This window comes from Hippopotamus amphibius, chromosome 15 (assembly GCF_030028045.1).
Source record: "Hippopotamus amphibius kiboko isolate mHipAmp2 chromosome 15, mHipAmp2.hap2, whole genome shotgun sequence".
NCBI lineage: Eukaryota > Metazoa > Chordata > Mammalia > Artiodactyla > Hippopotamidae > Hippopotamus > Hippopotamus amphibius.
In genome coordinates, this window is record NC_080200.1 from 23,968,019 (window position 1) to 24,040,107 (window position 72,089).

At 34.7% G+C, this 72,089-nt stretch overlaps 2 protein-coding genes across 2 annotated transcripts; one reads left to right on the forward strand and one right to left on the reverse strand.

Moving 5' to 3' along the window:
• Positions 1-12,064: 12,064 nt before the first annotated feature.
• Positions 12,065-13,024, forward strand: LOC130837095 (olfactory receptor 2T11-like). The gene has a single exon (XM_057709882.1). It carries the CDS (start codon positions 12,065-12,067, stop codon positions 13,022-13,024), a length of 960 nt encoding a protein of 319 aa, XP_057565865.1.
• Positions 13,025-27,062: 14,038 nt separating this feature from the next.
• Positions 27,063-56,479, reverse strand: LOC130836387 (olfactory receptor 15-like). Its single transcript, XM_057708423.1, has 2 exons — positions 55,658-56,479; positions 27,063-27,326 (listed from the first exon to the last, which is right to left on the reverse strand). Exons 1-2 carry the CDS (start codon positions 56,477-56,479, stop codon positions 27,063-27,065), a joined length of 1,086 nt encoding a protein of 361 aa, XP_057564406.1.
• Between the last annotated feature and the right edge of the window lie 15,610 nt (positions 56,480-72,089).

Consider the following 72,089-nt stretch of genomic DNA (forward strand, 5'->3'; position numbering starts at 1 on the left):
ATATATTTATATTTATATATATTTTATATATATCATATATTATACAATATATATACTTATAGAAATTTATATAATATACTTATATAATATACAAATTTTTATAAGTATATTATATAAATTATATACAAATTTATATAAGTATATTATATAAATTATAGATAAATATAATATATATTAATATATGTATATAATATATGTATATATGTATATACAATATGTGTATATAATAATATATTATTATAATATATTATAAAGTATAATATATTAATATTAATATAAATAAATATGAAATATGCCCAGGTCCACACTTTCCACATTTTATCCTGACCACAGCGATCAGGAGCAGGGCAGATTCCCTTGCTCCTTCATTTCCTCACTGCATGCCGGGGTCCATGTGTCTATTATTGGATTCACAGTTGAGTGAGACTCCTCCCAGATACTTTGGTGTATGGTGCTATGACCCCCAACATGCACAAATGTTGTTTTGTTTGTGAATGGATATCTTAATCATTGCTTAAAAAGGAGGAATGCATTATACCTCCATGATGCTGAGTCATTTCTCCCTCTAATGCTGTTTTAGAACAACTGTTCTAACTTAGTATTTATTCTTACTTCCCTGAACAGGTAAATTATTGTTCCATTTTGATTTCTTTGGAGTTCTTATCCACTGCACACTCTGCCATCTTTCCAAAAAAGTATTATTTGTTTTGAATTCTGTTATTTATTTAACAGCTTTCCTCAAAAGACTAATGATCCCTGACTCTCTGTTGCTGGGGAGGTCTCTGGGGCAGAGACTTAATAATTGGTAGAATTCACTGAACTATGATCTCGATGAAACATTGATTTTGGGAAAGCTGAATATCAGTATGTCTAGGTATTTTCTTTGGAATGATCAGCTTCCTCTGAAGGGAGTCTTTCTGGGGGAACCCAGCATTTGCAGAAGTAAAGCAGGGAAAACTACTTTGGGTTTCTCACAATTCAGTGTGTATACTTTCAACATATACACTCATACATGAATATTTTTCCAAACCAGAGTCTCTTTTGTTCAACATCTACATAAAGTGCAGGTGTTGTCTCAGGTAGGGCAGTGGCAACTTTCCAGCTATGTGAAGTGAGTCTGAGGATCTGGGAATTGATAGATTTGTACTCAGTTTGTTAGCCAAGTCTCAGTTTCAGTTCTGACTGTAGAGTTTAGATGTACCTGGAGACTCTAACTTCAAGGTATTGAGGGTTCTTTTAGCATGATTTATCATATTTCTGAGCTGTTCAGATACAGCTTAGCATTCTGCATTTTAGATGTAATAAGTCAAATATTGGTTATCCTTTCTCTTTCTAGACTCACAGACTTCTAAAAGAAATTTATGGTTACCAAAGTGGAAAGATGGCAGAGAGGGGGATGATAAATTAGGAGTTTTGGATTAACACATACACACTACTATATATAAAGTAGATAATCAACAAGGACCTCAACAAGAACAGGGAACTCAATATTCTGTAATAAACTGTATGGAAAATGAATCTGAAGAAGAATGGATATATGTATATGCATAATTGAACCACTTTGAGGTATACCTGAAACTAACACAACATTATAAATTAACTATACCCCAATATAAACTAAAAATTACACTAAACTTATAATGTATTAACTTGAGAATGTAAAGGATAAGTTGTGATAATTTAAATTAATTCAAAATACCAATTGCATGAAGGGAAAACTGTTTCCATTTTTCAAAGCATATTCAACTGCATTATCTGGTTTTGTTTCCAATCTTCACAAAGTTTCACCAACTATTCTGAGAAGGAATTAGCCTCAAGGGAGATAGAGAAGCTGAGGTTCAGAGAAAATCGTTGCCTCTCCTAAGCAAGAGTCTCAGAACCATGTCTTCTGACTTCTGGTCTTGTGATCTTGTGCCAAACCTTGCTATTAATTGATAGACAATTTTCAAAGCAGGGAAGCATGTGGCACAATATGCAGCTGCCAGCTTGTTAATCCTGATAACAACCTGGGGAAAAAATCCCTCTGGGAATAACATGCTGATAAAATCTAGGTTCATTTTCTGTTGTATGCCAGCCTGGCTGGTGTACCAAGGACCTGATGTTCCATGCTGAGTGGCAATCAGATCACATCCGGTAAATTGTAATAATGGATGATATAAAGTCTACTTATTAAACACTGCATTAAATCATTTATTGAATACCAAGAAAGTTTCGGACATAAAGGAATGATAGTCAATACTGAAAATATTTAGAGAATTATTTTGTGTGGAGAAAAGAATGCAGACCTCCTTTGTCTAGAAAGTACAGTACATCCCTGACAAGTTAGACTACTTACTCACTTTTGATAAAGTGAAGTCCTGCTAACAATTCTGATAACCATGTGAAAACAAAACATTTGAAACTTCAATTACTGACTCTGTAAAGCAGTGATTTACATGAGGCAGGACAGTTGTAATAATGGATATTTCATGGCATTGAATGGTTATTTAACTGAAACAAAAATCTGATTCATATATGATTACCCAAAACCAGAAGTATTTCTATTTTTTCTTTTTCAGTTGGGATTGTGTTCATGGTAAGTCCAATTAAATCCACCTGCCTATCATGGTCTCAAAAATATTTACCAAACTCCCAGTGAGTGCTTCTTTCAAAATCCCACAGAATTAAATTTCAAGAAAATATTTATAGTTTCTGTTCTACTATATCATCTGTGCATACATAATTAGATAAGAATATAATGATAAATAAATATCTGTAGTACAAACTCTTGATGATTCATTTCACTTTATTTTATTTTATTAGATGTTTAAGTTTATTCAATTATATTAGATTTTCCACATCACATAAGGAAGGACAAGGATCTTGATTTTTGTTCCCTGTGCATCCCAAGTACCAGAAGTTTTCCCGACACAAAATATTATTAGTTTAAATGAATGAATGTCATTTCATTTTAGAAGAATTCATGCTTGAAAATACATATTTTAATATTTATGTAATTCTTCTTTTTCTTTTTCCTTTTTCCCAGGAAATGCAGGTTTGAACAGTTACAGTGAAAACTGACTATCAAAGGAATTAGGGAGCTTTTACAAGTTAACACAGAATTACCTGTCAAGGGTGAAACTGGAAGCAAAAGAACCATACTTACATTCTTACCAACTTCACCAATTCTGATGTAATTTCTATTTAAGCATTTTAAAATTGTGGCTTCTGCAAAGAAATATAATTTGTTGTTGCTAGAGTTGTCATAGATATGCGTCCTCCTTTGGAGCCAAAAAAAGGTAAGTATCATAGGTAGGCATTTTCTCAAATGTAGTAACAGAAAGATGCTTTTTCCATACTGACTGAAAACTTAGATGTTAGAACAAGGCCTACAATCACATACATCAATTGATATTATCAAAATTATTCTTTTCCTGAATAATTTTCCTGAACAGTGTTTACCTGCAATGGTCAGTGATTTTAATCAGTAGCCGATAACCTTAGGAAGATAAAATAAGGAAACAAGTTTGAATATAGTTAAATCTAAGCCACTGGACCTCACCTGTAAAAGTGATGAAGTTGCAACAGAGACAGCTATTTCCCTGCATCCCTGGATAAGTTGCAGGAAAATTTATTTGAGAGAAAAATGAATATAAATTCTACAGAAGTCAGGGCTCCCTTTAAATAATGTTCCTTTCTAACCTGCAATATTATAAAAATCTTTCTTTGAGCATTTTTAAGAACAAGATTACAACATATGCTATGCATGTGTTAAATGGTTTCAGTCCCAAGACAGAGAACTGGTCCAATGCTATTTTTAATTGAAAATAAATATTTTAGATTTATAATCTAAATATATATATATATAATTATTTTAACTATTGTGTTTGTTTTAAATACAAGGACAATTAGGCTAAAGGGATTAAATTGACTAAAACAAGGTTATATGTACTGACCATTTTCAAATTCAGAAGTTAATTCAATTTTCTCATTCAGGAGCCTGTTCTTTTTCCAAAATTACCAGTAGAGAGTTATTTATTTTGAGTGAAGGGAGATCCTGTACATTTCCATAACATTATTAAGTACCAGGTACTATTATGAGGGCCTTACACAAAATCCTGCCTATAACTCTGAGGACAGGGGCTGCTCTTACACAGTTTTGGCCAATAACAAACTGGAATAAGAACCTTCCTAATGTCATATGGCTAATAAATGGCAGGCCCTGGATTTTTACCCAGGGCATTGGCATACAGGTTCTGCGTAAGGATCAGATTAAACTGTGTGAGGAGCAAAGGGTAAACTGGTATCTAAGAGTTTGAAGAGATTGTAGAAAACTGGGAAATTTACACTAGCAATCGGAAGTTGTTTACACCAATGGATGTCTCTCTCCTATGGGCATCCTTTGTATGTATTTCTCCTCTGTTTGCTAAAAAATTATTTTACTTTTCTATTATGTTATATAATTACAATTTTCATATTTTCTGAATATGTTTGATGTGTATATGTTAGAGTCCCTCTAAATTTAACTTTCAGAGATTAAAGTGCATATTTCAGGTAACATCTTGCAGTGTGGAGGTTTAAGATTCAGAAGGAATCAGGTCAATTCTGTTCTAGAATGCAGGAGCCAATGTGAGCAGGTTTCTGGTGTAAATTTAATATATCTTAGTCACCCTACTGACATTTAAAAACTGAGAAGTAGAAATTATAGGTATTTATTGTGCACGTTGTGACTAGGAGGTTTATTCTGAATTAATTTATTTTTCACATATAATATATAATTGTAGTAAGAGAGAAAATACAGTTAAGAAGGAATGTCCTTGAAACTCCACCATTAGTGAAACTTTGATTCACTTCATAATTATATATATATATATCTCCACACACACACATATACACATATATATGCACATATATGCATATTAAAAATATATGTTTATGTGTATACATCTTTATCACATATATATATTAGTGATACATATATCCCTATCATATATATATATATATATATATAATATCATAGTATGTATAAGAGGATTTTAACTGTGCCACATTTTTCACTTAAGAATACAGTGAAACTGTCATACCATAATGATTATTGATCCACCTCAGATCCTAAAGGATGCTTGGAATTCTATTATCAATTCTAATACTAAAAACTAAATTATTTTGTATGTTTCCAGTTGCAGATGATTCTGCTGACTCTCATTTCTTACTATTGCAAACAATACCAAAATGCATATTTATACAAAGTTGCTCATTTGTTTCTTAACTTCTATATAAGATTTCCTAGAAGTAGAAGTTTATACATGTTATTTTTAAAGTCCTGATGTTGGCTTGTTGCTTCCTCTAACAAGAATAATACCAGGCTTCCTAGGTGGCGTAGTGATTAAGAATCTGCCTGCCAATGCAGGGGAAACAGGTTCGATCCCTGCTCCAGGAAGATCCCACATGCCGCAGAGCAACTAAGCCCGTGTGCCACAATTATTGAGCCTGCGCTTTAGAGCCCGTGAGCCACAACTATTGAGCCCATTTGCTGGACCTACTGAAGCCCACGCGCCTAGAGCCCATGCCCCACAACAAGAGAAGCCACAGCAATGAGAAGCCCGCGCACCACAACAAAGAGTAGCCCCCACTCACAGCAACTAAAGAAAGCCCGCGTAGAGCAAAAAAAGACCCAACACAGCCATTAAAAAAAAAAAGAATAATACCTACTCCCATTCGCACCAGCAATTTATGACAGCCCTCCCTAGATACTCAGTGTTGATGAAATCGAGCTCTCAACTGCAGGTTCAAGTTGAATAAGTTGGGCAGCTCCAAACCCATTTCTATAGTCTATGACCTGTGCAGCAGTAGAGAAAGTAACCAGTGCTCTCCAGTATCTATGCTGTTGAGGAAGCTTCTCTGTATTGTACAAAAGGGAAGAGTTAAACTTCTGCTCCAACGCTTTAACTTTGGGCATCCAATGCACAGCTGAGTACAGTCAGACTAATGACTTCACATTTCATCGCATCTCACAGCCTCACACAGCACATGAGCTAGAGGAATGTAGCACCAAGTTTTCATTGGTTCATTATACATACGCAGGGGAGAAAGTGGTGGGAGTTGTTTTTGTGAAATCACCCAAAAAAAAGAGAGGAAACCACCCTATTGGAAAAGAAGGTTGGGAACACCTTAAGTTTTCAAATGATATTATTTAATAAGTAACTCTGATCCAGCTCAAGTAGGGAAAATTGTATAGAAAACACCTGGTCCCATGTAACCACTTGTCCTAGATTCACAGTGGGAGAAGTTTCAAAGTACCAGCACCTGTAGGGAGGCTTTGGTTTAAGACCATGATGCATTGTGTTTCAACAAAAAATTGAGAAAACCATGAAAACATTAAGGTTTGATCACACAGTTAGCATTTGACTGAGACTTTTTAAAAATGCTGTTTAAAAGAATTATCTCCGTTCCCCATTTGTGATCATCTGTACCTAGTAAAATATGGTAGAGAAGGGGAATTATGTTTTTTAAAATGCTTGAAAATTTAATTTATGAATTTATAGTTTTATATCACTGACAGGCTAGCTCTAGGGACATTTCAGTTTATTTCATACAGATTTAAATTGTGATCACACCTCCATGCAATATTTTGAAATGTCTTTGTTGTTTATTCTCTACTCAACTTCATGTAATAGTCTTGTCCTCAGAGGTTATTTATTCTTGAGTTAACTCTACTTCTCACTGGCACACATTAGAGAGGATTTTATTCAATTCTGGATTCAAAAGAAAATATGGTACCATTTTTACAGGGCTGTATAACTGTTGGTGGTTATACTGGTGAAAGACCAAAAGCAGGACTTTTGGATGGGGCGTTATTATGTCTGCTTGGAGATAAGAATTTGCCCTCAGCAGTGGATATTCAGTAATGAGATTTATGAGTCTGGTGTTCGCAGAATCTTTCTCAGGGTATATTTAGTGGTTTTTCTTTCCCCTCTGGACCTCATAGGAAGCCAGGCATTTGCATATAGTTATGTGATGACTAGAGGTTGCCCAGGAATTAGCAAGCATTTTGTATTTTTGAAACTAATTAACTTCGTGTTGGTACTTTGTAACTTTGTTAACAACTTTTGACCAGAAATTCAAGTTTTTCTTGAGTGTGATTAAGGCCTTGCAGCCTCTATTCATTTGACGCTTTTTTGTTAACTTAAGTGATGCTTAAAAGGATTATGTGCATTTAAGGGTCATTTGAGTGTAGCTGTGGAAACAAAGGAAACAAAGTCCTATCTTTGAGCCAGGACCCAGCTCTACCACTTATCCTCTCTGCCTCAGTTTCTCTAACCATAAGATGGTGAGTGACTACATCAAAATACAAGAGCATGCAGAAAGATGCTGGGCACAGAGTAAGCACTGCATGCATGTAGGCTAATTTATTAGTAGCAACATGTCTCAATTGTGCTTATATTTAAAATCTGAGCAAATTACTTAGGATATATTAGTTTCTTGTTGGCTACTGTTCAAATACCACAAATTCAGTCCTTAAAATGACACAAATTTCTTATTTACTGTGCTGGAGGCCACAAATCCAAAACTGGTCATGCCCGTCTAAAATTAAGATGTAAGAAGGGCTGTACTTCTTTATGAAAGTGTTCAGGAAATTTCCATTTCCTAGCCTTTTTCAGATTCTAGAGATGACTCAATTCCTTGCCTCATGGCCCCCTTCATTTTCTTTTCTTTTTGTTCTTTTAAGAACTTTTATTGAGATACAGTTAACAGACAATAAACTGCATGTATTTAGAGTATAAAACTTGGTATTTTTTTTATTAATAATGTATATATGGCAATCCCAATCTCCCAATTCATTCCTCCCCAACACTCCCCGCTTTCTCCACTTGGTGTCCATATGTTTGTTCTCTACATCTGTGTCTCTATTTCTGCCTTGCAAACCGGTTGATTTGTACCATTTTTCTATAGTCTGCATATATGTGTTAATATATGGTATTTGTTTTTCTCTTTCTGACTCACTTCACTCTGTATGACAGTCACTAGGTCCATACATGTCTCTACAAATGTCCCAGTTTCATTGCTTTTTACAGCTGAGTAATATTCCATTGTATATATGTACCACATCTTTTTTATCCATTCATCTGTTGATGGACATTTAGGTTGCTGCCATGTCCTAGCTATTATAAATAGTACTGCAATGAACATTGGAGTGCATGTGTCTTTTTGAATTATGGTGTTCTCTGGGTATATGCCCAGTAGTGGGATTGCTGGGTCATATGGTAACTCTATTTTTAGTTTTTCAAGGAAACTCCATACTGTTCTCCATAGTGGCTGTATCAATGTACATTCCAAACAACAGTGCAAGAGCGTTTCCTTTTCTCCATACCCTCTCCAGCATTTACTATTTGTAGATTTTATGATGATGCCTATTCTAATTGGTGAGGTGATACCTCATTGTAGTTTTGACTTACATTTCTCTAATAATTAGTGACATTGAGCTGCTTTTCATGTGCCTCTTGGCCATCTGTATATCTTCTTTGGAGAAATGCCTATTTAGGTCTTCTGCCCATTTTTTGATTGGATTGTTTGTGTTTGTTTTTTTTTTTTTTTTTTTTTTTTGCTGTTGAGCTGCATGAGCTGTTTATATATTTTGGAAATTAATCCTTTGTCTGTTGATTTGTTTGCAAATATTTTCTCCCATTCTGAGGGTTGTCTTTTTGTCTTGCTTATAGTTTCCCTCACTGTGCAGAAGCTTTGAGGTTTCATTAGGTCCCACTTATTTATTTTTGTTTTTGTTTCCATTACTCTAGGGGGTGGATCCAAGAAGATCTTGCTGTGATTTGTGTCAAAGAGTGTTCTTCCTATGTTTTCCTCTAGGAGTTTTATAGTGTCTGCCCTCACATTTAGGCCTTTAATCCATTTTGAGTTTATTTTTGTATATGGTATTAGGGAGTGTTCTAATTTCATTCTTTTACATGTAGCTGTCCAGTTTTCCCAGCACCACTTATTGAAGGGCCCCTTCATTTTCAAAACCAGCATTTTCAAAACCACTTGGACCTGTGTTCATATTGTCACACCTCATGATCTGATTCCTGCCTCCCTCTTCCCAGCTTTCCTCTTATAAGGCCCCTTGTATTTACACTGGACATGATGGGACATTCCAGAATAACATCCTCATGTCACCATCCCTAACTTAATCACAATTGCAAATCTCTGTTGCTAACTAGGGGAACATATTCATAGGCTTGGGGATTAGGACAGAGGGATCTTTGAGTTGGGGTGGGAATATTATCCTGCCTTGCACAATTGCTTCTTTTTTTTTTTTAACAATAAGTTAAATCTATTGTGGATTTTCTAATTTGATAAAATAGCAAATTAGCATTAGCATTTCAATTCATAATTTTTCTGATAGTAGATGGAAACTTGCTGCTAAGAAAAATCATGCATAATGATTTTCTGTACTTTTACCTATGTAACATAGGGTGTGTTCAAACTGTATTATTAACATCCACAATACAATCTCTGGATGGATAATAACATCTGAAGCTACAGTTATCTTTTGTGCCATCATTGGAACATAATAAGTGAATAACTGTCCCAACAAACCAGATTAATAAGAGAGATAAAGAGGTGAGTTCCCTTTTTGAAAAGAATGTTGATTTTAGGTCCTGGAGTGTGATTGTCTCAAATTTGTATACATAAAGCCTCAATGATTAAGATGTAAAACTTGGATTGCTATTGGATCTTAGATAGTTTTAATGTATTTCTGTTCCTTAGAAGCAAGTTTCTTATTAGAAAGTATGGGTGAATCCTGTTTTATGGTGATTTTATTTTGAATTGAAATAAACACAAGGGCATGGCATTTAATTTTAATTTCATTTTAGCACATTTTATAGAACATACTTGTCTGAATTTTAAAGGAAATTTACTAAAAATGGATCATCTTAAAAAGTAAAAAAAAATGCATTTTATCGACTGCATAAGCTTAATAATCATTCATTTAAATGTTCAACAAAAAATTACCAGGTACTAGACATTATTTTATATTTTGGAAGCACACAGTGAACAAAATTGGCAAACATCCTTTGTCATATTGAACTTACTGTCTAGTGGGCAGGAGAGAAATCCAAAATAAAATGAATATGTATGACAATAATGTTAGGGAATATGAAAAATATTTAGTCCTACAGAATATGTCCTTCTGGGAAGTTAGATTTTGAGGAACGGCCTGGAAAACATGAGGGGCTGATCACGTACAGATATGAGGAGGAGACCCAGGCCTGGGTTAGGGCAGAAGCAAAGGACTTGGGCTGGGGGGCTCCCACAAAATGGGGACAAAGGACCAACAAGGAGATCATAGGAACTGCGGCATCAGGGCAAATATATTGGAGGGAGAAGCAAACAACTTCAGAGGGTAGACGTGTCAAGTATGATGGGCCTTGAGGTGGGATAAGAAGTGCCATAGCAGATTTTTGAGCATAAAGTGACCTGGTCTGATGTATGTTTCTCAAGATCACTTTTCTCTGCTGAGATCAGAGTAAAAGCATAGAAGAAAGAATAAACAGATGGTGGGAAAGCTATCTAAAAACCTAGGCAAATAAGAGAGCTTAATATCCTAAGAGAAAGCAGAGAGGAGCAATTTTAGGACCCTGGAATCAGTCTGGGGAAGCTCTCATTAAAACTGAACTAAAAATGAGAATAATGGGATTAGGATAATACTGATTGTATTTATTGCAACATTGTATATTGTATGAAACTACTTAAGGTACTAAAGTATTTATGAGTAAAAAAAAAAAAAAGACAGCTTACACTTTTTATTCGTGATGCCCTACTAGAATTTTCTAACACTTTATGTTATTGTGATGTATAATAAGAAATGTATATTTGGTTTTTGTCCCCATTCCTGGCACAGAGAATCTAAAATCCCCAGAATTTCCTAAATGAAAAGAGCCTTGCAGCTGTCTTTTGTAATTCAGGACACCCTTCGAACCACACCTGAGTTTATGTTAGGTTACTCATGGTAGGCCCTAATAATGAGGGCTGGTTACCAGGAAACTAAGGACATGATAAGAGGTTTGGAACTTTTAAATTTCTACCTCCTACCTCTCCAAGGGGAAGAGAGGGGTTAGAGGTTTAATTAATCAACAATGACTAATGACCTTTTACTACATGTTTTGCCTTATGCATCTCTTCCACTTGGTTGTTCCTAAGTTATATACTAGTCAATTTAGTAAGTAAAATGTTTTCCAGTGTTCTATGAAACACTCTAGAAAATTGAATTGAATTCATCGAAGAGGGCTTGGGAAAATCCAATACATAGCTAGTAGCTTAGAAGCACAGGTGATGACCTGTACTTGCGATGGGCATCTGAGGTAGCATCAGTCTTATGGGACTGAGTCCTTAACCTGTGCGATAATTGGCTACTTCCCGATAGATAGTGTGAAAATTGAATTAAGTTGTAACATGCCAAACTAGTGTCTGGAGAATTGGAGATTCCTTGGTAAGGGGCAGAAACTTACACATTTAGTAACCAGAAGTATCAGAGAGGACAGTGATGAGAGTAGAGAAGACATATAGGAGGTTTTTTTGTTTTTTTGTTTGTCTTTCTGTTTTTTTTTTCCTTTACACCCTTTACTTCCTAAGTTATTCATTCTGTTCATCTTTAGCCATCCAAATAACCAGTGAATCAATCATCCTTTTTTCCAACCAGTATTTACTTAGCCCTGCTATGAGATGGACAAGATTCTGAGGGTCAGAAATGCAGAAAAAATAGGAAAGATGTAATGAAAACTCTAATCCAGATATAGCAAACAGAAACTTTACTATACAATTAGCACAACATATGCATTGCAGCATATACATGTACACAATATAAAAAGGGTGTTCTCCAAAAAGAAGAAACAGATCTATAGTTAAATGATCTATGATGCCTCTTGGTCTGTTTGATTTTCTCTAGCATTATGACGTCGAAAATTTCATTTGAAGCAGTAGCCTCTGAGGGGTCATCTCCATGGTGAGTTTCTCACTTACAGGAAGTGTTTTCTGTCCCTTTTTTTTCTGGTATTTGTGGCTTCCCACTCCCCTGGGGCCATCATAGGCCATGTCAATGAACAATAAAACTTCAGCCTCTGACTTTATCCTCCTGGGGCTTCTGGTAAGCAGTAAAGCTACAGAGATTGTCTTTGCCGTTATTTTGGCTATTTTTGTGGTGGCTGTAACTGCAAATTTGGTCATGATATTCTTGATTCAGGTGGACTCCCGTCTCCACACCCCCATGTACTTTCTACTCAGCCAACTGTCCATCATGGATACTCTTTTCATTTGTACCACTGTCCCAAAGCTCCTGGATAACATGGTTTCTAAAGAGAAGACTATATCCTTTGTCGCCTGTGGCATCCAGATCTTCCTCTACGTGACCATGATTGGCTCAGAGTTATTCCTATTGGGCCTCATGGCCTATGACCGCTATGTAGCTATCTGCAACCCTCTTAGGTACCCAGTCCTGATGAACCGCAGAGTGTGTCTTCTTCTGGCTGCTGGTGCCTGGTTTGGAGGATCCCTGGATGGCTTTCTGCTCACCCCTATGACCATGAATGTCCCCTACTGTGGCTCCCACACTATCAACCATTTCTTCTGTGAGATCCCTGCAGTTCTCAGATTGGCCTGTGCTGACACATCCATGTATGAGACCTTGATGTACATCTGCTGTGTGCTCATGTTGCTCATCCCTGTCTCTATCATCTCAACATCCTACTCCCGCATCTTATTAACTGTCCATCGCATGCACTCTGCTGAGGGCCAAAAAAAGGCCTTTACCACTTGTTCTTCCCACTTGACCGTAGTCAGCACTTTCTATGGGGCTGCCTTCTACAATTATGTGCTGCCCCAGTCATTTCACACCCCTGAGCAGGACAAGGTAGTATCAGCCTTCTATACCATTGTCACGCCAATGCTCAATCCTCTTATCTACAGCCTCAGAAACAAGGATGTCATGGGGGCATTTAAAAAGGTATTTGCACAATGCTTATCTCCAGGGAAATTATCCACAAATAATGCTTAGAGATTCAATAAAATAGGAATAAGTTTTCCTAATAACATCCTCAGTGTATTCTGTTTCACAAGAGATTATCTGGTCAGCTATCAAAGATTATTCAGAGTTGGTAATTAAGAGGAATTACCTTGACTGGTAAGAGAATTACCTTTCTCCCAGATGAAAGAAACCAAAAATGTTTCATTAGTCATAAGAGCCTTTTTTGTTAACTATCAAAAACAATGTGTTATTAAGTAAGTTAAATAATTCCTATAATCCTAGTTCTTATCTCTAGGAGAAAAATAAAAGAGAGACAGCAGATATTAGAGTTCAAAGCAGCACTTATTAGGTTCCCTTTATGGTCAACAAACCTTCCAAAGCTACTAAATTGTATGATTATTCTTGTTCCAATAAACAAACAAACAAACAAACAAAAGACTAATTCACAAGTAACTAAGAAGACAGACCACAATTTTAATCCTGCCTTTAATTATTGGATTTGCCCCAGTGGCTTATAAACTCTATGATCACCTTTATAGCACTTGTGCTGATAAAGTCACTTTCAAATATTAGGCCACAATGAATAGTGGATGTGTTGAGCTAAACTGAGTATGAATTTATGAATGTCTGAGCTCTATACACCTACTCAAATTGAATAGACTCTAATATTTAACATCAAAGGTCTCTAGTCTGCTTCTTTGCAAGTTACTTAAAAGCAAAGTTCTAGGAAGGATGAAGTCTATGGGAAGAAAATTTACTTTACACACTGTGATTCAATGAAAAAATTTGAAAGCATTTTTAGTTTTGTTCAGAATGAGATGAAAAGTTCTTGAAGAATTTTCTGTATAGGTATGACTTGTTAAGATGTACATTTTTATGGTAGAAATCAACCAGTCTGCAAGGCAGAAATAGAGACACAGATGTAGAGAACAAACGTATGCACACCAAGTGGGGAAAGAGGGGATGGTTGGGGGGGAATGAATTGGGAGATTGGGATACCAAATAGTACACTCTAAATATATGCAGTTTATTGTATGTTAACTGTATCTCAATAAAAGTTCTTAAAAAAAGATGTACATTTTTAGAATGATCACAATGTCTAAAGTTTGATGAATTGAGCAGGGAGCTAGTTTGGATACAGGAAGACAATTTAGGAGTCTTCAAATGAGAGAAAAAGATGGGATTGAATAGAGTAATGACACAACAGGATTAAGCTCTTGGGAAGAATGTCTTTTAGGAAAGAATGTGGAATGAAAGATAACAACTGTTTGAGCTCAAGTGAAAGGAAAATGGAATTTCTATTTACTGAGACTTGAAAACTTCTCGAGTGGCAGGTTTCAAGAGGAGAAATCATGACTTCAGTTGTTATTGAGTCTCTTTTGAAATACCTATTAGATATGTGAAGCCAATTGAGGCTTTGGACTAAATGTTTACATCTGGTAGTCTCCAGAGTAGACAAAATATTTAAAGACATAAAATGACTTGAAATCACTTAGGTATGAATAAAGGTGTGAGACTGAGACCTAGAGTGCCTGTGTTCATTTGGGAAGCAAGTGAGACAAGAGATAGGGATTAATGGAGTAAGAAGTAATATCTCAGATTCAGATGAAGAAATATTTCAAAGATGGAGAGTGCATTCAAATGCAACAGGTGCAGTTTCTTGTTGAATTACAAAAACTGAGAGTTGACCATTGTATTTGGGAATGTGGAGGTCGCTTGTGAACTTAATAGTAGCAATTTCAATGAAGTTGTTCTCAGAGAAGTTTCATGGTAAAATAGAGGCACAGAAAGAGGACAAGATTAATAGAGTATAAATACAATTTGTCTTTTTTTTTGGTGGGGAGGGGAGATGAAATCAGAGAAATGGAGGGGAGATGAAATCAGAGAAATGGAGCAGAGATAGGATATATGGTGTCAATGTGTTTTGTTGTTATTGAGTAATATTACAAATATGTTTAAGAAACAATTCTATACAGGTACTAAATTGATAATGGATGAAAAAGAAAGTCAGATAAATGTCATTTGAGAGTAACATCATAGAAAGCATTTAAAAGTGGAGAGGTTGATCTTTCCTGTAAGCATTGCAGTTCATTGTCTGATTATGTGGTTCAAGTAAGTTCTCTTCTGGCAGCTTCTATTTTCTCAGTGTATTTAAAATCAAAGAGAGCTATTGTTTGTGAAGAACAGAGAGAATTGTTAAAAATTTGAGAATAGAAGAAAGGCATTTTGGAAAGCAGGCCAATAAATGAACAAGGTAGAAATATTAAGATTGTAGGGTAGTCTTAAGACCCCTATGTGGGATTGATTTATGAATTTATCTTAAACATGTTTGTTACATAGTCCAATAAGTGTACCCCATGTGGAGCCTAGCATATGGTAAGCATACAATGTGTTGATTATGTTGACAACAGTGACAAGGGTAGCAGGAAAAACAACTGCTATCACTATTTCTACAGACTTCACATGCCTTATGTAAGTAAAACATGTTGTTTTCATTTCTGTTTTCCAATGTCTAAAATTTGCAACATAAAATAGTTGTTCATGGTTTGTCTCAATGAATTGTTCAATTAAAAGCTGTGTAACCAGCATTCTTGTTCATGTGGCATTTATTATGAAATGGTGTGATTTGGAATCATAAAGTAACATCCTGTCCCTTCAATATGATAATTATTTAAATTTAGAAGTTAACTCCTAAGTTATTTAAATTTAGGAGTTAAATAACATACCCCAACACATCCAGGGTTAAATTTGGTCTTTGTGATGGCTTCTCTGATCACAAGTTGGATTCTCACTTAGTGTGAAATACTGTCTCTATCATAAACCTTAAGCTTTTTTGCAGGACATTTGGTACTGTTCAAAACATTAAGACTTTTGGTCTACCTCAAAAGATCCTTCAAATTGGGTTCTGTTCAAAATAGCAATTGAGACATTTGGTCTATGATTTGCTAACTCATACAAATATTTCAGTTCATTTAAATTTTACATACATTGTTTTTATTATAATTCATGATAAATTTTGAATTTCACATTTATTCTTGTTCTTCCTCCTCATGAGGCTTGGCAGGGTTTCCCTTAAATTGATGAGCAGTTACTCTCAAGTGTATGTCAAGCTGATTATTTGCTTTATATATTTGTTGTATCTGTTAACTCCTGGTTATACAAGTTTGATTTTGTTGATATCATCATGAAATTGTTGGACATTTGAAAGTGATCTCCAAGAACCTGGATTATAATTTGTTTATGGCCTTGCTGTCTGTCTTTTAACACTTGAATTGTTGCAGAAAAAAAACTGATCCCAAGAGAAACCAAGCACAACACTCAGAGAGTTGGAGAACTCAGGTTTATTGAGCCGGCAGACCCAGATAAGCTAACGCTCCAAAATTCTGGGGCCCCGTTTCAGGGGAGTCTTCTCCTTATATATGTTAAAACATACAGCTATAATTGGTACAAACTGATTGGCTACAAATTACTATAGGTCATGGGCAGTTACAGAGTGTGGGAGTTGCCATGGGTTACACACATAGTAGGGGGTCCTAACAGGAACTTGTAGGACCCGGACATTCCATTCCTATCAGGACTAAGGTCACAATTTGCATTCTCATATTGGTTGCAGGTTGAAGTTAATGGTCACTTAACAAGTCTATGTGCAAAGGGTCTCAAACAAAGGCTTGGGGTGGGTGCCTGAGAGCAAGACATTCTTCCCTTATCTGATCACTCTTAGTAATTCATTTTACTGTTTAACTGAGAGTGGCAGGCAGGCCTTTGCAAGATAGAGGAGAGTAAGCAATTACAAGTATGGAAGTTTCAATTTCCTCATCAGAATAAATTGAAGTCAGATTGAAGGGTGATACAATAACCATCAGCTTCTAAAATTTGCTACGCCAGCCTTCCACTGCATTGTTCATCTTGTAGTTGCCACTCAGTACTGATATGTAATGATTCCAAGTTTCTGGTGGAAATCTTGGAGTTCCTGATCTTTTGCCTCAGCCATGCCTTCCATGGACATATGCTTCCTCAACACAATCCATTAGGTCATCTAAATTTTCTTCTGCATTCTCCAGGACATACTCAAAAGTTTCACTGACATCTTCCAAAGGCATAAATGGAAAGACAAACAGCATGGATGCACACTTACTGGTGTTACTCTTTGTTGTTACATACTCACATGTTAGGACACAAGGAAGGTATCTGTTGCCTCAGTGATTGTGAAAAGTGAAACAAACATCTTTCAATTGTTCATTTGGTAAGAGCAAGCAAATCACTTTCCTATTTGGAATCTCAAAATCCATTATGCACATAAAGAGTTAATGCTGAGATTTCTTTCCAGCACAAATGCAAGGACTTTCTCATATATCTGTAAGTGTCTCCCTGCCTTTTCATTGTTAGTGCACAGATCAGTGGCACAGTATAACCCAATACTCCACCATACACAGTAAATAACTGAGTGGATTGTGTCAGTGCTGTGTTAAAGGTGTCATCACTGAGTATGTGGTACTGAGACTTAAGTATCAAGTATTTTGTTAAGTTATATAAGTAAGAATTCTTTCAAGATCTTGAGCACCAAAAATATGAATAAGAAATGATTTTCTGTAACTGGTCACTTTATATATCTCTGTAATTTCAATTTTGTGCAATGAAATTGTCTTTGGAAATAAATGTCTGTTTTGACTTCTATTTATTTGCCTCTTTAATTAGTTTCTTTCTGGTAACATTAACAAGACATCTTTGTCATGATTCTCAGTGAGTTCTTTGAAGTACTTATGATGATGCTACATTACCTAAAATCTCTCCAAGTAGCAGTCGATGCTTCTTACAGTCTATACAATTATACAACCATAAAACATTGATTCAGGAAAGCACTGCCTGTTAATCCTGGATGATGGGATAGCTATAGGGGGGTTAATTAGAGGTCTCATGTCCTCCTCATGCCTCAGTTGTACTCAGTGAACACTTTCTGTGTTCCGGTTGGTTTTATTAAATATTCAGGATTCTGTCATTGTGTATGCCTAAGTGATTGTTCAGCTCTTGACCTGATTGTTTTTTATAAGTTTTCTTTCCTATTTACATTTAAATGTTTTTAAAATTCCTTCCGATTCATACACCAATTTCAGCTGCAAATTAGAGTGGCCTTAATTTCATAGTCTTGTAGTAAAAGTCATTGGTATTTGAATATTGGCTGTTTTGAATTATCGGGCTATGTATTTTTGGGTATGTTACCTAAACTAAGTATATGACAGTTTTCTGTCTTGTTAAAAGTTAATTAAAAAATCAAGAGGGAGAAGCATCTTACACCAGAGATTGTCTGAGTTCTGCCTTTGTTGGCGGGCTGTTATCTTTCCGCCACCTTGTGGATAATTAACAATATAACATTATTCGAAAGCTACACCATATGTCCTTGGTGTATTCCTTAAAGCAACATGTATGATTGGGGGAATAAAACAAACAAACAAACACACAACAAAGTAACATTAAGGTTACCTTTGATTGATATTGATTTTGTTTTACTTGTTTTATTAAATGTTTTCTGCATTTAGCAGATTTTTGGTTAACATCATCATTAGTAGGAGAGGCAGCATTCTGGGTTTTAGAGCACAGACAAGCATCTCAACCCCAGCTTTACCACTTGCAACCTTGGGTATAGTAACTTAACCTCCTTGTGATTCAGTTTGTTTATCTGCATAAGCATTAAGTATGCAATGTAAGTGGAGCTCTTTCCTGGCTCATAGTTCTTGTTTGAGTTAGTATCATCAGTGCCAGATAAAATAAATCTAGGGTTTATTCTGGATTAAGAACTCAAACTCTAGAGTCAGATACCTGAGTGTGAGGCCTAGGGGATAAGGACAGTTTACCATCCTCAGTGCCTGAACTCTTCATAGAAGTAATTAACCTATTACTCATTAGCCTGTTAGATTTATGTGTGGAGTTGCCCTCTGCAGCAGGCTCTGGTCTTTACATATTCTGTCTTATTTTTGCTCAATTATCACTCTAGAAGCAATTAGAAAGGTACAATATATTTCCTTTATTTTAAAATTTTCCTCCAGATATAGTTCTGTATTTATCAATATAAGGAAAATTTATTGGTTTAAACATATATCTAAGGCAATTTCCCTCTTTTTATTATATAAAACTAAAGGAAGATAGTTATCCAAAGCACTTCTACATTACTGAAGGAAATATTTTTGAGATACACTTCTTTGTGGCATTTTTCTGTAAAATTTTTCTTGACTCTTTCATATTTATTTTCCTGTTTACCATACCAGGATGTATATTTAAGACATCATTAAAAATTACTTATAGTTTTAAAATAGATGTACATTATTTCATTGCATGACCAATCTATCTTAAGTTGTCACTATTTTTTTTCTCATAATATGAACATTTAAAATTAGAAAATAATTTGCCAATGATTAATATGCTTTACTTAAGTACAGTATTTGATAAGCAAACATCACTACCCCCAAATTTTATGCTCCTGATATCAGGAAAGCCAATGGTGTAGGATGAGGTCTATGCCCTTGCTGATAACCAGTCTTGGAGAAAAAGATCAACAGAGCCAGTTGCCACAGCTGGCAACCCCTGCAGGGGTAGCAATGGGACAATAAGTCTGGGAGACACAAATGCAGACTGCATGATTCAGTTCCTCTGGCATACACTCAGATGAACAAATACATGTACAGAGCACAGACCAAAGCATACCACTTAGAAACCCAGATTAGAAGTCAGGATTCTAATTACTTTTGGTGACTCAATAGCAAATGAGTAGAGTTTCTGAGTGTTGGTAATATTTTCTTTCTTTATTCAAGTGGTAAATAAAGGAGTATATACACTTTGTGTTAATTTATGGTGTAATCATCATTTTTGGAATTTTTCCTATGTATTTTACATTTTAGTTAAAATTTTGTATTAAAGAAAGAAAATCATTGGAACATAGACATGATGGCGGGACTTCACCCAGCTGTCGTTGAGCAGGAGGAGTCATCCTCACCCAAAAATTATTGAAAAAGAAAGTAAGAATCAAATATTTATATTAAGTGATATCTGGATCACAAAAAAAGCAATAGCTAGAAAGTGACCACAGGAATTTAAGTCCTCTGAAAAGTCACAGGAATCTAACAGAAGACACATTATTATAAATGTTGGGGAACCAGTGATTTTAAGCCATATCTCCTAGGAACATCTGTGTTCTAACAGGAATAGAAAAGATTCTTTTATCCCAGGGGCTACTTTGTAGTAATCAATCAGTCTGTTGGTAGTGGCCATTATGAGGGTTTTATTAAAACACTCAAAGAGTTTAGGTATTAGTTGTATTAGTGCATTAGTCAAGGTTTTCCAGAGAAATATAGCCAATCGGGGATAGATATAGATGATAGATAGATGATAGATAGATGATAGATAGATGATAGATAGATAGATAGATAGATAGATAGATAGATAGATAGATAATATATAGATGATAGGTAGATAGAGATACAGGTACATATATATATATTCTACACAAATATACAGAAATATTGTACAGATAGATATAGATAGATAGATAGACAAATAGATTGATAGAGATGTTCTCTTTATCTACCTGTGGAGAGAGAGAGGGAGAGAGCCAGAAAAACAATGACTGTGAAGACTGAGACATGCCAAAATCTCTCATCTACATACTGGAGTCCTAAGAGAGCTGGTGGTAAAAATCTTCATCCACATGTAGGTGAACACCAGTGTCCTGGATCAAATGGTTAGGCAGAGGCTGAATTCTTCATTCCTTTGCCTTTCAGTTCTACTCAGGTCCTGAGTGGCTTGGATGATTCCCACATTTGTCATGGAAGGAAATATGCTTTACTCATCTACCAACTCAAATGCCAGTCCCATCTAGAAATACCCCCACAGACAAACTCTGAAAGAATGTTTAATCTGGACACCCCTATAACCCAGTCAAGTTGACAAAAAACTTAAGCCATCACAGTTGATTTCCATGACTGATTATCTTCACATAGAACATTGCTCTTAAGTCATTATGTTTAAGGGAAGTTTTAAAGCAGAGTGTTTACCCATGAAAGTCATATATATTTTCAGTTTTGTGCTCCTGATATTTATTCTTGCAACTAGAAATATGCACCAAAGAAACATATTTCAATACATTTAATCTCAATCATATATCCATACTGTAAAGATACACTTCAGAATGACATGAGCATGATCAGTATGGACATAGTACATATTGTAAGACTGTGTGGGTGTGTATGCACTGTTTACAAACATATATAAATCTAGCTCACAAGACAAAACAGCAAGAAACATAAACTTAGATGGTGAAAAATGTAAATGATAACTTCTTATTTTATTGAAAAGCATGAATCAGTATATTTACAATTAAAATTATGTACAGAAAGAACATGATAGTATATAATACAATTGACAGTAGTGAAACACGTTCTACATTATTCTACAAAACCATTTCATGTAATTTTATTAAACACCAAGTACTGAACTAGGGGCTATTGTATAACAGAGAAAAAAGAAAGCCTTCCTTTCACATGGTTTATGATGTAGCATGGTTATACATAAACCATCTATTTTTTTCCAAAAGAGGAAAATTAGTGCAGGGAGTTGATTACATAAATGTCGAAGTGTTGAATGAATAAAAAGAAAGCAGAGATAACTACAGAATTTACTTCCCTTGTCTGTTTTCCTTTTGATCTCTTTTCTGTGCTTCCTTTTGGGAGAATTTAATATGAAACAAACTGGTAATGGATTCAGAGTAATAACAGTTAACCCTCGAACAATGCCAGTTTGAACTGCCTGGATCCGCTTATGTGCAGACTGCCATCAATATTAAATGTACAGTACTACAGGATTTGCTGTTGTTGAATCCATGGATGCAGCACCATGGATACAGAGGGCTGACCATAAATTATACTCAGATTTTCGACTGCATAGAAGGTCGGTGCCTCTAGCTCCTGCACTGTCCAAGGGACAACTGTAGTTCACTGAATCCCAACCCCAAGCATCAGAGAGAAGGATAAACATGGTAGGTTTGGAGCTGAGAGTCCACAGAGAAATAACTGGCAAACATTTGACGACCAGTGATGTTGATTTGGGTCCCTTCCACTCTCCTGACCTCCATACACACATATGCTTCTCCCCTCATCTCAATAAAATTATAGCTCTACTTATTTTGTTAAACTAACATTCAATTTTTATATTATTAACATGATATAATATTAACATTAAAGTCACTGATAGCACTGTGGTTACATTTCTTTTAAGATGCTGTTTTATTGCTTTTTAATTTTTTTTCCAGAGTTAATCAGATCTCGGTTTTGTTTGCTTAATTTGCTTGTCTCCCATATGTATGTTTCTTCCTGATAAGTATTTCCTGGATATTGTGAATATTTCAGAATACTTCCAATTTCTTCTTCCTAGGCCAACCCTTCTGTAGCCTCTATTCTCTTGCGTGCCACCCAGGCTTCCTGCCTGAGGATTACCTGCAAAGAACTCCTCCAGGGAGAATCTTTTACCATTAACCCTCGTCCCTGGATCCCTTGATGTCTGAATCCTAAGCCTTCCTCTTTTTTTGAAGTACTTTCTCATTTTAGTGGAATGTATCCTTCAATAGGTTCCTAAATAGGTACACTGGAGAAATTTTCATTGAGAAATTTCATGGCTGAGAAGAGCGTTACTTTACCCACTTAATGGAAGTTTGGGTATGTATAGACTTCTAGGCTGAAAATAATTTTCCTTTGTGATTATGAGGGTATCCCTCCTTCCTTTGTCTTTTAACATTCAGAATGACTACTGAGAATTCCAAAACTATCTCAATTGTAAATATTTCATGTGTATGGACACTTAGGTTTGTTTCCATATCTGGGCTATTGTGAATAATTTAATGAACAATGTAGTACATATCTCTTCAAACTCCTGTTTCATTTCCTTTGAATACATACTATGAAATGGAATTGGCAGATCATATGGTAGTTCTATTTTTAATTTTTGAGAAACTTCCATACTGATTTCCACAGACTAAACCAACTTAAATTTTCACCAACAGTGTACAAATGTTCCCATATCTCCACATCTTTGCCAATACTTTTACTTTTCTTCATGATAGTCATTTTAAAGGGTGTGAGCTGATATCAAATTTATATTTTCCTGATAACTAGTGGTCTTAAGTATCTTCTGATGTACCTGTGGCCATTTGTATGTACTCCTTGGAAAAGTGTCTATTTAGTTCTTCTGCCCATTTTTTTATTTATTTTTTTTTAATCTTTGAGATGTATGAATATGTTATATATCTTGGATATTAACTCTTTAATATATTGGTTGCAAATATTTTCTCCCATTCAATAGGATGCCATCTTATTTTTTTATTGTTTTCTTTGTTGTACAGAAGCTTTGGTTTGATGTTGTTCCACTTGTTGATTTTTGCTTTTGTTGTTCTTAACTTTGGTGTTATATGCAAATAAATAATTGTCCAGTCCAATGTCATAAATTTCCCCCTTGTTTTCTTCTACAAGTTTTACCCTTTTGGGTCTCACATATAAGTCTATAAATTTTGTGAGTGGTGTAATATAGGGATACAATTATCTTTTTCTGCATGTGGTTATACAGTTTTTCCAGCACCAGGTGTTGAGTCTTATCCTTTTCCCTTTGAGTGTTCTTGGCTACCTTCTCAGTATCAGTTTACTGCATAACTGAGAATTTATTCTGGGATCTCTATTCTGCAATTTTTTCTTTCATAATTTGAACATGACATTCCACTCTCTCTTGGCCTTTATGGTTGCTGCTAAAAAAATTCACTAATAGCCTTTGTAGGTTACATTTTTTTCCCCACTTGCTTTTGTAATTGTTCTTTATTATTGATTTTTTGACAGTTTCATTATATTTCTTGGATGAGATCTTTTTTATTGAAATAATAGGGTGATCTGTTAGCTTTGTGTATTTGGTTATCTCTCTGGTGTTTATCTAAATGTTTCTGAAACTTACAAGGAGACATTCTGACTCTTGTGGGCTAATAATAACCCGGAGTGATAGCAGGTTCAGGGAGACCTTCACTAAGTCTTAGAGCTCTCTTTGTTTGGCGTTTATCTAAAATGTTTTTAAAACTTACAAAGAACTCTTAGGGGACATAAGACAGACATGTAAGGCCCCTTTTGGGGGTCTCTCCCCCACTTCTGGTGTCTGTGCCAGAAGCTATTCTGTTTTCTCTCAAAATGCTTTCTAAATAAACCGTTACTTTTTTCTTGAACCTGAGCAGCGACTTATTGATTCCGAGGAGAAATTCTTTTCTTCCGGAGATAATGAATCCATTCCCCCAGATGGATCTCACGGACTTCATTTTGGGGGCTCATCCAGGATAGAAGACAAGGTAAGGCTGCTGCTATCTTTCTAAATTCTGTCTCTTTTTCTGCTTGCTATGGAGTGCATGTGTGAGCGAGTGCAGTGTCCCAATCTGCGGTTCTGTGATTTCATCCAGCTAAAAGGCAGCCCAAAAGGGATCCTGATGAGGGGCTTATTCTGTCCTGCCATATGCTAAGAAACACTCTAAGTTCCCGAGAGGGACATGGCCAGACAAGGACAAGGCATTTGAGAGTCTTAGACTTTCATTTTCTGTTTCCATCTTTCCATTTTCCTTGCCTTTTTGAACTGTTCTCAACAACTTGGGGTTCTATAAAGACTACTCTCACTTTAAGAATATGCAAAACACAAGGTCCCTGTTTTCCTTGTTACTGCTTCTTTTTATTGCTCCCAACTTCAAAGCAACATTCCTGGGGAACAAGGCCTTTGCCTCAAAGGGATAGAAGCCTCCATTTGAATTGCTTCTTAATCCACTGTGAGGAAAAAACATGTTAAAGAGCCAGGAGGAGCATTGGCTCCTGGCACAGGTCTCAGACTAGATATTACACTTTTGGCAGCTACTTGCAGAGGCTGGCTGAGAGGGAAATGCTCTCTCCAGTGGCTGTGTCTGGAGACTTTATGGATAGAGGCTCTCCTAACCTGTATAAAATTTCCTTAAGATTCAGCAGGGAAGTTTCTGGGAGGATTGGAAATGTAATGGAATAATTCTTCTGATGTCTTTAGCAAATAGTGGACCACCTAATGCTCTCAGGAAGTTAATCAGACTGTTACTGCTATATTCCTATTGTGACATTTGCTGTTGGGGAATAAATACTTTTTGGGGATTGGAGGAGGATCCTGATTGCCTCCCTCCTCTATGGTCATCTATATACCATTTATTTTGCTACCATTTAACATGGTGTGGAATTCCTAGGGTGCGGCATTATGGAATAGTAAAAGTATATCTCTCCCCGCCCCCCCCCCCCCCCCCCAATGTTGTGTAAAACTCAGGTGCTTTCACTTCGGCAGTTGGTGTGAGAAGCCTATCGATGGCCCGTTAGGTGACGGGGCAATCCTATAAAGGTTTTAATGGTGAGGAACTGGCAACATGTTTGGGAAAGGTCCAGATCCATTTCCGACTTATCTCCATCTTCACTTGTGAGAGAGACAAGTGGAGATGGGGAGGAACCTGCGTCAGTAAAGGGCAGAATAAGTCCGACCGGGGGGGAAGCTCATGGTGGAAGTCTGCCTCCACCCCATCTCTTGAGAGAACTGGCCCCACGCCCAGGGCCCGGGCGATGGCGGCGGCAGGCGTGGCACTGGACGCTGTGCCATGTCTTTGTTTTGCAGATGGGAGCTTCGCAAAGTTCCAGCTCTACTCCTCTGGATTGCCTCCTGAAGAATTGGGGCCAGTTTGACTCACAAAGTTTAAAAAAGGAGCGCCTGATTTTCTTTTGCAGTACTGCGTGGCCTCTTCATCCTTTGAGAGATGGTGAACGCTGGCCCCAGGGCGGGACGCTTAATTATAATACAGTCTTTCAACTTGATTTGTTCTGTAAGAGACAAGGGAAATAGGCAGAAGTTCCTTCTGTGGTGCTGTTCTTTTCTTTGAGAGATAGACCTGAAATGTGCGCCAGGGGTAATTTTATGGTGATGGATCCCCCTCCCCTCCCTCAATTGCCTCCGTATCCTGCTTCTCCCAAGGGAAACAAATGGGTGTCTCAATCATCCCGGTCTCTGCAGAGGTAAATTCGGAGGTGAAACCCGATCCAGTAAGGGTTAAGAATTTGTCTGGCAGGGCTCCCTCTAAGCCTGAGCCTCACAAGATGATGCCTCTCCGAGAGGTGGCAAACGGGGAATTTGGACCTACTAAAATCCAAAAGTCTTTCTCCTATGAGGAGGCTCAGAGAATAAAAGGAGACCTGGAAGATTACTTAGAAGATTCTGAGAGATATTTAAAAACCTTTCAGACTCTTAGTCATCTGTATGATCTGACCTAGAAAGACACAATGATGCTATTGAGTCACGCTCTGACTCGAGACTCTCTAGACAAGGTTTTATCTGAAGCCTGAAAATGTGGGGATGAATGGTATGAGTCAAATGCAAGGGGTAAGCCTGAGGAAGAAAGTAAGCTGCTTCCTATTGGAATACAAGCAGTTCCCTCGACTGACCCTGATTGGGACTTTGATACTGAGAGAGGTGAATGGTTTAGAAACCATTTTATGACACGCATTCTACTGGGGTTGTGAAAATCCAGAGCTAAACCCCTTAATTATTCTAAGTTGGCAGATGTTGAACAGGGAGAGAGGGACTCTCCCGGCAGCTTTCTGGAAAGGCTGAGAGAAGCCCTACAGAAATTCACTGATCTAGACCCTGAAAGCCCTGTGGGCAGAGCTCTTTTGAGAGAGAAATTTCTCACTCAGTCGGCACCAGATATTCGAAAGAAAATTCAAAAGCACGGTTTTAAATCAGACCAGTCTTTAGACAGACTGTTACAATTGACTCAAACAGTCTATTATGGTCAAGATGCAGAGGAAGAAAAACTTAAACAAAGGAGAACAAAGGAGAAAGCAGAAGCCTTAGTGATGGCAGTCCAGGCTTCAATGAGACGATCCCAAGGGGGTTCCTCAAATCAGGGCGGCCCTGGCAAGGGATGGACCTGCTTTCTGTGTGGAAAGGAGGGGAACTTTAGGCGAGAGTGTCCCCGGGCTATAAAACCGCCCCCGGCTCCTTGTCCTATCTACAAGGGACCGCACTGGAAGAGGAACTGCCCCCAGGGATGAGGGTCCCAGGGATCAGAACTCTCCAAGGCTGGAGACTGATGGGGCCCAGGGGTCCCCACACAGGCCCCTGTTGTGGTTACATCTGAGGAACCCCGGGTACAAGTAACAGTGGGTGGCTGATCTGTTTGTTGATTTCTTATGAGATACTGGGGCAACTTTCTCCATTCTCGCTGAGACCCCTGGTCCACTTTCTTTCCATACTGCGACTGTAAGAGGACTGTCTGGTAAGACAAAATGGTACTATTTTAGCCAGCCTTTAAGCTGTAATTGGGACTCTGTTCTTTTTTCTCATGCCTTTCTGATAGTGCCTGAGACTCCATCTCCCCTATTGGAATGAGACATATTAGTGAAAGTGCAGGCATCAGTACATCTGAATGTCGAGGCCTCTGCTCCTTGTGTCTACCTCTGGTAGAAACACAAGTAGATCCTGAAGTATGGGCAGAAGGAGGAAAGATTGAGAAAGCTAGATATGCTAAACTCGTGGTAATCAAGCTTAAAGACCCTAGTCTCTTTCCCCATCAAAAACAATATCCTTTAAGGCCAGAAGTTAAAGAGGAGATGTATACAGCAGGCCCATAAATTCTCCTAATTGGGTTTCTTAAGCTTATCTTATTCCCATCATATTCCTCTCAACTTTGTAGGGTATTCCCTTAGTGTGGTATTCCCATAGGGTTTTGGGTGGACTTCCTGCTGAGCACAATCCCTTTAATCCCATTTGAAACCTCTTTTGCAATATCCTCCCTTCCCCAGTAATGTAGGTCCCATCTCAGTACTCTGGGTACCTTTGGAGAGAATTGAGTTTCTCCAGTTGTGTCCAACACAACTGGAGTAGCCAGGCATTCACTGTTCTTTTATCCACAGGAGAGGTCACTTCTACCAAGTAGATCATCCCTATACCATTTTGTTTGTTTGTTTGTTTATTTGTTTTGTTTTTCTTTTCCCTTGGGGAGACACTCAAAAAGCTTCTCTTACGGGTGCTTCCACTTGAGGTACGAGGTAGCCCCTGGGCTGAACAGTGGAGTTTGTCAAGTGCGGTGAACTGGAACTTTGTTTCCCCTAGACACTTCAAGGACAAAGGTAATGGCAGGAGCTGAGCTCTGCTGGAGTAAAGAGAAAAGATGACCACATCTATCTCTCCTGAGGTCAAGGACACTTCCCCATCTGCACATGTGCAGGAAGGCTCCTTGGGGGTCAAAAAGAGAGGCACACAACCCCATATCAGCTGTTGTCAAACTCCCATAAGCCTCCATACTGGAATCAATCTTAGCAGAAAGATGCACATGCAAAATTGGGAAGGGCCTTAAGACAGATCAAATGTGGTGGGGGGGGGGGAGAGCGAGATAATTGGCCAGAGGAGAACAAAGACCCAGAAGAACTGTCCCTATATAAATCATTTAACTGCCATTTTACTGTGCTCCTCCTTATGAGGCAGGATGCCCACACCCTTTTTCTCTGGGTGTGTAGTCCCTTTTTAGCATCTGTAAAAATAAACTGCTTCTCTGTGTGCTCTCCCACATGTTGTGCTGTGTCTCTAATAATAAATTTTGTACCCGTGTTTACAATTTTTGCCCCCTTGAAAAATTCTTGTTTACAAATGGGGCAAGAGCCAGGGCAACTTTAATTCTTGCCTCTAGCCCCGGATGGCTAGGATCACTGGTTTTCATGCAGGCAACTCAGGTTCAAGACCTGGGCAGGAAAATAAGATCCTGCTTCAAGACTGCTCACTGATCACTGGTGTGTCTCCAAGAGCACACTCAAATAAATATATATATATATATATACACACACACACACATACTCTCCAGTGGTATACTGAAATCTGCCATTAAAAAGGCTGAACTCTTTCAAATTCTCTCTCATGTGTGGAAATATAAAATATGCCCAGGTCGACACTTTCCAGGTTTTATCCTGACCACAGTGACAGGGGTCTGCATATATTTCTTTGCTCCTTAGTTTCCTCAGTTCATGCTGAAGTCTATCTGTCTATTACTGGATTCACAGGTGGGTGAGGCTTCTTCCAGATACCTTACTGTATGGTGCTATAACATTTAAAACCCACAAAATTTCTTTTGCTTGTGAATGGATGTCTAAATCATTTCTTAAAAAAGAGGATTAAAAAAGAGGTATGCATTACACCTCCATGATGCTGTTACTTCTCCCTCTAATGCTTTTTTTCAAGCAATTTATTCTAGCTTAATATCTAATCTTATCTCTATGAGCAGATTAATTATAGCTCCATTTTGAGTTCTTTTGGGTTCTTTGTTCACTGCATACTTTGTCATCTTTATTAAAATTATTATTATTTGTTTTAAATCCTGTTATTTATTTTAAAAGCTTTTCTCAGAGGGCTAGTGATTCCTGGCTGTCTGCTGCTGGGGAGGTCTCTGGGTCAGTCATAATAACTGGTTGACTTCACTGAATTATGATCTCAGTGATACATTGATCTAGGAAATACCAAACGTCAGTATTTCTAGGTGTTTTCTTTGAAATGGTCTGTTTCCTCTGAGAAGAGTCTTTCTGGGGGCTCCCAGCATTTGCAGAACTAAAGTAGGGAAAACATACTGGGGCATCTCACAATTCAGTGTGTAGACTTTCAAGTTATACACCCACACATGAATATTTTTCCAAACGGGAGCCCCTTTTGTTCAATATTGACCTAAAGTGCCAGTGTCAGGTAGGGGAAGGGCAACTTTCCAAGCTTCGTGAAGTAAGTCTGAGAATCTGGGAACTGATATGCCCATTATTACCCAAGCCTCTTGTTTTAGTTCTACCTGTAGAATTTAGATATATTTGGTTATGCTAACTTCAAGCTATTGAGAGTTCTTTTATAATGATTCACTTTGTTTCTGAACTGTTCAGATTGCTAATTTAGCACTCTGAATTTCATATTTAATGAAATATCGGTTATACTTTTGTTTTCCCAGCTCCTGGAAGATTGCTATTTTCTTCTGTCCTAATCTCTTGGTCGTTATGCATGTGTGTTTTAAGTGCCATGGTTCGTCAATGAGTAATAAGCATTTATAACTAAAAAAAAAATCTGAAAATATATTTTGCAAATTTTATTTTCCAAAAATAAAAATTATATACATATATAAGAAACAAGATGATTTTACATATATGTAGTGAAATAATTATGACTGTTTAACAAATTACCATATCATCTCCTTGCCTAGTTATTTTTGTGTATGTAATGAGAACACCTGATATCTACTCTCTCAGCACATGTCCAGTATTCAACAGTATTATCACCTATAGTGATCATTCTGCAATTATGTATCCAGGTTTAGTCATCCTACTTAACTACACTTCATACCCTTTGACCAGCACTTTTCCAGTTTTTTCCCCTTCTACACTCCTGATAATCACTGTTATACTCTCTTCTTTCATGTACTAAACATTTTTAGTTTCCACATGTATGTGAGATCATGTAGATATTTTCTCCTGGTCTGGCTTACTTTACATAGTATAATGTACTTCAAGGTTTACCACATTGTTGCAAATGACATGATGCCTTTCTTTTTTAGGATGAAATATATCTATTATATATGTTTACATATGCATATATATTTATATATTTTTTCACAAAATTTTAATGAATTCATCTGTTTCACTGGACACCTAAGTTGTTTCCTTTCCATATCTATGAGATACTAATTACATTTCCTTTGGGTATATACCCAGAAAAGAGATTACTGGATCATACAACAGCACTATTTTTAAATTTTTGAAGAACCTTCACAATGTCCTACCTAATGGCTGTACCAATTTACAATTCTGCCAACAGCGTGCAAGAGTTCCTTTTTCTCCACATCCTTGCCAACAATTATCTTTTTTTCCTAAACATCCATCCTAACAAGTATGAGGGGATCTCTCATTGTGGTTTTCATTTTCATTTTCCTGATGATTAGTGATATTGAACAACTTTTCAAATACTTTTTAGTCATTTTTATGCCTTCTTTGGAGAAATGTCTATTTAGGGTTTCTGCCTTTTTTAAATTAGGTAGTTTGTATTTTTCTAATGGTTTGTGTGAGTTTCTTTTATATTTTGTCTATTAACTCATTATCAAATACATATTCTTTCAAATATTTTCTCCTGATGTCTAGTTAACCTTTATATTTTATTAATCACTTCTTTTAATATACTCTGACTTGTTTGTTTCTTTGTTTCATCGTTTATTTATTTATTTATTTTGCCTGAGCTTTTGATGTCATATTCAAAAAGTCATTGGAAAGGCCAATGCTAAGATTTCCTCCTATGTTTTTAAGAAGTTTTACTTTTTCATAATTTACATTTAATTTTTTATTTTTGAGTATGATACAAGGTAGGGGTCCAATTTTATTATTTTGCATGTGGATATCCAATTTTCCTAGCATCATCAATTGAAGAGACTAGTCTTTCCCATTGTGAATTCTTGGTATTATGTTTTTATGCAAATGAATTGATCATATACCCTTGTGTTTACTTGTGGAATTTATATTTCCTTCCATTGTTCTATGTGTTTTTATTTATGCCAGCAATGCTGTTTTGATGACTGCAACTTTATAATATAATATGAAGGCAAAAAGCATGACAGCTCCAAATCCATTCTTTTTCAAGATTCCATTGGGTATTCGGGATCGTTTGTGTTTTCATAAGAATCTGCAAATTTTTTTCCTGTTTCTATGAAAAATACCATTGGAATTTTGACAGATATTGCATTGGATCTATATATGGTTCTGGATAACATGAATATTTTAACACTAGCAGTTTGTACTATCAACAAATCAGTGATATTGTTCCAGGTATGTATCTCATCTTCAGTTTCTTTCATTAATATAGTTTTCAGTGTACAGGTCTTTCAGCTCTTTAGTTAAATTTATTTCTAAGTGTTTTACTCTATGTAATGCTTTCAAAACTGAGATTGTTTTCCTGATTTCCTTTTCATATTAGACCATTACGTTATACAGAAATATTCCAAGGCTTAGTGTCTTCCTCTCTTTTATTTCTAAACTAACTGTTGGTGATTACGTGGACTTAGTTTGCTTTTCTGTTATCTCTGTGTTATCAGCTCTTAAATGTGAATCTCAGATTTTTTTTCTGAACTCAAGATTTGTATATGCAACCAACAGCTTTACTTCTGCAAGTTAGTGCCTAATAAACTACTCATTTTTTTTGCTACCAGACTCCTTATCTTATAACCTCACAAGTGCTCCCCAATCAGCTCACTTCATGGGAACTTTATCCTCTCAGACTCTAGATTCCTTACCTCTTTTCAACTACTAGCAACCATGCAGCCATTGTAATATACTCAAATCTAGGTAGAACACTTATCTTCTGCTCACAGCTTTCCAGACTCCCAGTTACATTCAGAATCCTCACAATCATCTACACAGCCCTGAAAATTGGAAAATTTGAGTGTGCTCTGCTCATTTCTTTTTGGACGTGACCTCTTTCTACTCTCTGTCTTAGTCAGCCCATACCTTTTTATCTGGATGTATGTCTGTTATCAGACAGATCTGGAGGTTGCTCCTTAAAGGCCTTTGACTGATCTCTTTGTCCAGAGTGGCTTCCTTACAAATGTCTATACAGTTCATAACTTCCCTTCTCTACCAAATGTCACCTGGTCTGGAAACCCCACTCTATTAAAATTACAATCCCCTAAGAACTCTCAAACCATTTTTTTCTTGGAAATTTTATGTTTTTCTATAATTTTATCATTTTCAATATAATATTTAACTCAGTTAATGTATGTCTTCCCTGCTAGAATGGCAGCTCCCTATGGTCAAATATCTTGTGTATGCATTTTGTTCACTGATATATCCCACATACCTGTAATAATCATTGCCATACATTAAAGAGTGAGAGGGAATGTATCATAAAAAGTATGTTTTCTAATTTGGAATTTGTTTATTTTTATTTGATGTTAAATCAGAGAGACTGCAGATAACAAAGTATTAGAGAGTGAATCATATTGGAGGAAAGTTGAATTGGAAACAAATTGGAGGGGAAATTGATTTGGGGGTGTTGGGGCAGTTACAAGACCAGCTAGGACAATTATGGAAGTAGGAAGAGTGATAAGAAAATGTACAAAATGACGTACAGAGTAAGACAGTTGTGCATGGAAATTAAAGAAAATTATGCTTAGATTTCAAATTGACTTGTGTTGGCTTTAACACATTCAGTAAGTGACAGAACCAAAATATCTGATATTTAAATATTTCTGCATTGCAACCTTTATGCACTTAGTTCTTAGGCTGCAGATAATAGGTTTTAAGTTTGGGGGAACTATTGTATATAACACCGACACCAGCAGGTGTAAAGCAGAGGGAACATCTGTGGATGGCCTCAATAGAATAATGCAACAGCATCAAGAAAACTCATGATGACTAAGTAAGGGGCACAGGTGGAGAAGCACCACAGTAGATGGAAACTTTATCTCTGTAAAGATGGATGGAAATATATGAGAAAGCAATAGAGGAAAAACAGACAAAGCACAAAGGGGAGGTGATGGCAACTGATCTAAGTTCAGTCAACTAATTCTCTGAGTGAGATCCTGAGTAACTGAGAAATTTTATAGAAGAATTGATGCACCAGATTGAATGCCCTGAGGACCAAGGAGAAAGTTGTTGCTGTGCATAGCGTTCCAAACACCCAATCACTGAACCAAGAATAACCAAGAATAACCATCTTCATGAAGATGTCCCTATGGTTTCATAGTGCAAGGGGTGGCTGATAACCACAGAGTGTGATAGGAAATCACCACGAGCAAGGCCATCTCTCTGCAGACCAAGGAAACACAGGGAAGACCTGAAAAAATGAATCCCCATAGAGAGATAGAGTTGACATAGTGCTCATGCTGTCAATAATGGCCTTGGTGGGGGAGAGAGTGACTGAAAAATACTGGAGGCTTAAGAGGAATAAGGGTTTGAAGAAGTACATAGGACTATAGAGATGCTAGACAAAGATGGAAACTGTAATGATAATAGAATTGTCAATAAGGCCCCAATAAAAAATTAATACAAATACTATTTCAGACAGGAGTTGCTGTCCTTATACCTCAAAAAATTCCACAAGCTGGGATGCCACCAAAGACGTTATATGACACACTCTCGAGAATGAGAAAGATTGAGCTTATAAATAGAGCTTCTTGGGTACTAAAAATATTTTATAGATTCTAATTCAGTCACCCCTCTGGCAAGATAGAGCAGATATTTTTTTCTGCCTATATTTTTTTCTAATTTTTTGGAAATTATCTCATAAAACATGATTGGAATATACTCATGTTGCAAATCAAATGAATGGTTAAACTTTCTGTTTTTCTACTAACTTTTCTAAATCTATGCATACATTTTCTGTTAAGTGCATTCTTTTGACATTTGCCACATTATTCTTGGCTATTTATGTTTAATATTGATATTATATAAATAATTATTTGATTTTAAAAAATTGAGTCACTTCTGCTAGAATTTACTTCAACAATAATTATGATATATAGTATGTCTGTTTAAAAATATTTTAAAATCTTGGTAACTTGCTGCTTTGGAGTTATGTAAATCAAGTTTTGAGATAATTGGTATATTCATAAACTTTGCTAATATTCTGTAGAAACTTGTTATATTACTGAAAAATAATAATTGTCTACTCTTTATTTTTCTCTCTAAAATAAACTTTATTTCTGGTTAACTTTTACAATCAATATAACAAAAAAAAGCAAAGTAAAATAACTTTGTATACAAAATATAGGGGAAAATTAAGATGTGTTTTTATATAAAAAGTATGCAAGGAATTTAGAATTTTTTTGTTATGGAAAAAAGGAGAGTAATTTTGTCTTAAAATAAAATAAGAAAGAGGGAAACACAGATCAAAACCTGAATGGACATAAAAAATTGTAGAAAGTTTGTGGAAAAGAAATTTTATATTATAAGGCCAAAGTTGGCCAAAATTACATGAGTTTATTGAAACTTTTTTTAAATGAACTCAGTAATGCACTAATAGAAAACTAGAGTTTGATTTTCTTTCTGTTAAAGTGACAAAATTTCTTGTATGTAGGTCTGTTCTTAATGTGATAGAAAAAGATTTTTCTTTTACTTTTGAATAATTTACCTATAAAAGAAAGATTCAATGTCTTGTTTAAATATTTTCTCTGTGCTTCATTTCCTGTGTTTCATGTTTCTGATGTCCCTGATTTTGTAAAAAACTTAAATCTACTTAGTTAAATGAGCAAAGGTTTTAAAATGTTTTTCATGTTTTCTCATAGTCACATTTTAAAAAATAGTTTACTATCATTTTGATTAAGGAGATAACTATGTTTTGTTTCACATAAAACTATGATTCTCTTTGGTTAAATACAAAAACTTTAGAAATGTTTGGCAACTTTTCAAAATCTAAATCTAAGTAATACATAGGAGGTATCAAAAACATCCAACCTTGGAAATTAATTTGGACAGACCCCAAGTTAAGAAGCACCTTGAACAATCACAAATATTCTCTAAAGCATTGCACCTTTACACCATGGCTCATAGAATTCACGCAAATAAATCAGTGCACGTGTCCCCAATTTCAAAAATATCACAAAATGATAGAATAAAACAGCAGTCTACCTTGCTTATCTGCAGAGATAATCACTTTCAAGCTTTAGTTGTTTTTTCTGTTATTTAACTTCCATCTTTATAAAGCATGTAAGTAAAAAAATGTAAATAAATCTAAATAATACTTTCTTGTCATCAAGAAAGCAAACCTCTAAACTGAATTTGAGATTTCCCCCTGAGCCCCTGAAATAAAATCAATGTATCTAATCTCTTGTCTTGTAAATATTTTGATTTTAATTAGGTTTATTTGATATATTAAATTCCATAAGTCTTCAATAAAGTGAAAAAACATGAGGGAATATTAAAGGAATAGAGTCAATAATGGCTCTGTGCAGTGACAAATAGTAACTAGAATTATCATAGTGATCAGTTCATAATGTATAAAAATATCAAATCACTATGTTGTACATCTGAAACTAATATAATATTTTATAGATAATTATTGTTCAGTATTTACTTAGTGAAATATATACATTATCAAATTTTAAGAAATTGAGGAGAATTTCTAATCAACATATTCTAACCTTCCCTAGGTTTTATTTGTGTGTGTGGATTAGATGTTATCATTACAGAAGTTTTCCAAAGTTTCTAGAAATTTATCAAGCTCTCCCTACCCATGATATGTCCTCATATACTGCTATGGCATAATTTTAGTTATTATTTTAAATGCTGTGTGTCTCACACACACATACACACAAATTGAATTATTTGTGTTATTTTTTAAAATGAGCGCTTACGAGTGTTTTAATTATGGGTATTCTAAGTCTTTGTTAAAATTCATGTATAGTTGGTATTTCCCTCTACTGCTTTCATAGCAGCTATTACAATCAGCTACTGGGCAGAGTACATGTATTCAATAAAAAGGGATTATCTTGGAAACCCATGGATAAAAACTCTGCCAGCTACTCAAGAGAACAGGCTTCTTAGGACTTTGCTTAGGTAACTTTGAGATCATATTAATGGATTACAGTAGGATTTCCAGATTCTAGTGAAAAAGCAGGGCTTTATAAAACAGCTAACCCAAATTTACACATAGAAAAAGTAGTACATGGGACTGAATAAATTAATAAAAGGTGATTATGACTTTTATGGCTTTTATTTGAAATATTGCTGACTTTAACTTTTTTTATTTTATGGGTAAAAGAAAAAAAAAAAACTTTTCCTCTTTTCCTTAAGGTACTTATGATTCATTACAACCCAGCAAATTATACTCTTGTGAGCAAAACTGAAATGTCATTTTTTTCTCCCTGCCTGATCCCTCCAAAGTTGGAAAAAAATTATTGTACATTCTTATTGCCATAGCAAAATAGCTATCTGTATAGATTCAGGAAGAAACTGTCTTCTTTGCTACAGAACATGATTTTCAAAAATGGTTACTTGAGAAGATTTTGCCTTAATGTTATGCTTGAAAATGATGCATAGATTAGATATGATTTTATGACAGGGAAAATACTTTGTATGCTGTTACAGATATCCCTGCTTTCTGAAATTTTTGGTACACCACTTTGCTTTTATGAAAGACCTACATTAGTACCTGTTTTTGCTAACATGAATAAATCTGAAGAGAATTTTTGCTTTAATTTAAAAAGCTGTTATGATACTAATGTAGGTTTTTCATAAAAGCCAGGTGGCATAGTGCAAACTTTTGGAAAGGGAGGGATAGTCTTTGCATCACGCTGTTTTGCTGATGAAATTTCACAGGAACACTCTACTTTTGGATAGTGGGGGAAACCTGTATAATAATGGGTATGTGTCATTACACATCTGTTCAGACGCATAAAATGTGCAACACCAAGAGAAAAACTGCAGTTTGCATGATTATGATGTGGAAATGGAGGCTCATCTTACTAAGAAAATGCATCATTCTTATTGGAGCAGATATTAGTTAAGATAGTCTCCATCACGTTAAGCTTTATTCTTTTAGCCCATTCAGCCACTCTCTCACAGATGTTTTTCATTCTTGAATAATTGCACTTTGAAAATGATTACTTTCTAGTTAGAATTGTGCTATGTACCTAGTGTTTACTTCTCTGAGAAGACACTGCCTAACACTTCCTTCCTTTGTGAGCATACTTCATTCCAGAAAGAAGGTCAAGGTGAGATAACCTCGAGGACCACCGGAATCAGTCCCAGGAACTCCTGATGGCAGCTTTGATGATTTTGAAAATTTCTTGATGTGAAATAGAATGCAAACTTGCATGCTTATCTACAACCCCAGTTTCCACTCCTGGACTATATGAACACTTCTTACTCTTTCTCAAGGAAGGGTACAGTCTTGAGGGCACTAGCCTGCTGTGGCCTCCTTTACCTGGCAAAGCAATAAAAGCTACTCCTCTGCTTTACCCAAACCTCTTATCTCTGCATTTTGTTTGGCACCAGTGAGCAAAGGCCTAGTTTTGGCAACATTCTGATGAGTGATGTTGATCATGGGGGAGACCATGCATATGAAGGGACAGGTGATTTAGGCAAAATATCTGCACCTCTCTTTTGATTTTGTTTTTTAAAAATGCTCTAAAATATAAAGTTAAAAAACAAACAAACAAATAAAAAACCAGATGTAACCAAACAGTAGTAAGGAACTATGGATAATTTATGGAGATAATGTTTACAAGACCCTTTTATTACAATTGGCCTTGTACCTGGCTTACAGGGTTCAGAGCCTTACAGTTTAGTAAGAATGATCACTTCTTGTCAGGTTCAAAATTCTTAGGATATCTTGGGGACAACAAGAAGAGGGGAATTCTCCCAAATCTACAGATACTGCATGGGAAGACCAATAGCAAATTCTTGGCTTGGCTTTCTAGTATCAAGTCTTTTAAAAGTCCAAACTGAAATTTATATAAAAAGTGCCACAAGCAAACTTAAAAATGGACTACATATTCAATTAAAACTTTGTTAAACTTATGTAAATAATCAGGCCAAATTTAATGAGACCAAAATTATTTTGTAAACAAAAATAATCTTTCTTTAATTTTCTTTGATAAAAATAGAATAAGTATAAACAAAAGTTGTTTCAATAAAAAAGTACACACCCTTTTCAATTATCAGATGCTATACCTGTTCATTGTATTTTTTAAATTTTATTACCTGTCTTTAAATTAAACTGGATTCTGTTGTCTTACACATTTTATCAGCCCTTACCATATGCACAGTTCTTCTAGTTTTCTGCAATATGCCCAAACTCTCCAAATTGATGTTTTCAATTTTTTCCCTCCCTCCTGACTTGGCATCACTGAGAACTAAAACTAGACCACCCAGGTTCTTAATGGGACTCAGATTGTCCTATAGCTGTTCTTTTCCCAAGGGTCTGAAAAAAGCCCCGAAGAAAGAAAACTGGATATAAACTTGAAAGAAGATACACACATAACAAATCATTTATGGGCACCTTTGTGCCTGGAGATGTTGCTGGGTGGGCCAATCAGAAAATCCACTAGAACTCCCATGTTTCTTATCATCTGCTCCTGGAAGTAACCATGACTTGACACTGATGTCTATGCCATCACCACAAACATTCAAACTATCAACTAGGAATTCCATCAGATTGTCACTGCCATCCTCTCTCAAGCATCTAAAGACACTTAAAGCTCAATATCTAGAAATATTCTCAACTGGCTGCCCTTTGGACTCAGAAACTGGGATTACAGCTTACTTCAGTCACGTTTGTGTGTGTATGTGGTGTGTATCTGTAGAGATGTTCTCATTAAATGTCTGCTTACTTACATAATCCAGTCACTATCTTCTACTATAAAGTCTTAAAAGATGGCTCAGCTCTACCTTAATAAACAAAAGATGATCAAATAAAACATGGAGTTATATTTTTCATAGAGAAGAATATCTCATGTCCTTGAACAAGGGGAGGGCAATTACAAAGATTTCCTCTTTGACCAAACTCTCACAACGCTCCTCTAAGCCTTCTTTTCAATTAGTCCTAAATCTTGGGTTACAAAGACTTGAACAAAAGAATAACAATTACTAAGAGCTGACTCCCACACCTCTAGGAACACCCTAAACTCATTTAATGTACCAGCCTGAACAAACTCAAAGCTACAAAAGAATTCACTCTTTATTCTAGCCCACACATGAAGCTAGAGCCAATGTCTCCCAGGGAGGGTAGAAGCCTAACAAGCAAGTGCCAGTTAACAAACCCAGGCATGTTTTACAGAAACCAATTTCCCCTCCACTTTTTTGTTTTCCTTTTTTTTTTAAATTCACAGACACTGTAGAGCCACCATCTGCTACTCCAGAGATTACTTCTACTTTCTCCTTTTATATTGCCTAGTCATCTCTGAGCCAATCAAAGCTGGGTTCAGTTCAAATTGGACTTTTCCCTATTGCAATAGTACTTTACTAATTAAAATTGGTACTTACAACTTTGCACATGCCCAGCTTTTTATATTTGACTTACATTCATATTAAAATTAGGAATTTGGACTCAAACAAGCCCACAGAAAACATTTTATGTGAAGATAAAAATAGAGATGGAGGTTTTGCTGCTACAAGTCAAGAAGTGATTGTATCAAACTACTAGAAGCTAGGAGAGAGGCATGGGACAGATTACTCCCTCAAAGCCCTGAGAAGAAACCAAGTCTACCCACATCTTGATCTCAGACTTCTAGACTCAAAAATTATGAGCTAAGAAATTTCCACCCTGTTTACAGTACTTTGTTACAGCTTCCATAGCAAAAGAATACAACTGCTTTTAACAAAGAATATCAAGTCACATATTTGCCTTTTAAGGCAAAAAAACACATTTTGAAGAGAAAAAGCAAGTATAACAATAAGGCTTAACCATGACAGAGGTTTGGGAAACATTAGACTATAAATTTTAAAACACTTTGACAATATATTAAGATTTCTGATGGAAAACGGGCAACACACAATACCAGATAAACAATGTGAGGAGAGAAATGAAAACTCCAATACAGATTCAAAAGGGAAAACTAGGAATAAAAACAGTATTAAATAAATAAATAAATAATATTTTAATGTGCTCATCAGTAGACAAAACATGTCTGAGGAGAAAAATCTATCAGCTTGAGTGCATGTCAATTGAATCCTCTAAAACTGAAATACAAAGGGAAAAAATAAATGGATGAATAAATAAGACACAAAATAATACTCAAGAATTGTGAGACTCTAACAAAATGTGTAACATGCATATAATGGGTACGCAAGAAGAGATGAATGAGAGAAAGGAATGGAAGCAATATTTGAAGAAATAAGAGCTAAAAATTTTCCCAAATTAATTACAAAACAATAGCTCCAGGAAGCTCAGATAACATTAAACATAATACCAAAATGTCTACACCAAAACATATCATCTTCAAACTTCAGAAAATCAAATGCAAGATAAAATCTTGAAAAAAGCCACATGAAACAAAAAAGTCTTACAAAGAGGGGATCGAGGATAAGAAGTACATTTGAATTCTCTTCGGAAATCATGTAAGCAAGAAGAGAGTGGAGTGAAATAATTAACATGATAGGAGAAAGAATAAAACACCAAATTGCAATTCTGTACTTAGTGAAATTGTGCAGAGAAGCAGAGAAGAAATAGATTTTCCTCAAAGAACAACAGAGGGAATTTGTTACTGGTGGAGCTGTCTTTCAAAAACTGTTAAATGATATTCTTCAGAGACAAAGGTAATATAGGTCAAGATGTAGAATTACATAAATAAACATATAATATTAGAGAAAAAATAAATGAAGATAAAATGCACTTTAAAAAGTTTCTTATTCACAATTAATCTCACAAGTATCACTTTGTTCAAAATTATACTAGCAATAATGCATTGGTGATTATAGCTTATGGAAAAGTAAAATAAATGACAGCAAGATAACAGGAGATTGGAAAAACAGAGGTTGGGAACACAACTTTATTAAGTACGTGCACTCTCCATGAAGCATTATAATATCATTAGAGTGTGTATTAGATTAATTGTGAATGTCTATGACAAAGTGTAGGACAACTGCTATAAATGTCTTAAAATATATGTATAAAAAAGTATAGTGGATGCAATAAGAGAAAAAATAAAATTGTATAAAATGCTCAATTAAACCAAAGAACAGAGAAAAAGAGTGGAAAAATTAAAAGAAACCAAAGAACACTGGAAATAATAGATAAGTTACAAATAGAGTAGATATAACTACAACTGTGTTAATGATCATTTTTATTGAAATATATTTGACATAAAATATTATATTAGTTTTAACTATGCAACATAATTCAATATTTTAATTTATTGTAAAATGTTTACCAAAATAAACCTAGTGAACATACATTTTTTTTCTTCTGAGGACTTTTTTTTTTTTTTTTTGATGAGGACTTTTAAGATCTGTTTCCTTAGCAATTTTCAAATATGCAATAGAGTATTATTTACCAGAGTAACTTTTCTGTACATTACATCCCAGTGACTTGTTTTCTATTTGGGAATTTGTACTTTTGACCCCTTCACCCATTTCATCCACCCACAACCCCTGCCTCTAGCAACCACCGATCGGTTATCTGTATCTACGAGACTGTTTAATATTATAATTTCTTTTAAATTTCCACATAAAAGAGAGATCATACATTTGTTTTTTTCTCTCTGACTTATTTCACATACCATAATGCCCTCAAATTCTGTCTGATATCACAAATGACAAGATTTCATTCTTCTTTATAGATAATAGTATTATTGTGTGTGTGTGTGTCTGTCTATGTGTGTGTGTAAATATATAAACTCCTCTTTATCCATTCATACACCGGTGGACACGGGTTATTGCCATATCTTGGCTACTATAAGTAATGCTGCAATAAACATGGGGATGCATATATCTTCTCAAGTTACTGTTTTTATTTTCTTTGGATAAGTGCCCATAAGTAGAATTTTCACATGCTACAGTAGCTCTATTTTTTTGTTTTTTGAGAAACATCTATAATGTTTTTCATATTGGCTGCACCAGTTTACATTTCTACCAACAGTGCACAGGTGTTCTCTTTTCTCCACATCCTTTCCAACGCTTGTTATTTGTTATCTTTTTTTTATAAAAGCCATTCTAATATGTTGTAAGTTCATGTCTCATTGATTTTGGTTTTGATTTCTCTGAGGATTAATTATGTTGTGCATTTTTTATGTGCCTGGTGGCCATCTATATGACTTTTTTCAAAAAGTGTCTATTCAGATATTCTGCCCAATTTTTAATCATGCTGTTTTTTTATTTACTTATTTATTTAGTTATGCTATTGTATTGTATGGGTTCTTTATACATTTTGAATATTAACCCCTTATCAGATATATGATGTTCACATATTTTCTTCACCTATAAAATAGCTCTGGGATAGCTTAGGAGTACAGTGAAGAAGCTGCACCACACAATGGAGCAAAGAAAAAGAAATTAAGGAAAACACACAAAAATGTGGGAAGAATAGTTTCACTTTACCTGCACCACCCCATCCCCTAGACCAGAACAACTCAGTGCCAAGGATTACTTCAGCCCAAATATTCTCCTCACTGGAAAGGGAGATCTGGATGAGAATTCTGCATCCTGCTGGTTTCAGAGCACTGCCTGAAACACCCAAGAGATATGCAGAGATGTCTGGAGATGTCCAGAAACAAAGAAAAAGGACAGTGGCTATTGATATCAGTCACATTGTAGGAGTAACTGTAGTAGCCAGGGACCTAATCTGCAAAAGACAAAAGCAGCAATTGCCACTAAGAAAATAATAGCCATTGCAGCCACCATGGACCTCTGAAGATTTTGCTGCCCAATGTGCCACAATTTTCACCTTGGTGGAAGCCAACTACCTAAGCTGATGCACCTATTCCTTCCTTCAGCCCGAACTACCCCAGCCAGCAGTGTTATAGATGCTTCAGCCTTGGATCATAATGCTGCCACCATGACCACACCTGCAAATATTCCTGTCCTCTGCTACCAGACCTAGATTCTACTGCTGCCTTTTTTCTCACAGCCAACATACAGCCCTCCACACAAATGCAAGAAGTAACTTCCCTGCAGTCATTTATGTGCTCCCCACCTGCACTACTAACAGGCAGTATCCCCAGTCACACAATTAGCCCCAGCCTTCTCCACAACACACATGCCCAACGCAGCCTCAACATTCATGTGTATGCACAACATGAGGCTCAACCACTACTTACTTAAGCATACTTCCTGCTGGATTCAGAGGTGCTGATGAGAAACCCAGTAGACCTTGCAGCAACTGTAGACTATCCTCAGCTTTCATTACCAGACTACAGTTGCTGATATCATGGACCCAAGTTGCCTGAGCCAGTGAGTCATTGCCCTTTGCAGAAGCCAAGCTGGCTCAAGCTCACAAGCTCAGTATCCCACACACCACTAGACCTAACAGAAAAAATCATAAAAACATAACACCACAAAAATAACACAATATACTTCCAGTAACAGATCCCAATGAAACTAAGATACACAAATTTTCTGACAAAGAATTCAAATTAGCTGTTCTAAAGACGCTCGATGACCTACAAAAGAACACATATAAATAACTTAATAAAACCACAAAACAATACATGAAAAAATACATTAATAAAGGGATAGAAATATAAAAAAGGTGAGAAGAAATTCTGGAGCTGAAAATACGACTGAGCTAAAAAATGCAAGAGGAAGCTTCATAAGCAGACGATCAAGCAGAAGAAAGAATCAGTTAATTTGAAATTCAGTCATTTGAAATTATCCAGTTAGTGTATTTTATAAAAGGAATAAGTATTTATTTCAGTGTATCTCCAATATCTTAGTAAATAGTTTTGTCTTAATTAACAGACTTATTCAAAGTGTGCAAGTGTGTGTGCATGTGTATGTGCTTTGAGGAAATGTGCACACTGGGTGAAAGCAGATACAGTTCATGTGGGTGAGGTGTAAGATGAGCTTCAGCAGAATGGGGAAGATAATGCTAGTTATTCTCTAGTTCTCACCCTCTCCCTCTTCTTTAAAAACAAATTGCCTAATATTTACTGATAATATAAATGATAAAATTAATATATTGTATTTATTTATATATCATATATGTTATATGCATTTACTATATATTTGAATAAGAGAAAAGCCTTGTTCTAAAAATCTTGGAGTAGGAAGGTAAAAGAAGATGAGTATTGAGTGATAACTGCACTTCAGGGATTGAGTGTTGAGAAGGGGACCATATAAGAGTAAATCCACTGGTAAGTCACAGAAATCTAAGAGAAAGGACTAATCTTTATAAATGTTGGGGAACAAGTGATTTTAAGCCAATCTGACTTATACATCAACAGTCGGTGTATCTGTGTTTTAACAGGAGTAGAAAATATTCTCGAACCCGGGAAGTACTTTGCAATTATGAGTCAATGTGTAGGTAGCAAATCTTCTGAGGGTTTCATGAAAGTGCTTAAAATATTTTATATATTTTTAGGGTTCTCCAGAGAAACAGAACCAAAGAGAAAGAGATTTGCTATAAGGAATTAGTTATGGAGGCTAAGAAATCCCACTATCAGTGGGCTATAAGCAGGAGGCTTATGAAAGATGGTAATATAAGTCCTAGTTCAAGTGGAGGAGATCAATGTCTAACTCAAAGAGTCAGACAGCAAATTCTTCCTTCCTCTGTCTTTTGGTTGCATTCAGGCCCTGAATAAATTGAATTATGTTCACCTCCATCAGGGAATACAATATGCTTTACTTAGTCCATTGATTCAAAAATGTCTCCCGGAAACAACGTCACAGAAACAGTAGAAATAATGTTTAATCAGGATAACTAGTGGCCCAATAAATTTTACACAGAGAATAAACCATCACAGTTAATTTCTGTTCTTGTGTTAATTTCACATGGAGCACTGTTCTTAGGTCTGGAGGCTTATAGGAAATTCTAAAGGGAAGTATTTTTAAAAATGTCTATAGGTATCCTTAGTTTTGAGCCCCTGACATCTATTCTTGCAGTTTGAAAGATGTGCGCAATAAAGACATTCCAAACATTTCATCTCAGTCAGATATCTACGTTGTAATGATAGACTTAGAAAATGACTTGTTTATGATCATTACTCTTAGAGTACACAGTTAAGTGTGTTGGCTCCATATATACTGAGCTTACAAATATACTAATCTCTCTTAAAAGACAAAATGACAAGAAATACAATCTCAGAGGGCCAAATAAGTAAATGGTAACTTGAAGTTCCTTATTTTGTGTAAAAGCATGAGTCATTAAATTTACAATTAATATTTACAGACAGAAAGTGCATCATTGTATATAAGATAATTAATAGTTATAAAACACACTTTATTTATATATCATTCTAGAAAACTATTATATATGTATATATATTTAATATCAAGTAATGTACTAGGGATTAGATTATATTATAGTGGAAAAACAAAGCAAAGCCTCTTCCTTCAAATAGCATACAAAATAGTATGGTTATACATAAAGAATATCCTACATTTTTTCCAAAATGAGGGACACTAATACAGGCAATTGGTTGTAAGGTATTAAACTAACCTGCAATATTTATATTACAAAGACAGTATAAATATTGAGAACTGGGTCATCAGTAGAACTGTGGTTACATTTCTTAGAGGCACAACTTTCCTCCCCCATTCCACCCTCCTGGGATTAATCAGGGCTTATTTCTTATTTTGACTTGTTAGTTGATTGGTTTTAATTTGCATCTATTGCATATATGTGTGTCATATATATATATATTCTATGGAAATTACCATTCCTTCAGAATGCTGCCATTTTTTTCTTGTTAGGCCATCCCAACTGCAGCCTCTGTCTTCCTGCTCCCATTCAAACTGTTTGCCTGCTCAGCTGCATAAATCTCTTCTTAGAATGTCTCCTCACCATCACCCCTCTTCCCTGGATCTATTGTTGTTTGAAACCCAAGACTTTCTATTTCTAAATTTACTTCCTTGTTTTATGGAGTGCATCCTTCAATAGATTCTTAAGGTACATAGGAAAATAACTTTATCTTCCCATTTGATAGAGGTTTGGCTAAATGTGGACTTCTGGGTTGAAAATCATTCTCCCTCCTGATTATTAGGGCATCATTCCATTATCTTCTAGCATTTAGTATTTCTACTGATAATTTAAATATCTGATTTGGAAATATTTTGTATGTGAATGGCTTTTCTTTTGTAGACTTTTAAGATCTTCATTTGCACTTGTTTTCAGAATTGATAATGACATGTGTGGATATGGTTTGTTTTTATCAATCGTTTTGGGCACTTCATGGATCTTTATATATTGAAATCCAAGTTTTTCATTCCAGAATATTTCCTTGAAACATATCTTTAATGTTTTCCTCTCAATTATTTTATTTTCTATTCATTTACACTGGAATTCTTATTATTTGTGTCTTGATTCTCCCAAATTGAACTACTAATTTTATATTTTCTATTATTTTTCCTATCACTGCCTGTTTGTTCCAACTCACCATTATAACTAAAAGGTTCAAGAATTCTTTTTTAGAAGTGATATTAATAATTTGGAGAGCTAGGAGGTCCCAAAACTGGTCTCCCTCACAAATCAACTAAACTAATAAATAATAAACTAAAAATCAATGAAAATAACTCAGGGAAATCTCTAAGCTAAAATAAAGATGTGGAAAAAAGCCTGCAGAGATCAAAACCCAAGAGTGGCCACATACAAGAGTCTAACAAGCATATTGCCTGTGTCACCCCATTCCCCAATCCAGAGCAGCTTGGCCTAAGGTGGGATTCTTTCAGGGACATTTTACCCTAAGGAAAAAAGGAGAGCAGGAGAACCACAGCAAGCCTCACCACTGTGGAGATTTGCAGCTTTTGCTATTCAAGACTCTCACAGTCTTCACTAATACTGATCCCAGCTGACTGGGCTGCTCAGAGTCCCCATCATTGCATCTTCTCACTGTGGCTGGAGCTCTGGCAGTGTTGAGATATGCCCCAAGGAACCCAGTTACTTCTATGTCCTGGCCTTTGGGATAGAGATGCCATAGTACTTCACTGGACATGGGACTGGAGTTGCTGCTGCTCTGCACCCTGGCCCAAGTCTCAGGTTGTGACTCTCATACATCATTGCTGAGTCTATGCCACTGCCACTCTTGAGTTCTGTCCCCCAGGTCCCAGGTCACTATTTTGATGGACTGCCACAATGGATATGCTGCTGATATTTTGTGTCTACTTCCTGAGGAGCTGAGGCTTTGACCAATCACACCCAGACTGTGTTTCTACTGCACCCTGCTACCTTAGCCTAAGCCGCTACTGTACCCTGTCATTCCAGGACTTGTGCCGTTGCTGTGTTCCAACAACACAGCTCAAGTCATTGTGGAGAGATCCAGAAGTCCAGATCTTAGTTCCACATATCTGTAAACATCAGTCTCATTGCTACAGAAATTCTACCTGTGTCTCCAGACACAGGCATTGTTATAGTTCTTCATATACCTGATCTCAGAATGCTGGCTTTCCTACTGCTATGAGTCTCCTCCTGGAGGAAGAAAGGAAAAAAGAAAACAGGAGAACCCCAGCAGTATTTATCTCCAAAGATCCCTATAGACCTAGTTGCCACTGACAGCTACAGAATGTTTGCACTCTTGCTCAGATAAGATTCCTGCAGTTTGTGCCAATGTTAACCTTAGCTGATAGAACCAAAGACTTCTGTACTGTTGTTCTACTAGAAACCAAAGACACTGCACATAATTGACATGACATCTTTATAGCCATCTTCAATTGAAAGTATTTCCTTATTGAAGCTATTTTGAAAAGGCTGGAAGAAGTGACTACTCAGAAAATGCACATAAATCAGTGCAAAGCCATCAGAAATATGAGAGAAAGGAAGGAAAGATGACACCACCTAAGGAACATAGTCATTTTTCACTAATACCACAGAAGTGAAGATATTTAAAATCTGAAAAAAATCCAAAATATATATTTTAAGGAAGCTCAAAAAGACTCAGAAGTATACAGATAAACAATGCAATGTGTTCAGGAGAATAATGCATGAACAAAACAATAAGTTAAACACAAAGATAGAAAAATAAAAAGAGCTAATCAGAAATTCTGGAGGTGAAGAATGTAATGAATGGAATGACAAATATAATATAGAGCTTTAATGACAAGCCCAAACATACAGAAGAAATCTGTGAATTTGAAGAAAGATCTTGTGATGTTATCCAATCAGAGGAGAAAAAAAAAATTAGAATGAAAAACAGTAAAACCAAAATATCTTTGGGGTATTTTCAGGCACCAAATTAAAGCAAAGCAAAACAAAACACTATTGGCACTATGGAAGTCCCAGAAGAGGAAGAAAGAAAAAAGACAGAAAACTTTTGTGAAGAAAAACATGTCTGAAAACATCCCAAATCTGGGGAGAGAGAGATATATCCAGGACAAGAATCTCAAATATCTCCATCTGAACAGGTACAACCCAAAGAATTCTTCAGGTAGACACATTATAATCACACTCTCAAAAATTAAAAAGAATAAGGGAATTTTGAAAACAGCAAGAGAAAAAAATCATCACATATAAGGGTATCTCAATAAGGCTACAGACAGATTTATCATTAGAAAACTTGCAGACCTGGAGAGAGTGAGATGATATATTCAAAGTGCTCAAGAAAAAAACAAACACACAAACTCAACCAAGAATACTTTAACCAGCATAGTCATTTTTTCAGAAATAAAGGAGAAATAAAAACTTCCCCAGACAAACAAAAGTTGAGGGCATTTATCACCAATGGATCTGCCTTAAAAGAAAATGATAAATTGAAATCTTCAGGCTTAAATGAAAAGATGATAATTAGTAACATAAAAACATGAAAGTATCATCTTCACTGATAAGGTAAATATTTAGTTAAGTTTCAAAGTCTGATACTCCAGTGATGGTGTGTATATTACTTTGACCTGTAGCTTATTGGTTAAAAGGAAAAAATGTTGAAAATAACTACAACAAACCTATTTGATTACTGGATACACAATACAAAGAGATGTAAGTTGGGGTAACAACATAAATTGTGAGAAAAGAAAGCAAATGTGTAGGTTTTTTTTTTTTTTTTTTTTTTTTTTTTTTTTGCAATTGAAGGTAAGTTGTTATTAGCTAAAAATATACTGTTATAACTATGAGATATATTATGAAAGCCTAATGGTAATTATAAAACAACATCTTTATTATAGACAAACAAATGTTTAAGATTATTGAATCAATGTATGATGCTATAGAAAAATCAACTCACAGAGAGACAATGAAAGAGAAAAAAATGGAGCAAAGGAACTACAAAACAGAAAGACATTAATGAAATGAAGATAGTAAGGCCTTACCTATCAATAATTAGTCTAAATGTGAATGATTTTGATTCTACAAGTTAAAAAAAATAATGTGGCTGAATGAATAAAAGATCAAAGATCCAATTACATGCTGCCTACAAAAGACTCATTTAAGCTTTAGGGCCACTCATAGGCTAAAAGTGTAGGGATGGAAGAAGATATACCATGCAAAGGAAACCAAGAAGAGCAGAGATATCTCACACACACACACACACACACACACACACACACACACACAAGACTTTAAGTCAAAAGCTGTAATGAGAGACAAAGTCATATAATTAATAAAGTGTCAATTCCCCAAAGAATATAAAAATTACATATAAATATTGGAGCACTTATACATATATTAAACAATTATTAACACATTTGAAGGCAAAAATAGGCACAAATCTATAATAGTAGGGGACTTTATCACCTCACTTTGAATAATGAATGAATCATGCAGACAGAAAATCAATAAGGAATTAATAGACTCAAAGTGCACTTTAGATGAAATGGGCATAAGAGGCATATACAGAACAATACATCAGAAGCAGTATACACATACTTTTCAAAATAGTATGTTACTGACCTAAAAAAGGCACATAAGCCAGTGCAACAGAATAAAAAGCCCAGATATAAACTCATACATACATGTTCAACCATTTTTTTTTACAAGAACACACAATGGGGAAAGGACAGTCTATTCAATAAATGGTGCTGGGGATACTGGATATTCACAAGCAAAAAATGAAACTACACCTGTCTTACACCACTCATAGAAAACTAACTTGAAATGTATAATAAACTTAAATATGAGATGTGAAATTATAAAATTCCTAGAAGAAAATATAGAAACAATATCCTTGCCACTGTTCTTGGCAATGAAGTCTAGGGTAAAATGTAAATTGGTACACACATTATGGAAAATAGTATGGAATTTTTTTCAAAAAATGAAAAATTGAACTGCCATAGAATACAGCAATTCCACCTATGAGTACAGATCTGGAAGAATTAAAATCAGTCTCTCAAGGAAATATCTGCACTCTCATGTTCTTTTTAGCATTGTTTGCAATAGCCAAGATATGTAAACAACTTAAATGACATTTGGTAAATGAATAAATAAAATGTGATATACACACACATATATATATAAATATAAAATGTTATATATTTATTATATATTAATATATTATATTATAATGGAATAGAATGGTTGTTGCCATAGGTTGGAGGCAGGGGAAACTGGGATACTGTAGTTCAAAATGTGCAAATTTTCAATGATAAGAAGAAATAGTTCAGAAGATCTAACATATAGAATAGTAAGTATAGTTAATAATACACTTTGCATACTTAGTGGTTACTAGCAGTAGATCTTGACAATTCTCAACAAACACTCATATACACATGCACTATAACTATGTGAGGTGATGGATGTGTTAGTTATTTTGATATGGGTAATTTTTTTATAAATTTGTTTATTTATTTAATTAGCTGTGTTGGGTCTTTGTTGCTGCACTCAGGCTTTCTCTAGTTGCGGTGAATGGGGCTACTCATTGTGGTGCATTGGCTTCTCATTGCAGTGGCCTCTCTTGTTGCAGAGCACAGGCTCTTGGTGCATGGGCTTCAGTAGTTGCAGCACATGGGCTCAATAGTTGTGGCTCACGGGCTCTAGAGTGCAGGGTCAATAGTTGTGGCACATGGGCTTAGTTGCTCTGCAGCATGTGGGATCTTCCTGGGGCAGGGCTTGAACCTGTGTCCCCTGCATTGGCAGGCAGATTCTTATCCACTGTGCCACCTAGGAAGTCTCATATGTGTGATTAATCCACATTTTATATGTATCGCCAGTTATCATGTTGTACAATTTAAATATATACAATTATATGTCAATTAGTTTTTAATGAAGTTAAAATAACACAAAGATGCTATGTCAATTTTTAAAAATTAGAAGAAAATTCTTTTAATGCTTTTTTAAAACATCCATTTCTAATATAATATCTATTCTTATCTCTCTTAGTAGACAAATTATAGTTCCCTTCAAAATAGTGCTTTTGTTTCCTGAATTCACTATTCTTTTTTTCTTTGTTTTAATATCCATCTTTTATTTTAGATGATTTCTTATAAGTTATTGATCCCTGAATCTCTGCTGTGGGGAAGGTCTTTAGACAAAAGTAATCTTAATAACATTATGTTTCATTGAATTATCATCAAAATGATTCATTTCTTTAGGAAACACTATGTATGCGTATCTTCTTTGGCGTAGTCTGTTTCCTCTGAAAAGAGAGTGTCAGGTGTAGGAGGGAATGACTGACTGCCAGCATTCCAGCCAAAGTGGTAAAAAGGAACTGCTATGTCTCACAATTCAGTGTTAGACCTTCCATTTATTCACATATGCCCTGCCTCTTTTTCAAATTCCAGAACCCCTTGTGATCAACATCTCCATAAAGTAAAAGCCTAGTGCTATGCTATTTAGGGGAGGGGCAGTTACCCAGCTACATGAAGTAGGTGTGAGGATTGAGGGTTTAACAGCCTTACATACATATTTTTATCTAAGGCCCTCATTTCAGTACCAAATGTGGGTATAGAATACCAGGTTATATTAAATTCAAGCTACTGAAGGGGTTCTTACAACATGATGTAGTTTGCTTTGAGCATTTCCTATTTCCAGACTAATTATCTGGGTGGTTTTTTAACCTACAAGTTAAATACTGGTTATTCTTTTGCTTTTAAGCTTCCAAAACATCATTGCTGTGATCTTCTGTCCCTATCTCTTGCTCCTTGTGTATTTATGCTTAAACTTAACAGTCCTTCAGTCAATGATAACCATGTCTAAAAAAAAGTTGAAATTGTCCTTTTCTTAAGCTAATTTTTCTCTTACTCTTGAATAAGTGTTTAGCTGAGTTTAGAGTTCAGGACTAATAATTTTATTCTGTAGGCATTTTCCTTTGAGACTCTAATTCATGGAATATTTAGAAGTGTATTTTTTAATTTCCATGTGTTCAGAGATTTTTCTAAAATGCATAAAATAATTTTGTTATTGCCTTCCAGACTTTTTTTTCATTATTTCAAGAGAGTCAAGTCTGATTTTAACACTTTAAAGACATTTCAGGTTTGTTTTATAACCCAGAATATTGCCTACCTTGATTAATATTTTAAGTGCTTGAAAAAAATGCATATTCTATTTTTGGAAACTTCTATGCCTGTCTCCCAGTCTGCATTATGATAAGGTTGTCTTTTTATTTTTCTCATTCAGAGTTTGCTTCTACTCATTTAAGCCTAAGAGCAAGAAAATGTCAGTGTCAACATTAACAAGGCTACTTGAAGCATACTGCTTACTGAGCTTATGTCTAAAAAGTAATAATCAAACTTTATCTTTGAGAAATTCTAACCCTGAATCTGTTCCTGTACTTATTGCTATCAACTCAATATGTGGACAGTGATAAAATGCACTTCAAATAATCAATTTACACAGGCTAAATAGGCTGACAGGGAGTTACCATTTATTGAAGAAAATATTTTAAAATGGAAAGAAATGGAATAAATAATAAAACTTATTTTAAAGAAGGAATTGATTGGATATTAGGAGAATGAAAAGACAGTGAAACAAAGAAGATAGAAGAGAATAAAAAAAAGTTGAAAATAAACACATAGCTACCACTTCATTGCGTCAGCTTGTTAAGGAAAGTGGGGTCCCACTGTCCCACTACTCACTGCTCTAAAGCCAGTATTAGAGAGCCAAAGGTGATGGAAAGGAAAGCTTGCTTTATTTTGGAGGCCAGAAACTGGAGGTGAGGGCAGACTTCTGCCCAAAGTCTAACTCCTATCCTACTGACAACCAGTGGGCAAGGGCTTTTAGAGTGGAATTTTAGGGATGTATAGGTGGAGGGAAGGGGCTACATGCAGAAATAGCACAGTCAGCTCCAACAGTCATCTTGAAATTGGTCTTGTGGTGATCTGATCAGCATCATCTGTATTGTTTTAAGTATAGTTAGCTTTCAGTCCCAGGGTCTGTTTGTTTCCATTTCTTTGAGATCAATTCTCAGAATTGTGGCAGCTTATGTCATGGCTACAGTCTGGTCTTCATATAATTAATTTCTGCCACCTGGTAAAGGTTTCAGTATCTAAAAGACGGCTCAAAGGATATGGCTTGGAATACTATCTATAGCCCTTGAGGAAAAACTAAAGTTCCCTGACATTGTTTAATGAGTAAATTATTGTTGCTTTGTTCTGTTTAACAATTTTCCTTTATTCTGCATTTTTTTCAATTCTCTGATTAAACTTGTTCTTTGGTTAAAGTTTTTCTACAGACAAAGGCAGACAGAGGACATGGAAGGCAGTGAGACCATAGAGTCCTGTTCCATTTCAAGCTGACAGGTCAACAAGAAGGACAGTGTGACAGTCCTATGATTATTCCATCATGAAGAATCCTTAGGCTTTTGAAAGAAAGCATTCTTTCCATACACTCATTTAATAAAGAAACTCCTATTTGATCCACAGCATCACAAATAAACATAACACTCCCTTCCATCTCCAGCAAACATTTTCAGCTGTCTCTATTTTACCTTTGTGTCTGTGATAGGCACTCCACTATTAACCAATACCCTGCTCCATTCCACCAAACTAACTGTTGGTGATGATACCTGGCAACCACTGCAAAGACTCTGTGATAAATAAGAGAATGGAAATGTCTTACAATTTCTTATAACTGTGTGATATCTTTGGTATTTCAAATAGCACAAGGACCTGTAAAATATTCAATAAACCTTAATGGAAATTCCCAACACAATTTATTGTGCTAAATTGCTGGGGCCACCATTTATATGTTCCATTTCCAAAAATTCATTTGGATTTCCACTGAGTTGTGTTTGTACAACTTTACAAAAAAGGAAATAGTACAAAATTCATAAGGCTTTTAGCCTATGTATATATATGTGTGTGTATATATATATGGATGTATATATGAATACAGTTTTATTTTAAAATAGCCATAATTTATGTCTGTAGAAGAGTAGATTTGACTAAATATTTAGTAAATTTGTAATCACATGGAGAATAAATTGTTTTGGCTAAATTTAAAGATTTATCTGTCTCATTGGATAAGAGTTCCTACACATATTCTGGATTCAAATACCTCGGAGTCACCTCACTGTTGTGGGTTCATCTTATAAAATTCCAAATAAAAGAAAAATAGAGTACAATATATGTATGTTAACATTTCTTCTTTATAACCAAGGTGTCATTCTCATTGTCAATTTAAAAAAGAAAGGACCTAGGGAAAATCCAGGAATATTTTCCTCCATTTAGACTTGTACAAAAGAGTTCTTGATGTACAGTTCTTTTTATTATTTTTTTAAACTTTAAAAAACATATAATGGATAATTTATAATTTGTTGATTTTTTTATTTAAAAATGTCCAGCTCATGCTGCATATGCTGTTTTAGATATATAATTTATTCAAAAGTTAATTCTGCAAATAGTGCTCCTCCCTAGACAAATATATTTTGAACACAATATGTAGATAAAACAAATATTCATTTGTAAAGATTTTTATTTTTACAGAAAATGCATGCAAAATCATAGGAATAAAGAAAAATTCATAAAGTACTGTCTTTGAATTAAAAGCACCCGATTTTAATGATAATTCAAAGACTCTTTTATGTAGAGTGGGTGAATGTCATGATTTTCAACTTACATTTTGGTTCAAAAAATCAATATTTTTTCTTACACTGATAGGGTTCCTCAGCAGTCTTTGCAGAGCATTCTTTATCTCTTTGTTCCGCAGGGTATAGATGAGAGGATTCAGCAATGGTGTGACCATGGTGAAGAAGAAACTGACAGCCTTGCCATGTTTTGAAGCAAATTGGTTCTTAGGGTCTGTGTAAACCATGGCCACTGTCCCATAGAAGATGAAGACCACAGTGAGGTGGGAGGAGCAGGTGGCAATGGCTTTCTGCCTTCCCTCCTCGGATTGGATTTTACCTAAAGCTTGAGCTATGTAGCCATAAGAAGTCAGGATCAACCCCATTGGCAAGATGGTAAAGAAAACAGCAGAGACGGTCATCTGCCACTCACTAATGAAAGTGTCTCCACAAGCCAGCCTTATGAGTGAAGGAGCCTGACATAGAAAGTCATCCAGACAGTGGTGGGCACAAAAAGGCAGCTGGAAAATGATGGTTGTTTGAGTGACAGATTCGATGAGGCCAGACAGCCAAGACATGAGCACCAGCTTCCAACAGAACTGAGGATGCATGATGATGGGGTAGCGCAGGGGCTGGCAGATAGCAACATAGCGGTCAAAGGCCATCACCACCAGCAAGATACCTTCTGTGGGACCAACAATGAGCAACATGCCCAGCTGGGTGATACAGCCTGTGTAGGTGATGCTCTTGTCTGACCCCCACAAGTTGAACAACATTTGGGGCACAACAATTGTGGTGAAGCAGAGATCCAAGAAAGAGAGATTGCTGAGAAAGAAGTACATGGGGGTGTAGAGCCGAGGGTCCACACAAGACAGCAGGATGATGGTTGCATTGGAGAGAATGATCATGGTGTACAAGCAGATCATGATCCAGAAGAGAACCCTTTCCAGCTGGGGAAATGTAGAGTAGCCAAGAAGTATAAATCCCGCTGGGAAGCTCTTATTGATCTTTTCTGTTGCATTTGGCATTGGGGTTTAGACATAATTTTAAGTAAGATTTTATGAATGATTTTGTAGAAAAGTTTTACCACTCTTTATTTAGAAATGGCAGGCATTATTAGTTTTTCAGAGTGCTTTAGGACATGGTACGTATGCTTTCATTTCCTTACATTAAACAAATAGGATTTCATCTCTCTTCCAAAAGGCAGTGAGTCTAACATGAAAAAGATATTTGTAAAAAAACTAACCTTGGAATTCCTCTGCAGAATCTATAACCTCAACATCCCCAGTAGACACCCCCATAAAATCACCTTAGATCATAGGCATGTTTCTCTAAGACTGTCCTTTCGGCCATATGAGTAGTAACTGTCTAAAATATTTGGAATTAAATGTTGAACCCTTGCTTATCTTTGAAATACATGCTTCCATAAATGATCAGGATACAATTTGTATTGGTAGGTGTTGTGAATAGGAACACCTGAAATGAAGAGTATCCCAGAAACAAGGCTTTTCTCTTCTCAAGGTAAGTTCTAAACAATGAGACTCTGAACACAAATAATTTTATAGTGTAAGCAGAACAGATTGAAGTTTTTAATTGGGATACCAGTTTTTAACTGATACAAGCCTATGTTGGATACTTTAAAAAAAAATTTAACCAAAGTAATGTAAATTTATTTAAATGAGAAACTTAAAAATGTGAGTTAATATTCTTATCTAAGAACTGAGCATAATAACTCCTACCTCAGGGGAATCAGGTTTGAATTATGTGAATAAAAATTGAATAATAGTGCCTGCTATCTTTACAACAAGATGTTAAGCATTCTAGAAGTAGTGAAATAACAATATTAAAATATTCTCTAATCCTTGCTTTATAAATTCTCATTATTTTTCTTCTCAATAATCACATGGGTATAATAAAAAAGTTTAATATAGAATTAGAATTTAATAATAGGAAAAATGAAAAGTGACAAAATTATAAAATACATAATTATTTTAAAGTTCTACTTCATTGGCAGGGAAAAAAAGATGATGCAGATGTATTAGCTAAACAATAGTAACCTAGGACAGTAGACTTAGGCATAATTGCAATGGAATATTAATTTTCTGTCTTCTAGGGACTTCAGAATAATTCAGAAGATATCAGGAATGTGACAGGCATCAGAAACAAAAAATGCTAAGTATTTAAAATTGATATTTAGATTGTAAATATTAAATTTTGTTAGTGGCCAAACAACACAAAAATCTGAGGAACATTACAATGGCCTGCTGTTATTCAGCAGTAACTTTATGTGTTTTTATTTAGAAACTGCCATGTTCCAGGCACTATGGTATAACATGAGAATATACTGTGAACCAGAGAAATTAAACCCTGATTTATATGCAGACCCATGGGAGAAAGAGAGAGCAAGTAGAAAAAAACAGATGTTGTGAGAACAGAAGAGGACCTTTTTACTCAGGGGAAACAGGAAGACCAGCAGTCTAGTGCTAAGGAAGTGTGTCTGCTAAAATAGGTCCAACTGGCTGAAGAAATGTGAGAGCCTTGTGCACTGGATGTAGTGAGATATGTCAGCAGAACTCATCTTCTCTTCACTAAGTTCCTAGGACCATGTCCTGAACTGGCCTTACTTTGTTTCTTCAGGGGTTCTTGAGTTAACTACAGAATGCCCATTTCTTTTATCAGACTGTATCACTTCTTCAGTTTCCTCATTATCCACAGAGTTTTATTTTATCTACTTACCTTCACCTGGCTCAGAATGCATTAGACTTGGCATTTAGACAAGAATGCTCTAGTTCATTCATATTTAGTTTTAAAATGATATCATGGGTCATTTAGATGCATGTCATTGTTTTTCTTTTTTTTTTTCTTTACTAAAACTACTTGAAATTATTTAAAAAGAGGTTTTACTATATAAGCACATTTTATGAGCATTATAATTTAACACATGTATGAAATGAAGAAATAAAATCACCTCTAATCCCACCATCAAATATAAATTTTTATGTAAATCTTTGGTTTCTCCTTTTTAATATTTACTTTAATAAATAATGCATAGATATAAACATAAAATATATCAGATATAGAATATAAATAGAATTTCTATAGCTCTATATTTGCCTCAATATTATAATGATTGTTCCATCTCAGAAATGTAAGTAGCTTACCTGGGTTGGAAAGTATGAGAGTGGCAGAATCTGGAAAATATAAGACAGTCTGCCTGAGAGCCATTCAGAAATCTTCCTTGCTTTGAGTCTTTATCTCAAACTCCCCTACTCAGAGTGATTCTCCAATTAAATGCATGGCATTTTGTAGTCATTAGGATATATGATAAAAGAGTTGAAATTGTTTTTCTATTGAAGGCAAAAACCTGAGCTTCACAGAGAGAACTTGGCTTCTCTGAATGTCCCTGGGGCTTAATTATTGTGGGCAATTAGCTGTGAGTCCAGAAAAGCTTCAAAAGTGTATAATATTTTTAAGAAATCCCCTGCTTTTAGTATATAAACTGAGCTAGAAATTTAACTATTTTTAATTAATTGTTTTAATTGCTCCCCCAAAAGCATTATTAAGCAATTAATTAATTGATTATGTACGCTAAAAGGTTAAAATTATTGGTCTGCAAATTCTCTCCATAATTGTTCATTAAATTCCTATTTTTTGCCTATCCCCATGTTAGTTTTTGGAAACATAGTAGAGATGAAAGAAGATCAGAAAGCATTAAAGTAAAACTCTTTATCAATCTAAAATTGATTGCATATGCCATTATATAACTAAAATTTAGAAGATATTGCAGAATTCAAATCAGTATTTACACAAGATAAAAGAAAGTTTAGGGACTAAGGATAAAATAGAAGATAAAAACAACCCAGTTTTATCTTAGACATGCAATGATGGGTAACATAAGTATACACAGGACTGTTTAACAGTTACACTACCTGTTCTTGTAGGAAACATATTTAACATGAATAATAAATCTGAAATTCTTTAAACATACTTCAAAACCCAATTCAGAATAAAGTATATGAATGGCAAAAATAGAAACACATGTAAGCTTAAAATTTAAGCAACATCTAGCAAGAAAAAACCCTCAGGTTTCCAGAGGGTTCCGACAACCCTGTTGAAACAAAACAAAAGTGAAAACAAAAGAACAAGTTTGGACATATTTGAGTGTTAAGAAGAACACTTTCATTTATGATTTCACTCATATTCCACACTCTAGTATAAAGGTTAAAGGACAAGAGTATTAAAAATAAGTATAGGTAAAATAATTTATTAATGTATACAATAAAAACATAAGATAGATGAGAGAAAAATGTAGATTTTTTGGCATACCATTTAAGTTAAGTTGTTTTCCTTGTAAAATAGATTGTTATATCTATAAGATGCCTATGTAAGCCTCATAGTAACCACAAAGCAAAAACTGACCAAAGATTTACAAAAGACTAAGAGAAAAGAATCAGTGTATCACTACAAGAAATTATCAATTTACAAAGGAAGGCAACAACAGAGGAAGAAAGGAACAAGGCAACTATAAACCAGCTAGAAAACCATTAATAAGATACAATTAGTAAGACTATCTATCATCAATTACACTAAGTATAAGTGGTTGAATTCTTCAATCAGAAATCATTGAATGGATAGATGGATTAAAAAAAACATAGAAAGCAAACAACAAAACAAAGCAAAAACAACCTACTCTATGCTACCTATAAGAAACTCACCCAAGCTTTAAGGACATATGAGGCTCAAAGTTAATGGATGGAGAAAAGATATTTTGTACATGTGAGAAATAAAATAGAGCAAGAGAAGATTTACTTATATTATACAAAATAGACTTTCATCCAAAAGTGTTAAGTAAAGACAAGGTCAATATATAACAATAAAGAAGATTAACTCACCAAGAAGATATTGCAGTCATAAATATATATGCACCTGACATTTGAGCTCCTAAATATATTAAGCAAATAGTAACAAATTTTAAAGGGAGAAATGGACAGCAATGCAATAATTATAGGGGACTCCAGTAACCCACTTTCAAGAGTGGATATCATCAATACAGAAAATCAGTAAGTAATTTTTAGGCTTGAATTGTACTGTACATCCAAGAAAACTAATAGACATATACAGAACACTCCATCAAACAGCAAGAGAATACACAGTTTTCTCATAAACATATTGAAGATTCTCAAGCATAGGTCATTTGCTAGGTCACTAAAGAAATCTTAGCACATTTAAGAAGATTGGAATTATATCAAGTATATTTTTCAACCTCAATGGTATAAAACTAGAAATAAATAACAGAAGGAAAGGTAGAAATTAGCAAATACATGGAAATTAATCAATGCATTGCTGACCAATTAATGGGGTCAAAAAAGAAATCAGGCAACACTTTCTCAGATATGATACCAAAAGCACAAACAACAAAAGAAAAAATAAATTGGACTGCATAGAAATTAAAAACTTGCATGCATCAAAGGGTACTGTCAAGAGAGTAAAAAGACAACCCATGGAATGGGAGAAAATACTTGCAAATCTTACATCTGATAAGGATGTAGTATCCAAAATATATAAGGAACTCTTACAACTCAATGAGAAAAAGACAAACAACCCAACTTAGAAATGAGCAAACGACTGGAAGAGTTATTTCTCCAAAGAAGATATGCAAATGGCCAACAAGCACATGAAAAATGCTTAATGTTATTATTCATCATTATGGAAATTCAAATCAAAACTACAATGAGATGCCACTGCAAACTCACTTAGAATGGCAAGAATTCAAAAAATAAAATAAAAAGGAAAATAACATGTATTGGTGAGAATGTTGGAGAGATGGTAACCCTCACACTTTGCTGTAGGAATGTAAAATGGGAAAGCCACTGTGGGAAATATTTAGTGGTTCCTGAATAAATTAAATGTAAAATTATTATATGATCTAGCAATTCTACTCCTAGGTATATATGCTCAAAAGAGTTGAAAAGCAAGTGTTCAAACAAAAACTTGTACAAGAATTCCCACAGCAGCACTATTCACAACAGGCCAAAGTGGAAAAAATCTTAATGTCCTTAAACTGATGAATGGATAAACAAAATATTGTATATCTAAACAATTAAATATTATTTAGCTATGAATAGGAATGAAGTAGTGATTCATGCTACAACACAGATGCACCTTGGAAATATTATGCTAATTGAAATAAGCCAGACACAAAAGACCACATACTGTTTGATTCCATTTGTATGAAATGTCCAGAACAGGCAAATCCATATGGACAGAAAGCAGATTAGTGGTTGCCAGGGTCTGAGAGGAAAGGGGAATGAGGAGTGACTGCTTAATGGGTATGGGGTTTCCTTCTGGGGGTGATGGAAATGTTATGGAATTAAACAGTGGTGATGGTTGCACAACATTGTAAATGTACTAAATGTCACTGAACTGCACACTTTAAAAAGGTGAATTTTATATTATGTGTATTTTACCACAATTAAAAAAAAATAATTTCAGAATGGGGAGGCTAAGAGCAGGTAACCAGGATGGGGACTTGGGCAGAAATGAGTTTCAGAGGGATAAGTTGAAGACAGTTGTGAATTCAGGCACAAGAATTAAGCTGTTGGGGACTTACCTGGTGGCACAGTGTTAAGAATTCACCTGCCAATGCAAGGGACATGGGTTCAATCTCTGATCCAGGAAGATCCCACATGCCTCAGAACAACTAAGCCCATGCACCACAACTACTGAAGCCTGCTCACCTAGAGCCTGTGCTCTGCAACAAGAGAAGTCACTGCACAGCAATAAGAAGCCCATGCACAGCAACAAAGAGTAGCCACCATTTGCGGAAACTAGAGAAAGTCCATGCACAGCAATGAAGACCCAACACAGCCAATAAATAAATTAATTAAAAAAAAGAAATCAAAAAGGAAACAAAAAATATCTTGAAACAAACAATTGAAAAACAATATATCAAAACTTATAGAATGTGATAAAAAATAGTTCTAAGAGAAAAATTTTAAGTAATAAACACCTGTATTAAGAAAAAAGAAACAATCATATTAAACAACCGAATTTTACACCTCAAGGAACTAGAAAAAAGAAAAATAACTAAGCCAAGGAAATACAGATCAGAGCAGAAATAAAATAGAGAAAAACAACAGATATAATTAATTAAATTAAGAGCAAGTTTTTTTTTTTTTGAAAAAATAAATTTCACTAACTTTTAGCTGGAAAACTAAGAAAAGGAGGAAGAAAATTTAAAAAATCACAAATTAAAGAGGTTACATTGCAACTGATACCACATGAATAGGTATATACCAACAAATTGGATAACCTAGAAGAAATAAACACATTTCTAGAAAAATACAATCTACCAAGGTGAAATCATAGAAAAGTAGAAAATCTAAACAGAAAAGTAATGAGTGAAGGGCGTACATCGGTAATTAAAAACCTCCAAATGAACAAAAGTCCAAGCCCACAAGGTTTCACTGATGAAATCTACTTAAAATGTGAAGAATTTAAGCCAATTATTTTCAAACTCTTCAAAAAATTAAATAGGAGAAAACATTTCCAATCATATTTTATGAGGTCATCATCACTTTTGTATCCGAGCCAGATAACAAGAAAAGAAGACTGCAGACCAATACTCCCAACAAATATATATGCAAAATTTCTCAACAAAATATTAGCAAACCAAATTAAACAGCACAGTAAATGAATCATGTACTGTGATCAACTGATATTTGTTTCTAATGTTCAAAGATGATTTCAACATATTCAGATCAATAAATACAGTACATTGATAAAAATGAGATAATAGTATTACAATTACCACAAAAGATTTAAAAAAGCAGCTAGTAAAATAAAATATCTTTTCATAATAAAACACTCAATGAATTTGGTATAGAAAAAAAAAAAAAACTTTAACAAAAATAAAGCCATGTTGGACAGGTCCCCAGCTATCCAAAAGATTTCACCCAAAGCTGTTATAAAGAATCAACAATTTCTGTAAAGTTGCAGAATAGAAAATTGGGGAAATTGGTTTCTCATATATATATTATCACACTATATATATTTGAATGTATATATACAAAGCAATAAAATATTACTTAAAAAAATCTATAGATTCAAAGGCATCTTTAGAATAAGCAAAGCTGGAGGCATCATAATTTCTGACTTCAAATACTACTGCACATATATGATAATCAAAGTAACATGGTAATTGCATAAAAATAGACACATAGTGTAAGAGTCCAGAAATAAACACCTACCTAGATGGTTAATTATCTCTGAAAAGGGAGCTAAGAATACTCAATGTGGAAAGCTTAGTGTCTCAATAAACGGTTCTGGGAAAACTGGAAACCACTTTCAGAAGACTGAAGTTGGACCCATATCTTAAACAATTTACTGAAAATTTTACTCAAAACTATTAAAAACACATACATAAGACTTGCACTTCTTAAAAATCTTAGAAAAAAAGTAAGGAAAAAAGCTACTTAATATTTTTAAGTAGCTTCCTACATCAGGAAGACAACACCCAAGAACATTTGGCTTTGAAAGCCAGAAGGACTAACTGTTAGGGGACCTAGAGGGCTATGGGGAATAGATACTCTGCTCTTAAAGGGGGAACACAAAATCTAAGATCTTCCAGGACCTAAGGAAGAAGCAATAGCTTGAAAGGGGCCTGTTTTAGGTGCAGACAAAATTGACTTTAAAACAAAAAGTAAACAAGGGACAAAGTAGGACTTTACATAATTATCAAGGGATCAATCCCTGAAGAATATAACAATTATAAATATATATATGTACCCAATATAGGAGTGCCTAATACATAGAACAAATATTAACAGTCATAAAGGAAGAAATTGGCAGACACACAATAATATTCAGGACATTTAAAACCCAACTTACATCAATTGACAAATCATTCAGACAGAAAATCAATAAGTAAAAACTTGTCTTAAATATGTTAGAAAAAATGGACTTAATAGATGTGTACAGAACATTCAATTCAAACCAGCAGATTGCACATTATTTTCAAGTGCATGTGAAATGTTCTCCAGGATATAAAACATGTTAAGTCACAAAATGATCCTCAGTGAATTTAAGAAAATTGAAATCCTATCAAGTAACTTTTCAGACCACAACAACATGAGATTACAAGTAAACTACAAAAGGAAAAAAAAAAGAAACAAATGGAGGTTAAACTACATGCTACTAAACAACCAAAGCATTATTGAAGCTATCAAAAAAAATAAAAAAAATAAAAAACTGGAGACAAATGAAAATGAAACACAGTGATCCAAAATCTATGAGACAGAGGACTCTCAGTTCTAAGCAGAAAGTATATAGAAATTCATGCCTACCTCAGGAAACAAGAAAAATCTCAAATGAACACCCTAACATTACACCTAAATGAATTAGAAAAAGAAGAATATACAAAACCCAAAGTTAGTTGAAGAAAAGAAATCATAAATATCAGAGCAGAAATAAATGACATAGAGACATACAAACAATACAAAATTTCAATGAAACTAACAGACAGTTCTTTGAAAAGATGAACAAAATTGACAAATTCTTAGCCAAACTCATCAAGAAAAAAATAGAGAGGGCCCAAATCAATAAAATCAGAAATCAAAAAGGAGCAGTTTCAAATGACACCACAGAAGTACAAAGGATCAAAAGAGATTACTACAAAGAACTATACACCAATAAAGGGGCCTAGAAGAAGTGAATGAATTTCAAGGAATGTAAAATCTCCCCAGATTGAACCAGGGAGAAATAGAAAACATGAATAGACCAATTACCAGTAATGAAATTAAATCAGTAATAGTAATAATAACAATAAAAAAAAACTAGCAATCAATAGCCCAGGACCAATGGCTTCAATCTGAATACTATCAAACACCTACACTTCTCAAAATAGTTCAAAAGAAATTGCAGAGAAAGCAATTGATTGGAACTCATTTCTCATGGCCAGTATCAACTTAACACAAAAACCAGAAAAAGATAGCACCAAAAAAAAAAAAAAAAAAATTATAGGCCAATACTACTGTTGAACATAATAGATGCAAAAATACTCAGCAAAATATTAGCAAACCAAATACAGCAATATATTAAAAGGGTCATACATCAATATTAAGTGGGATTTATCCCAGGGATAAAAGAATGGTTCAACATCTGAAAACCAATGTGATATACAACATTAAAAATGGAAGAAGTACAATTTATATGATCATCTGAATAGATCCAGAAAAAGTTTTGATTAAATTCAGCATCCATTTATGTTAAAAAAAAAAAAACTCTCCTCAAAATGTGTATAGAAGGAACATAAATAATAAAGGTGATGTATGAAAAGGTCACAATTAACATCATATTCAATGGTGAAAAACTGAAAACATTTTCTTTCAGAACAGAAGCAAGGCAAATGTGTCCATTCTTGATACTTTTATTCCATATAGTATTGGAAGCCTTAGCCATTGCAATCAGATAAGAAAAAGAATTAGAAGTCAGCAATTTGGAAAGGAAGAAGTAAAATTTTTACTGTTTGCATATAATGTGATACCACACACAAAAAATCCTAAGGACACCACCAAAAACTACTAGAGTTCATCAATTTGGTAAACTTGCTGGATAAAAATTAATATATAGAAATTTGTTGCATTTCTATACACTAGCAACAAACAACTCAAAAAAGAAATTAAGAAAACAATCCCATTTTCTTTTGCAACAAAAAGAATAAAATGGCTAAGAGTAAATGTTACTCAGAGCATAAAAGATCTGTACTCAAATAAGCTACAGGACACTGATAAAAGAAATAAAAAATGACACAAACTGATGAAAAGATATGCAGTGTTCATTGATTGAAAGACTTAATATGGTAACTATGACAATACTACCCAAGCTGATCTACAGGTTTAACATAATATCTTTCAAAATTACAATGGAATTTTTCAGAGAAATAGAACAAATTTTTTTAAATGTATGGAATCACAGAAGACTTGAATGACCAAAATATCTTGAGAAAGAAGAACAGAGATAGAGGTAACATATATGTTTTGAAAACACTAATTAGAAAGATACATGCATCTGAATATTCATAGCAGCATTATTTATAATATCCAAGACATAAAAGAAACCTGTGTCCATCAACAGATGAATGAATAAAGAAGTGCTATATCTCAAAATGTGATATACACACATATATAACATATATTAAAAAAGTAATATATTTATAATATATAATACAATACAATATAATAATATATAATAATATATAATAAATATAATATAATTATATTAAATATATATTCTATAATATATAACATTATATATTGTGTATAACCACATATAATAAAACTATTACATAATTATATTAAATAAACATCATATATATTATATATCATATGTAATATAATACTCTGTTCATATATCATTATATGAGTAGAAACAAACTTATAGACAACAAACTACTGATTACCAGTTGGGAGAAGGAAGGGGGAAGGGGCAAGATTGAGGTAGGGAATTAAGACAAAATAAAGAAGCTACAAGGATATGTTGTACAGCACAGAAAATATAGCTAATATTTTATAACATTAAATAGAGCATAATCTGTTAAAAATTATGAACCACTATGTTGTACACCTGAAGATAACATAATGTGTATATCAAATATATTTCAATACAAAATAATTAGATATTAATATTGAGTCAGCAAAGCTTGGCAATTGGCAAGTAGAAAAGCAGATAGTTATGTTAAGACAAACAAAGGAGAGAAAGCTAAAAATGATTAAAGACTGGTAAAAAGGCTTAAAGTTTGAGGTAATTAAATCAGAATATTTTTATATTAAAAAGCAAATGATAGACATGGAAACTCAAAATGACCAAACAAGATGTAATACTGAGCTTGAGAAAAGAAACAAGTGAATACAATAATATATTCAGATACATTTTTTTCAAAATATAGCATTACCTCTCTATATATCCCATAAAATATTAGAATATAGGAATATATTGAGAATTGCTTGAGAATTTGGGGAAAACACCAAGTCACCCATATTGAGACAAATAACATGATCTCCAAGGTTTTTTTAATTGAAAAAGTTGGAAGAAAAATATAGATTAATATTTACCAGATATTTAGTGATTTTTATTATTAAACTATAGTTGCTGTACAATATCATGTTAATTTCAAGTGTACCACACAGAGATTTGTCAATCAAATACATTATAAGTGATCATTACCAGTAGTCTAATCTGTTATCATAAAAATAATTACATTATTATTGACTATATTTTTCATGCTTTATAATATATCCATAACTTATTTATTTTAAAACTGAAGTTTGTATCTGTTAATCTCCTTCCTCTATTTGGCCCAATTACTCATGCAACTCTCTTCTGCCAGTACAGCCTGGCTCTCTTTATTAGTAGGTCTTTTTCTGGTTTGTTTTTGTTTCTTTGGTTTTTTTTTTTTTTTTTTTTTTTTTTGTATTTTTCTGTGTTTTAGATTTCACATATAGGTAAAATAATGTGGTATATCTCTTTTTTTTGAATAATTTCACTTAGCTTAATACCCTCTAGATTCACCTTGCTATCAAAAAAGTCAGGTAATGGCTGCATAATATTCAGATTATACAAGCATGTATCTCAACTCTTATTTACCCATTTTTTTTCTTGATGATATTAGATTGTTTCCATAGCTTGACTGTGTAAGTAATCCTGCAACGTACATAGGGATGCATATATATATTTAATTAGTGTTATTGCTTTCTTCAGGTAAATGCCCAGAAGTAAAATTCCTGGATCATATGGTAATTCTAATTTTAAAGTTTTTGAAAACTTTTCTAATGGTTTCTGTGGTTGATGCACCAACTTACATTCCCACCAGTAGTGCACAGGGATTTTTTTTACTCCACATGCTCACTAACAATTGTTATTTGCTGTCTTTTGGATGATAGCCATTCTGACAGGTGTGAGGTGATATCTCATCAGGGATTTTGGTTCCATTTCCATGAAAATTAATAAAGTTAAACATCTTTTTATGTGTCTGTTGACCGATTCTACCTCCTTTTTGGAGAAATATGCATTCAATTTTTCCGCCCATTTTTCTTAAGCTCTTTATTTGAATATAATTGATTTACACTGTTGAGCCAGTTATTGCTGTACAATGAAGTGAATCAGCTGTATTTATACATATACCTCCATATCCCCTCTACCCTATGACTCCCTCCCACCTTCCCTATCCTGGCCTTCTACATCATCACCCATCATCGGGTTGATCTCCCTGTGCTATGCTGGAGCTTCCCACTACCTATCTATTTTACATTTGGTAGTGTGTCTATGTCTATGCTACACTCTCACTTCATCCAAGCTTCCCCTTTGCCCTCATCGTGGCCTCAAGTCCATTCTCTACATCTGCATCTTTATTCTTGCCCTGTCACTGGATTCATCAGTACCAATTTTTTAGATTCCATACGTATGAGTTAGCATACAATATTTGTTTTTTGCTTTCTGGCTTACTTCACTCTGTATGACAGTCTCTAGGTCCATCCACCTCACTAAAAATAACTCAATGTCATTCCTTTTTATGGCTGACTAATATTCCATTGTATATATGTGCCACATCTTCTATATCCATTCATCTGTTGATGGGCATTTAGGTTGCTTCCATGCCCTGGCTATTGTAAATAGTGCTGCAGTGAACATTGTGGTACATATTTCTTTTGGGGTTATGGTTTTCTCTGGGTATATGCCCAGAAGTGGGATTGCTGAGTCATATGGTAGTCCTATTTTTAGGTTTTTGAGGAACCTCCATACTGTTTTCCATAGTGGCTGTATCAATTTACATTCCCACCAACAGTGCAGAAGGGTTACATTTTCTCTGCACACTCTCCAGTATTTATTGTTTCTAGATTTTTTGATGATGGCCATTCTGACTGTTGTGAGGTGAGAGCTCATTGTGGCTTTGACTTGCATTTCTCTAATGATTAATGATGTTGAACATCTTTTTCATGTGTTTGGTAGTCATCTGCATGTCTTCTTTGGAGAAATGTCTATGTAGCTCTTCTGCCCATTTGTGGATTGGGTTATTTGCTTTTTTGGTATTAAGCTGCATGAGTTGCTTGTATATTTTGGAGATTAATCCTTTGTCCATTGCTTCATTGGCAAATGTTTTCTCCCATTCTGAGGGCTGTATTCTTGTCTTGTTTATGGTTTCTTTTGCTTCACAAAAGCTTTTAAGTTTTATTAGGTCCAATTTGTTTATTTTTTATTTTATTTCCATGATTCTAGGAGGTGGGTCAAAAAGGATCTTGCTTTGATTTATGTCACAGAGTGTTCTGCCTATATTTTCCTCTAAGAGTTTTGTAGTGTCTGGGCTTACATTTAGCTCTTTAATACATTTTGAGTTATTTTTGTGTATTGTGTTAGGAAGTGTTCTAATCTTATGTAGCTGTCCAATTTTCCCAGCACCACTTATTGAAGAGGCTGTCTTTTGTCCATTGTATATCCTTGCCTCCTTTGTCAAAGATAAGGTTGGCCATATATGCTCTGCCCATTTTTTAATCAAAAATTTCAAATCCATATTTGTATCTTTTTCTTTGTATAATTTGGATATAACCCCTTATCAGATATATAGTTTCCTTTTATGTACAAAAACTGTTTATTTACTTACTTATTTACTTTATTTACATGTTTATGGTTAAGGCTATTTTATTTAGTATGTTATATTACTTTCAGGTGTACAGCATAGTGACAGTATTTTTACAGATTATACTCCGTTAAAAGTTATTCCATGATAATGGCTATAATTCCCAGTGCTATACAATATATCCTTGCCTCTTAACTATTTGTGTTGTAGGTTGACCCTTTTAATTCCATACCCATATCTTCTTCCTTTCCTTCTTCCTTTGCCCATGGATAACCATTTTTTTTTTTATTTTTTTTCTATATCTGTAAGTCTGTTTCTGTTTTGCTATATAATATTTTTTTATTTTTAATTTCCAAATGTTAGTGACATCATGCCATATGTATATTTCTCTGTCTGACTTTTCAGAAAACATAATGTTCTCTAGGTTCATCCACATTGCTTCAAATAGCATAATTTCACTTGAGTGATATTCCATTGTATGTACTACAAATATTTTTGTCTGTTTTTTCGTAGGTATTTTGGCTGCTTTCATAATCTGGCTATTGTAAATAGTGCTTTTATGAACATTGGGGTGCATAATTCTTTTTTAATCTTTTCTCTGTATATATACCTAAAGACTGAAATTTCTAGATCATATAGTTCTATTTTTAGTTTTTTGAGGAATGCTTCTCTATAGTGGTTGTACCAACTTACATTCCCATGAAAAGGGTACAAAGATTCCATTTTCTCCATAACCTTGACAAAATTTGTTATTTGTAGACTTCTGACGATAGCCATTTTGAAAGATGTGTGGTGACCTCCCATTTTTTTTCTCTTTTTGATTTGCATTTCTCTGATAATTATCAGTGTTCAGCATTTGTCCATTTGTCTTTTAAACATGCAATTTTAACTCTCATTTGTTTAGTTTTTCTTTTTCTTTTCCTGAGGAAATACATAAAGACAATATTGCTATTTATAATTTATGTCACAGTGTTCTATCTATTTTGTCTTCTAGAAGTTTTATAGTTTGAGGTCTTATATTTGAGTCTTTATTCCAATTTGAATTTATTTTTGTACATGGTGTGAGAAAATATTCTAATCTTATTCTTCTACATGCATGTTTTCCCAGCACCTCTTATTGAAGGAACTGTCTTTTCTCCATTGCATATTCTTATCTCCTGTGTCATAGATTAATTGACCATGGATACATGGGTTTATTTCTGGAATCTCTACTCTTTTCCATTGATCTATGTGTCTGCTTTGATGCTAGAACCATCCAGTTTTGATAAACACAGTATAGTCTTATAGTCTGAAGTCAGGGAGAGTGCTATTTCAGGTTTTTTTCTAAAACTTTTTCTGGCATTTTGGTTTATATTGAAGTTCCATATGAATTTTAGGATTATTTGTTCTAGTCCTGTGAAAAATGTCATGGGTTTTTTAATAGGGGTTGCATTGAATCTCTACATTGTTTTGGTTGTTGGGCTATTTTAACAATATAAATTATTCCATTCCAAGAGCAATGGATACTTTCCATTTATTTGTATCATCTTCAATTTCCTTTATCAGTATTTTATCATTTTCAAAGTATAGGTCTTTCACATTCTTGTTTAAGTTTATTCTTAGGTATTTTATTATTTTTGATGCAATTTTAACCTGGATTTTTTTTTCTCTCTTTCTGATATTCCATTATTAGTGTATAGAAAAGCAACACATTTCTGTATATTAATCTTGTATCTTGCAACATTGCAATTCATTTATTGGTTCTAATAGTTTTTGGGTGGAGACTTTAGAGTTTTCTGTATCAAGTATTATTTCCTCTGCAAATAATTAGAGCTTTACTCCTTCTCTTCCAATTGGGGTGATTTTATTTCTTTGTATTACCTGATTGCTATTGCTAGGACTTCCAATAT

Bases quoted from the DNA above. Each gene is read 5' to 3' on its own strand.
- LOC130837095 (XM_057709882.1), top strand. From the start codon at position 12,065: ATGTCAATGAACAATAAAACTTCAGCCTCTGACTTTATCCTCCTGGGG.
- LOC130836387 (XM_057708423.1), bottom strand. From the start codon at position 56,479: ATGATCATTCTCTCCAATGCAACCATCATCCTGCTGTCTTGTGTGGAC. The intron at 27,327-55,657 runs GTAAGAAAAAAT...TTGTCTTACCAG, and splicing joins TGCTGAGGAACCCTATCAGT to ACAGTCCTCTTACAGTCGCA.